Here is a 72089-nt window from a genome sequence, read left to right as displayed (position 1 = left end):
ACTGGTCTTGCTGGAGATTAAAGGGAACCTGTTTCACGAAAATAATTTTCAGCTGAGATATAAAGGGTGTAAAGATGTGGAGAGGGAGAAGGAAAGTAAGAGGAAATAAAATGTGTAAGGATTCTGAGCAAAATGAATCAAAACCATTCTAGAATCAAATGAAAATGAAAATACATCGTGCCAAAACCTTTGGGAAACAGCAAATGCAATGTTCAGAGGTCAATTTATAAGAACATAGACACAAGTCAAAAAGAAGGAAAAATATCAAAAGGTTAACCCTACAACACAAATAGAAAGAGAAAAGCAAAAGAGGCCTACAGCCACAAGAAGAAAGGAAATAATAAAGATCAGAGCAAAAATAAATGAAATAAAGAATAGAATCAACAAAAACAAATGTTGGTTCTTTGAAAGAAACAACAAAATCAAATCACCATTGCCCAAATTGCCAAATGAAGAACGGGAGAGGAAGAAAATAACCCAAACAAGAAATGAGGTGGGGGACATTACATAAGACCCAACTGAAATGAAAAGGATTATAACAGAGTACTATGAAAAACAGTACTCCAACAAATTGCAAACCTAGAGTGTATGGACAAATTTTAGAAATACACTACCTACCTAAACTAGCACAAACTGAGGTAGAATATCTGAATAGATTCATGACAAGAGAAAACACTGTAAAGGTAATAAAAAGCTCCTGAACGACAACAACAAAAAGTCCTGCCCAGATAACTTCACTGGGAAATTCAACCAAACACTCAGAGAGGACCTCACATCAGTACTACTCAAACTGTTTTGGAACATAGAAAAAGAAGGATATCTTCCAAATTTATTCTATGAAGCCACCATAACCCTGATACCAAACCAGGTAAAGACACGATAAAAAAAAAAAAGAAAAAATTAAAGACCAATCTCTCTCCTGAATATAGATGCAAAAATTCCCAACAAAATTCTAGTCCATGGAATTTAGCATCATATATTAAATAAATAAATAAAATATACCATACCAAGTGGAATTCAAACCAGGTATGTGAGGATGGGAAACCAGGTAGCGTACTGGTTAAGTGCTATGGCTGTTAACTAGAAGGTCTTCAGTGCAAATCCACCAGTATCTCCTTGGAAACTCTGTGGGCAGTTCCACTCTGTCCTATAGGGTAGCTACGGGTCGGAATCGACTGGACAGCAATGGTTTTTTTTTAATTGTATACAAGGATGGTTCAACATTAGGAAATCAATCAACACAATCCACCACATAAATAAAACAATCATGTGACTATCTAAATCAACACAGAAAAGGCATTCAATAAAGTCCAACACCCATTCCTTATAAAAACCCTCAATAAGGTAGGAATAGCAGGGACATTCCTCGACATAATAAAGGACATCTGGCAACACAGTGGCTAAGAGATCGGCTGCTAACAAAAACAACAAAAAAAAATTGACAATTTGAATGCAGCAGACTCTCCTTGGAAAACCTATTGCGCAATGCTACTTTGTCCTATGGGATCACTACAAGTTGGAATCGGCTTGACAGCAAAAGGTTTGGTTTTGGTTTTGTACAAAACCAACAGCCAACTTCATTCTGAATGGAGACAGGGTGCAGACATTCAACCCTGCAACAGGAAAAAGACAAGGAGTCCGTTATCAACACTCCTATTTAATATTGTGTTGGCAGTCCTAGCTATAGCAACAAAGCAATAAAAAGAAATAAATGGCATCTAAATTGGTAAGAAAGAAGCAAAACTATCCCTAATTATGGAACATATGATACTATACATAAAACCCCCAAACCACGATACTATACATAGAGAATCCTACCAAGACTTCACAAGAAATTCTAGAACTAATAGAATGTTTCAGAAGAGTATCAGGATATAAGATAAACATAAAAAAATCAGATGAATTCCTATATACCTATAAAGAGAAATACGAAAAGGAAATGAGGTAAGCAAAATCATTTATAATAGCCCTTGGTGGGGGAAAATTATATATATATATGGAAACCCTGGTAGGTTAGTGGTTAAGAGCTATGGCTACTAACCAAAAGGTCAGCAGTTCAAATCCACCTGGCGCTCCTAGGAAACCCTATGGGGCAGTTCTATTTTGTCCTATAGGGTCGCTATGAGTCGGAATTGACTCGATGACAATGGGTTAGGCATATATACATATATATATATATATATATATATATATGGTGGTAACAGACCTATACAAAGAAAACAACAAAACACCATTGCAAGAAAACAAAACGGACCTACATAAATGGAAAAACATGCCGTGTGCATGGACAGGTAGACTAATCATTGTAAAAATTTCAATTCCACCCAAAGCAATCTACAAATACAATGCAATCATAATCCAAATAACAACGGCGTTCTTTAAAGAGATGGAAGATATTATCATTAACTTTATAAGGAAAAAAAGAATCCCCAGATAAGTAAACTATTATTGAAGAAGAAGAACAAAATAAGAGGCCTCACGTTACCTGATATCAGAACCAACTACGCAGTTATCATGGTCAAAACAGCCTGGTACTTGTACAATGACAGACACATGAAACAATTGAACAGAATTTAGGACCCAGATGAAAATACATATACCTATGGCCACCTGGTCTTTGACAAAAGCCTAAAGTCTATCACATGGGGAAAAGACAATCTTTTTAACAAATGGTGCTGATAAAACTGAATGTCAATCTATTAAAAAAAAAAAATAGAAAAGAAACGGGACCCATACCTTATACCATAAAGAAAAAAAAAAAAAAACAGTGCCAAAAAGTAATTAAAAATGGATGAAAGACCTAAATATAAAACCAAAAACTATAAAGATCATGGAAGAAAAAATAGGACGAATGCTAGGAGCCCTAATACGTAGCATAAACAGGATAAAAACTATAACCAACAATACACAAACACAAGAAGATAAGCTAGATAACTGGGGTCTTGTAAAAATTAAACACCTATGCTCATCAAAGACTTCTACAAAAGAATAAAAAGAGAAGTTACAGAATGGAAAAAATCTGGGGCTATGAGATATCCAACAAAGGTCTAATCTCTAAAATGTATTGGAAAATCTAGACCCTCTATAAGAAGAAGAAAAGTAATTCAATTTAAAAAATAGGCAAAGGATATGAACAGACCTTCACAAAAGAAGATTGTCAGACTGCTAACAGACACATAAGGAAACTGGAAATCATTAGACTTTATTGTTGTTGTTTTAAGGTGCTGGCAGTCTACTTCTGAAAAAAGATAGCCTGTGAAAAATTTATGAATAGTAGTGAAACATTGTCTGACATAGCATCAGAAGATGAGCCCTTTAGGTTGGAAGGCACTAAAAAGATGACTGGGGAAGAGCTGCCTCCTCAAAGTGGAGTTGACCTTAATGATGTGGATGGAGTCAAGCATTAGGGATATAATCTGCTGATGTGGCAAGACTTGAAATGAGAAGAAACAACTGCAAACTTTAATTAATAATACGAATATGGAAAGTATAAATCTAGGAAAATTGGAAATAGTCAAAATTGAAATGGAATGCGTAAACATCAATATCCTAGGCATTAGGGAGTTAAAATGGACAGATACTGGCAATTTTGAATCACAAAATCATGTCTTCTACTATGCCTGGAATAAAATTTGAAGAGCAATGGCATTGCCTTCGTAGTCAACAAGGAATATTTCAAGGGTTTTCCTGAAGTCAGATGGATCCTGGCTGAAAGCAGAGAATACTAAAAGGATGTTTACCTTTGTATTTTTTTCTTAATTTTTAATTTTCATTTTCATCTAAAAAATTTATTGTACTTTAAGTGAAACTTTACAAATCCTGTCACACTCTCATACAAAAATTTATATACATCTTGCTATTAGAAGAGCTGCCTCCTCAAAGTAGAATCGACCTTAATCACGTAGATAGAATAAAGCTTTCGGGACTTTCACTTTCTGATATGTCATGACTCAAAATGAAAAGAAATAGCTGCAAACATCCATTAATAATCCAAACCCGGGAAGTACGAAGTATGAATCTAGGAAAATTAAAAATCATCAAAAATGAAATGGATGCAAAAATATCGATATCCTAAGCATTAGTGAGCAGAAATGGGCTGGTATTGGCCATTTTGGATTGGACAATCATATAGTCTACTATGCTGGGAAAGACAACTTAAAGAGGAATGGTGTTGGATTCATTGTCAGAAAGAACATTTCAAGATCTATCCTGAAGTACAACACTGTCAGTGATAGGATAATATCCATACACCTACTAGGAAGAGCAGTTAATGCAACTATTATTCAAATTCATGCACCAACCACTAAGGACAAACATGAAGAAACAGAAGTTTTTTTTATCTGCTGCTGCAGTCTGAAATTGATCAAACATGCAGTCAGGATGCATTGATAATTACTGGTAATTGGAATGCAAAAGATGGAAACGAAGAAGGATCAGTAGTTAGATAATATGGCCTTGGTGATAGAAACAATACCGGAGATCCCATGATAGAATTTTGCAAGACTGATGTCTTCTTCATTGCAAATACCTTCTTTCACCAACATAAATGGTGACTATACACATGGACCTTGCCAGATGGAACAAACAGCAGTCAAATTGACTACATCTGTGGAAATGGACGATGAAAAGCTCAATATCATCAGTCAGAATAAGGCCAGCGGCAGACTTTGGAACAAGCCATCAATTGCTCATATGCAAGCTCAAGCTGAAACTGAAGAAAATCAGAGCAAGTCCATGAGGGCCAAAACATGAGCTTGAGTATATCCCACCTGAATTTAGAGACCATCTGAAGAATAGATTTGATGCATTGAACACTAGTGACTGAAGACCAAACAAGTTGTGGAATGGCATCAAGGACATCATACATGAACAAAGCAAGAGGTCATTGAAAAGACAGGAAAGAAAGAAAAAAACAAGATGGATGTCAGAAGAGACTTTGAAACTTGCTTATGAATGTCAAGCAGCTAAAGCAAAAGGAAGAAATTGTTAAGTAAAAAACTGAGCAGAAGATTTCAAATGGTGGCTTGAGAAGACATAATAATGTATTATAATGACATGTGCAAAGAGCTGGAGATAGAAAACCAAAAGGGAAGAACACTCTCGGTGTTTCTCAAGCTGAAACAACTGAAGAAAAAATTTAAGCCTCAAGTTGCAATAGTGAAGGATTTTATGGGGAAAATATGAAACAATGCAGGAAGCATCAAAAGAAGATGGAAGGAATACACAGAATCATTATACCAAAAATAATAAGTCGATGTACAACCATTTCAAGAGGTAGCATATGATCAGGAACCGATGGTACTGAAGGAAGAAGTCCAAGCTACTCTGAAGGCATTGGTGAAAAACAAGGCCCCAGGAATTGACGGAATATCAATTCAGATGTTTCAACAAACAGATGCAGTGCTGGAGGTGCTTACTCATCTATGCCAAGAAAAATGGAAGAGAGCTTTCTGGCCAACTGACTGGAAGAGATCTATATTTAGGTGTATTCCCAAGAAGGTTGATCCAACGGAATGTGGAGATTATAGAACAATATCATTAATACCACAGGCAAGCAAAATATTGCTGAAGATCATTCAAAAGCAGCTGTAGCAGTATATCGATAGGGAACTGCCAGAAATTCAGGCCGGTTTCAGAAGAGGATGTGGAACTAGGGATATCATTCTTGATGTCAGATGGATCCTGGCTGAAAGCAGAGAATACTAGAAGGATGTTTAGCTGTGCTTTATTGACTATAAAAAGGAATTCGAGAGTGTGGATCATAACAAACTATGGATAACATTGGGAAGAATGGGAATTCCAGAACATTAAATTGTGCTCATGAGGAAACTTTACATAGATCACAAGGCAGTTGTTTGGACAGAACGAGGGGATACTGATTGGTTTAAAGCCAGGAAAGGTGTGCCTAAGAGTTGAACCATTCACTATACCTACTCAATCTGTATGCTGAGAAAATAACCTGAGAAGCTGGACTATATGAAGAAGAACAGGGCATCAGGATTGGAGGAAGACTCACTTACAACTTGCATTATGCAGATGACACAACCTTACTTGATGAAAGTGAAAAGTACTTGAAGAACATACTAATGAAGATCAAAGACCACAGCCTTCAGTATGGATTACACCTCTACATAAAGAAAACAAAAATCCTCACAACTGGACCAATGAAGAATATCACGATAAATGGAGAAAAGATTGAAGTTGTCAAGGATTTAATTTTACTTGGATCCACAACCAATAGCCAGGGAAGCAGCAGTCAAAAAATCAAATGATGCATTGCATTGGGTAAATCTGCTGAAAAGGACCTCTTTAAAGTGTTGAAAAGTAAAGATGTCACCTTGAGGACTAAGGTGCACCTGACACAAGCTATGGTATTTTCAATTGCATCATGTGCATGTGAAAGCTGGACAATGAATAAGGAAGACCGAAGAAGAATTGATGCCTTTGAATTGTGGTGTTGGTGAAGAATATTGAATATACCATGGACTGCCAAAAGAGTGAACAAATCTGTCTTGGTATAAGTACAACCAGAATGCTCCTTTGAAGCAAGGATGGTGAGACTGAATCTTACATACTTTGGACCTGTTGTCAGGAGAGATCAGTCCCTGGAGAAGGACATCATGCTTCGGAAAGTACAGGGGCAGCAGAAAAGAGAAATGCCCTCAACGAGGTGAATTGATACAGTAACTACAACAGTGAACTAAGGCAAAACAACGATTGTAAGGATGGCACATGACCGGGTAGTGTGTCGTTCTGTTGTTTATAGGGTTGCTATGATTTGGAACCAACTGGATGGCGCCTAACAACAACAACAACATGCAAAGGCATTCGACTTTGTGGATCAGAATACATTATGGATAACATCGCAAAGAATGGAAATTTTTTTTATCACTTAATTATGAGGAACCTGTACATAGATTAAGAAGCAGTGATTCCAACAAAACGAGGGGATACTTCGTGGCTTAAATTCAGGAAAGGTGTGCATCAGAGTTGTATCCTGTCATCATAGATATTCAATCTGTATGCTGAACAAATAATTCAAGAAGCTGGACTATATGAAGAAGACGGGGGCATCAGGATTGGAGGAAGACTCATTAATGACTTGTGATATGCAGATGACACAACCTTGCTGAAATTGAAGAGAACTTGAGGCACTTACTGATGAATATCAAAGGCCACAGCCTTCAGTATGGATTACACCTCAGCATAAAGAAAACAAAAATCTCCACAACTGGACTAATAAGCAACAGCCTGATAAATGGAGAAAAGATTGATGTTGTCAAGGATCTCATTTTACTTGTATCTATAATTAGCTCCCATGGAAGCAACAGTCAAGAAATCAAAACAGGCGTTACATTCATCAAATCTGCTGCCAAAGGCTTCTTTAATGTGTTGAAATGCAAACATGTCATCTTTAAGACTAAGGTACTCCCGACTCACGCCATGATGTTTTCAGTGGGCTCATGTGCATGTGAAAGCTGGATGATGAATAAGGAAGACTGAAGAAAAACTGACACCTTTGAATTGTGTTGGTGAAGAATATTCAATATACCATGTACTGCTAAAAGAAGGGTCAAATCTGTATTGGAAAAAGTACAACTAGAATGATCCATAGAAGCAAGGATAAGGAGACTAAGTCTCACATACTTTGGACATGTTATCAGGAGGGATCAGTTTCTGGAGAAGGACATCTTGCTTGGTAAAGTAGGAAAAAAAAAAAAAGTAGAAGGCCAGTGAAAAAGAGGAAGACCCTCAACAAGATGAATTGACACTGTGGCTGCAAGAACGTGCTCAAGCATAACAACAATTATGAGGATGGCACATGACTGGGCAGTGTTTCCTTCTGTTTTACCTAGGGTTGTTATTAGTCGGAACTGACTCCACAGCACCTAACAACAACAAGAAGAACATACAGAACAAATTAGTTTTTCATTAAACAATTAATACCCAAATTGTTTTCTGACACTGGTTGCCAACCCTGCGATATGCCAATGCCTTCTCCAGCCCTGATTCCCTGTTTCTACTCCTTCAGTTCTCCTGTCCTTTCATGCCTTCTTGCCTTTGTGTTTTGGCTGATGTGCCCATTAGTCTCATACATGATTGACCTATGAAGCACATCCTTCACATGTATTACTGTTGGCCCTATAGACATGTCTTATCTTTGGCTGAAAAGTGAACCACTAGAGTGACTTCAGTACTGAGTTAAAAGGGTGAGCTGTGGCTATCTCAATTGGCCTAACATGGTATATAAGGAAAATATTCTACATCTGACTGTGGTCAGTAGCGACTGACGTCTTAAAAGCCTACAACCATCATCTAATATACATCTACTGGTCCCATCCCAACTGGAGCAAAGGAATATGAAGAAGACCAAAGACACATGGGAAAAGTTAGTCTAATTGACTAATGGACCACATCTATCACAACCTCCACCTGACTGAGCCCAGAACAACTACATGGTGCCAGGTTATCACTACCAACTGCTCTGGAAGGGATCACAATAGAAGGTCCCGGGCAGAGCTAGAGAAAAATATTGAATAAATTCAAAGACACCTGTTATTTTTGGTGATGGGAAAGGCAGTCCTGAATGTGGCTTAAGCGTGCACAACTTAATCAAGGTAAACGATGACTATAAGAAATACACAAAATTAGGGGGCCTTATTAGTAAAAGCTGTAACATACACGATTTGAAAACAATAGCTTTAACAACCAAAAAAATAAAATAACCCAAGTGGTTATATCAAACCAAAAAAAAAAAAAAAAACCCTCTTGAGTTGATTCTGCATCAGAGCAACCCTATAGGACAGAGTAGAACTGCCACACAGTGTTTCCAAGGAGGGGCTGGGGGATTCAAATGGCCAACGTTTTGGTTAGGAGCCATAGAACTGTGCTACGAGTGGTTACATTGGTAGACATGTATGCATATATGTGTATAGCAAGGTATATGCCTGTATATATGTGTGCATATTTAGCTGTATCTAGAGGCATCCAGGGAACCCTGGTGACACATTGATTAAGCATTTGGCTGCTAACCAAAAGATCTGCAGTTCGAGTGCACCAGCTGCTCCTTGAAACGATTTGAGGCAGTTCTACTCCGTCCTGTAGGGTTGCCGTGAGTTGGAATTCACTCAGTGACAACTGGTTTGGTTTTCTTGGGTATTGGTAGGCATAGAGATAAATATGTTTGTGTGTGCTGAATGTAGATTAATATACATAATAAAGCACATAGGGGGCACAGCCACAAACGCCTCGCAGAATTGATTTACTGGGTTTTGAAGTTTTAGTACTATATCCTCCTGGGACAACTGGATCCATGAGCACAACATGGAACAAAAGAAAAGTAAGTGTTCTTCAAATAAGGGCAAATAAGAGTTTATTGCAAATATGTCAGGTTCCTCATGAGCACAATTAAGTGTTCTGAAATTCCCATTTTTGGCAATACTATCCATGATTTGTTATGATCTACACAGTCAAATGCCTTTGCCTGGTCAATAACACAGGTAAACATCTTTCTGACGTCAGCAATGATATGCCTCATTCCACGTCTTCTTCTGATTCCAGCTTGACTTTCTGGCAGTTCCTGGTTGATGTACTACTGTAAGCGATTTCCTATGATCTTCATCAAAATTTTACTTGCGTGTGACATTAATAACATAGTTCAATAATTTCCACATTCCGTTGGGTCTTCTTTCTTTGGAATGGGTACAAATATGGACATTTTCTAGTTAGTTGGCCAGGTAGATGTCTTTCAAATTTCTTAGCAGAGACAAGTGAGCACTTCCAGTGCTGTATCCTTTTGTTGAAATATCTCAATTGGTGTTCTCTCAATTCCTGGAATCTTGTTTTTCACCAATGCTTTCATGACTGGTTGTACATCTTCCTTTATTACCATTGGTTCTTGATCACATACTACCTCCTGAAATGGATGAAGGTCGACCAATTATTTTTGGTACAGTTACTCTGTGTATTCTTTCCATCTTCTTTTGATGCTTCCTGCATTAACATTTTCCCCATTGAATCCTTCAATATTGCAACTCAAGGCTAGAATTTTTTCTTCAGTGTTTTCGGTTTGAGAAATGCCAAACTTGTTCTTACCTTTAGTTTTCTATCTCCAGGTCTCTGCACATTTTGTTATAATACTTTGTCTTCTTGATCTGCCCTTTGAAATCTTCTGTTCAGCTTTTACTTCATCATTTGTTCCTTTAGCTTTAGCTACTCTAAGTTCAAGAGAAGCTTTCAGGGTCTTTTCTGACATCCATTTGGTCTTTTCTTTCTTTGTTGTCCTTTTAATGACCTCTTGCTTTTTTCATGTATGATGTCTTGATGTCATTTCACAACTCATGTGGTCTTTGGTCATCAGTGTTTGATGTATCAAATCTGTTTTTGAAATGGTTTTTAAATTCAGGTGAGATATACTTAAGGTTGTTCTTTGGCTTTTGTAGATCTGCTCTGATTTTTTTCAGTTTCAACTTGAACTATGTTTGTGTGTTCCATTTCACTTTTGATGACTTGAAGTTTTCCTATATTCAAACTTTGTACATTCCACATTCCTATTATTAATGGGTGTTTGCAGCTGTTTCTTCTCATTTTAAGTAATGCCACACCAGTAAATGAAGGTCCCAAAAGCTGGACTGCATTCATGTCATTAAGGTCAAGTCTACTTTAAGGAGTTAGCTCTTCCCCAGTCATCTTTTGAGAGCTTCCAACCTGGGGGTCTTATCTTCTGGCACTATGTGAAACAGTGTTCTGCTGCTATTCTTAAGGCTTAACTATCCAATTTTTTCAGAAGTAAACTGTTAGGTCTTTCTTCCTACCCAGTCTTTATGTGGAAGCTCAGCTGAAAGCTGTCCAGCAATGGTGACTCTACTGGTACTTGAAATACTGGTAACAAATCTTCCAGTATCACAGCAACATGCAAGCCACCAAAGAACAAACTGACAAGCATGTAGTGGTTTTATATATATATATATATACATGTATATATAGATATGTGGTATAGTGGTTAAGTGCTACGGCTGCTAACCAAAGGGTCGGCAGTTTGAATCCGCCAGGCACTCCTTGCAAACTCTATGGGGCAGTTCTACTCTGTCCTACAGGGTCGCTATGAGTCGGAATCGACTCGACGGCATTGGGCTGGCTGGCTGGCTGGCTGCATACACGCATACAAATACAAATTCACTAAATATAGGCCATTTCTAAAAAAAAAAAAACAAAAAAAAATTTTTTTTTTTTTTTTTTTTTTGTCTACATATTTAAGGAAGAAGCCTTGCTGTATAGTGGTTTGGCATTTGGCTGCTAAATGAAAAGTCATCATTTAGAACCCACCAGCTGCTCCCAGGGAGAAAGATCTGACAATAGGCTTCTGTAAAGACTGTAGGGAAACCCTATGGGCCAGATTTACTGTGTCCTATAGTGTCACTATATACTCCTTGGAAACTCTATGGAGCAGTTCTACTCTGTCCTATAGGGTCGCTATGAGTCGAGTAAAAATCTACTCGACAGCAATGGGTTTAAAAAGCAAGTTATAGTCTATCCCTTTCAAGCATAGATAAACTTTTAGTTCTATTCCCTCTGAGAATTTGGAACAAAAGAAAAGGAAGTGTTCTTCAAATAAAGGCAAATAAGAGTTTATTGCAAACATGTCATCCAAAACCCAATGGGATTCCTTTAAAAACAAACAAAAAGTGAAATATTTGACTTCTAATAAATCATATGCAATATTAGTGTACCAGACTTTTGAAATAAAGAAATTCAGTGCTTCAAAGATGGCTAAAGCTGCCATTTAAATCTCTATATTGGTCTGTTCAAAATAAAAATTATTACATTTCTAGGTGTTATTGATGATGTAAAGAGTGGATAAAAACTGTCCAAGTGCGTCAGTTTGCATTATTCATTAGAATGTGCTTAAAATTCAGTATGAAATTCCAAAGCAAAGGCGGATCTGCAAAAAGCTCGCCAAATTATTTTCGTTGCCAATATAGCACAATCAGTATAACATATCTTAGTATCCACTACAATTAATAAGTTAATCCATTACAATTAAGGATGACAACTTATTTGTTAATAAACTCTACTTTAAAATAATTTTAGGTTTACATACAATTAGCAAAGATAATACAGAGATATCCCATATAATCCTCTCATATTGTTGTTTTAGGTACCATCAAGTCAGTCCTGAATATTAGTGACCCCATGTACCACAGAACAAAACACTGCCCTGTCCTGCACCGTTCTTACAATTGTTATATTTAAGCCTCTTGTTCCAGCCACTGTGTCAGTCCGTCTCGTTGAGGGTCTTCCTTTTTTCCACTGATCCTGTACCTTACCAAGCATGATGTCCTTCTCCAGGGACTGATCCCTCCTGACAACATGTCCAAAGAATGTAAGATGAAGCCTCACCATCCTTGCTTCTAAGGAGAATTCTGGTTGTACTTCTTCCAAGACAGATTTGTTAGTTGTTTTGGCAGTCCATGGTATATTCAATATTCTTCACCAACATTACAATTCAAAGGCATCAATTCTTTTGCTACCTTTTTCATTTTCCAGCTATCACATGCATGTAATGCAATTGAAAATACCATGGCTTGGATCAGGCGCACCTTAGTCTTCAAGGTGACATCTTTGCTTTTCAACACTTTAAAGAGGTCCTTTGCACCCAATTTGCCCAATGCAAAGGACTTTTGATTTCTTGACTGCTGCCTCCATGGCTATTGACTGAGGATCCAAGTAAATTGAAATCCTTGACAACTTTAACCTTTTCTCCATTCATCCTGATGTGGCTTATTGGTCCAGTTATGAGGATTTTTGTTTTCTTTATATTGAGGTATAATCCATACCAAAGGTGTGGTCTTTGATCTTCATTTGTAAGTGCTCCAAGTCCTTTTTACTTCCAGCAAGGAAGGTTGTGTCGTCTGTATAACACAGGTTGTGAATGAGTTTTCCTCCAATCCTGATGACCCGTTCTTCATATAGCCCAGCTTCTTGAATTATTTATTCAGCATACAGATTGAATAGGTATGGTGAAAGGATACAACCCTGACACACACCTTTCCTGACTTTAAACCATGTAGTATCCCCTTGTAATGTTCAAACAACTGCCTCTTGACCTATGTACAGGTTCCTCATGAGCACATTTAAGTGTTCTGGAATTCTCATTCTTCACAATGTTATCCATAATTTGTTATGATTCACACAGTCAAATGTCTTTGCATAGCCAATAAAACACAGGTAAACATCCTTCTGGTATTCTCTCCTTTCTGCCATGATCCACCTGACATAAACAATTATTCCCTGGTTCCACATTATCTTCTGAATCTGACTTGAATTCCTGGCAGTTTCCTGTCGATATAGTGCTGTAGCCACTTTTGAATGATATTCAGCAAAATTTTAATGATATTGTTAGGTAATTTCCACATTTTGTTGGATCACCTTTCTTGGGAATAGGTATAAATACAGATCTCTTCCAGTCGGTTAGCCAGGAAACTCTCTTCCAAATTTCTTGGCATAGACAAGTGAGCACTTCCAGTACTGCATCCGCTTGTTCAAATATCTCAATTGATATTCCGTTAATTCCTACCCAAAACCAATATTTCCTAGAGCCTTGTTTTTTGCAAATGCCTTTAGTGTAGCTTGGACTTCTTTATTCACTACCATCAATTCTTGATCATATGCTACCTCTTGAAATGGTTGAACGTGGACTAATTCTTTTTGGTATAATGACTGTGCATTCCTTCCATCTTCTTTTAATGCTTCCTGAGTCATTTAGTATTTTTCCAATAGAACCCTTCACTATTGCAACTCCATGGTTGAATTTTTTCTTCAGTCCTTTCAGATTGAGAAATGCTGAGTGTGCTCTTCCCTTTAGGTTTTCTATCTCCAGCTCTTTGCACATGTGGTTATGAAACTTTAGTTTGTCTTCTCCAGCCACCCTTTGAAATCTTCTCTGTTCTTTTACTTCATCATTCCTTCCTTTTGCTTTAGCTGCTTGATGTTTGAGAGCAAGTTTCAGAGTCTCTTCTGACGTCCATCTTGGTCTTTTCTTTCTTGCCTGTTTTTTCAATGACATATTGCTTTCTTCATGTGTGTTGTCCTTGATGTCATCCCACACCTTCTCTGGTCTTCGGGCCATTAGTGTTCAAAGTGTCAAATCCATTCTTGAGATGGTCTCTAAATTCTTGTGGGATATACTCAAGGTAGTATTTTGGCTCTCGTGGACTTGCTCTGATTTTCTTCAGTTTCAGCTTGAACTTCATATGAGCAATTGATGATCTGTTCCATAGTCAGCCCCTGGCCTTGTTTTGACTGATGCTATTCAGCTTTTCCATGGCTTCTTTCCACAGATGTAGTTGATTTGATTCCTGTGTATTCCATCCAATGAGATCCATGTGTATAAAAAAAAAAAAATTTTTTTTTTTTTTTTTTTTTTTTTTATACATAGTCACCATTTATGTTGGTGAAAAAGGTATACACAATGAAGAAGTCATAGGTCTTACAAAATTCTAACTTTCAATCTCTGGCATTGTTTCCATCACAAAGGCCATATTTTCCAACTATGGATCCTACTTCTTTGTTTCCAATGTTTGCATTCCAATCACCAGTAATTATCAATGCATTCTGATTGCATGCTCAATCAATTTCAGACTTCAGGAGTTGGTAAAAATCTGCAGTTTCTTCATATTTGGCCTTAGTGGTTAGTGCATAAATTCGAATGATAGTCATATTAACTGGTCTTCCTGGTAGGCATATAGATATTATTGTATCACTGTCATTTTTGTACTTCAGGATAGATCTTGAAATGTTCTTTTTGATAATGAATGCAACACCATTCTTCTTCAAGTCATCATTCCCGGCATAGTAGACTTTATGATAGTCTGATTCAAAATGACCAATACCAGTCCATTTCAGCTCACTAATGCCTAGAATATTGATGTTTCTGCGTTCCATTTAATTTTTGACAATTTCTATTTTTCCTAGATCTGGACTTTGTACATTCTATGTTCTGATTATTAATGGATGTTTGTGGTTGTTTCTTCTCATTTTGAATTGTGGAACATCAGCAATTGAAGGTCCCTAAAGCTTTACTCCATCCACATCATTAAGGTCGACTCTACTTTGAGGAGGAAGCTCTTCCTCAGTTGTCTTTTGAGTGTCTTCCAGCCTGTGGGGTAGGGGGGCTTATCCTCTGGTATTATATCAGACATTGTTCCACTGCTATTCATAAAGTTTTCCCTGGCTAATTCTTTTCAGAAATAAACTGCCATATTCTTCTTCCTAGTCTGTCTTAGCTGAAACCTGTCCTTAATGGGTGACCCTGCTGGTATCCAAATACCGGTGGCATAGCTTCCAACATCACAGCAATGCAAGACTCCACAGAAGGACAAACTGACAGACATGGGGGAGACTCTTAACATAGTCTCCTCTAATATTAATAACTGATGATACATTCACCAAACTAAGAAACCAATATTTGTACATTAATATTAACTAAACTTCAATTTTATGGAGTAACTAAAAAGCTACTCAGGTAATGAGATCAATAACATCTCACTCAATAGACAACAGATAAGTGGTAACTTTCGCGAAGTGTAAGCCAGTACACTATACTGGGGGAGCCAGAACAACTTGACCAAGACAAGATTCTGGAAGCTCCATAGACACATCCAAACTCCTTGAGGGACCAAATTATTGGGTTGAGACCTGGGGATCATGGTCTCAGGGAACATCTAGCTCAATTGACATAACATAGTTTATGAAGAAAATATTCTACATCCTACTTTGGTGAGTAGCATTTAGGGTCTGAAAAGCCTGTGAGCGGCCATCTAAGATACTCCACTGGTCTCACCCCACCTGGAGCAAAGGAGAATAGAGAAAATCAATGGCACAAGGGAAAGATTAGTGGACCACAAATACCACAGCCTCCACCAGACTGAGTCCAGCAGAATTAGGTGGTGCCCGGTGACTGCCAGGGATCACAATAGAGGATCCTGAACAGAGCTGGAGAAAAATGTAGAACAAAGTTCTAACTCACACACATACACACAAACAGACTTACTTGTGTGACAGAGACTGGAGAAACCTCAACAATATGGCCCCTGGACACCCATTTACCTAGTTACTGAAGCCACTCCTGAGGTTCACACTTCAGTCAAAGATGAGACAGACTCATAAAACAAAATGAGGCTAAATGGGCACACCACTCCACGGACAAAGACAAGAAGGCAGAAGGGGCCAGAAAAGCTGGTAATGGGGAACACAAGATTGAGAAAGGGAGGTGTTGACAGTTTGAGGAGTTCACAACCAATATTATAAAACAATATGTATATTATTTGTTTAATGAGAAACCGATTTGCTCTGTAAACCTCCATTTAAAACACAATTAAAAAAATACTAAAAAAGAACATCTCATGTACTTTTTTAAGGAAAAAAAGATACCATCTTGACTAAATAATACCTTTGAAATAAGTTTTAGACACGTCTCGCTATATGGAGTTCTCTTCGGATGAATTGAAAATAAGCTAATTATGACAGAAGTTATAATGAAATCCCAGATGAGAGCTATAGTAATTACCATGTTGAGATTAACTTTAATTTATATTAGGTACAGCAGTACCATTTTTTAAGTGCTAGAGGACTCCAGGAAAGTTGGTTGGTGGAGCCAGTTTTTCCAAAGAGATTTTCATCTGCCTCAAGAATTTTTTTTATTTTCAAATTCACTCAAGTTGTGTCTATCTCTAAATTTTCTTAACAAAGAAAAGAAGCCATTATTTGGCAAAGTATTTTTTCTTGTTTATGTATTAATAAAAAAAAAAAATTAATAGGTATCTAAAATTAATCAAAGAGAGATGGGGCCAAGATGGCGAAATAGCCAGACACTACCTGCAACCCCTCTTACAACAAAGACCAAAAAAAAAAAAAAAAAACAAGTGAAACAATTATATTTATGACAAGCTAGGTGCCCTAAACATCAGAGGCAGGGATGGAAAACAGACCAAACAGCAGTGGGAGGGGGACATGGTTCAGAAGGGGAGAGGAGTTACTGGACCTGAATCTCACAGAGCCCTCAGGCACCATTCCCGGGAGCGGCTGCAGTGGGCACATGATAGGGTTTGCCCACAGTTTTCTCAGGAGGAAGCAGCCACTCACACAGCCTATTCACACCTCTGGAACCAGATAAGAATGGCGATCTCAGTAAAAGCTAAGTTCTTGAGTATATTTTACTGTGCCCTCTGCCCCCAAGTTGGCTTCAGTGGCTGTTGATTTTCCTGGGCCTGAGATAGGCCCATTTGAGCACCTGGAGCCATCTTTCCAGCCTTGGAGTAGGAATAAATTCACAGCTGGGGGAAAAGATAATTTGCCAGCTCCACTAAACAGGGGAGCCCAGGACAGAGGCAGCTCCTGTCACGGCACAAACAGTCCATGGGCTTTGAACAACTTTCCCCCCTGTATGGACCTGCAACTGTTTCAGCTGTGTGGTAGAGAGGTGGGTGTTTCATATCTGACACTGCTTTACCTATTAAACAGGGTACTTACCTACCCATATTAGGGGCATAAGGACTGGTGGCTCCACACAGATCGCACATCCAACCAAGACAGGAGCCCAAAGATAACTGGTACCTCCCAGTCCCTAGAACCAAAAGCACTGGGTGCCCATTGTCCATCTGCAGAACCCACCCACCTGTATGCTCTAGAGAACAGGGACGTGCTTTCCTCACAGACACTCAGGGGACAGTTGGCAGCTCCTTGCCTTGTTCAGAGCATGACTCCCTGCTGCAACCAGACACTGGTACCTACAACAATCATCTCTGCCCCTCTAAGACTGTAGCACAGACACTGTACCACACCCTTGATGATCAGCTACCTGGACACCTGAGATGAATCCATAGAAGAAAAGTGAATGGATTCCTAGGCTGATATACCTGATAAAAGCTCTAGCCATCTAATGACAGGACATCAGAGCTTCAAAGGCAAAAATAATCAAACTAGCTATCTCAAACAACCCATTTGGACATATCTAAACAAAACAAAGCAAGAAGGTAGGATACAGTAAGCAAACATAAAATAAACTAATACAATGACTTATAGATGGCTCAGAGACAACAGTCAATATCAAGCCACATAAATACCATGATCTCTTCAACAAGCTATCAAAACAAAGAATCAACGGGTCTTCTGGATGAACGTGCCTTCCTGGAATTACCAGATGCAGAGTTCAAAAGATTAATATACAGAACTCCTGAAGACATTAGGAATGAAATTAGGAAGGAGATCAGGCAATATGCAGAACAAGCAAAGGAACACAAATAAAACAGTTGAAGAAATCAAAAAGGTTATTCAAGAACATAATCAAAAATTTAATAAGATGTAATAATCCATAGAGGGATAGCAATAAAAAATCAGAAGATTAATGACAAAATTGCAGAATTAGACAACACAATAGAAAGTTAGAAGACCAGAATTGAGCAAGTAGAATGCGGAATCGGTAAGTTTGAAGATAAAGCACTTGGTGCCAATATATTTGAAGAAAATTGGGATAAAATAATTAAAAAAAATTAAGAAACCTTAAGAATCATGTGGGACTCTATCAAGAGAAATAATCTACAAGTGATTGAAGTACCAGAAAAGGGAGGGAAAATGGAAAATATAGAGGGAATTGCTGAAGATTTGTTGGCAGAAAACTTCCCTGACATTGTGAAAGATGAGGAGATATCTATCCAAGATGCTCATCAAATTCCACATAAATTAGATCTTAAAAGAAAGCCACCAAGACACATTATAATCAAACTTGCCAAAACCAAAGATAAACAGAGAATTTTAAGAGCAGCTAGGGATAAACAAAAAGTCACCTACAAAGGAGAGTCAATAATATTAAGCTCGGGCAACTCAGCAGAAACCATTCAAGCAAGAAGGCAATGGGATGGCTTATACAAAGCATTGAAGGAAAAAAAAAATTGTCAGCCAAGAATCATATATCCAGCAAAATTATCTCTCAGATATGAAAGTGAAATAAGGACAGTACCAGATAAACAGAAGTTTAGGGAATTCATAAAAAAACAAACCAAAACTACAAGAATTACTAAAGAGAGTTATTTGGTTAGAAAATCAATAATATCAGGTATAAACCCAAGACTAGAGCACTCGTCAGAGCAACCAGTTGTCAACCCAAACAGAAAAATCACAAAAATAAATCAAGATAAAGAAACGCTCATAACAGGGAAACACTGCTGTTTTTATGTAAAAGAAGACAACATCAAAACAATAAAGAACAACTAAGAAATTTAGTCATAGATCTCTCATATGGAGAGGATGATAAGGCAACATAAAGAAATAAAAGTAAGGTTTAAAAGTAGAATATGGGTAAATATTAAGGTAACCACAAAGGAAGCTAACTGTCCTACTCATCAAAATAAAATACAAGAAAAAAATAGTCAGCAGAAACAAAATAAACAACAATGACTAAGAGGAAAAGACAATATATAAACTACTCAGCACAAAAAATTAGGTGGGAAAAAGGAACTGTCAACAACACACACAAAAAAAGACACCAAAATGACAGCCCTAAACTCACACCTATCTATAATTATGCTGAACTTAATGGACTAAATGCACCAATGAAGAGACAGAGAGTGATAGAATGCACTAAAAAAAAAAAAAAAAAAAAGATCTGTCTATATGCTGCCTACAAGAGACACACCAAAGTCTTAGAGACACAAACAAACTAAAACTCAAAGGATGGAAAAAATACATATCAAGCAAACAACAATCAAAAAAGAGCAGGAGAGGCAGTATTAATTTTTGACAAAATAGACTTTAAAGTTAAATCCACCACAAAGGACAAGGAAGAACACTATATGATAATTAAAGGGAAAATATACCAGGAGGATATAACTATATTAAATATTTATGCAACCAATGACAAAGCTGCAAGATACATGAAACAAACACTAACAGCATTGAAAAGCGGGATAGACAGCTCCAAAATTATAGTAGGAGACTTCAACACACCACTTTCGGTGAAGGTCAAGACATCCAGAAAGAAGCTAAATAAAAACACGGAAGAACTAAACAGAACACTCCACCCAACAGAAGCCAAGTATACTTTCTTTTCTAGTGTACATGGAACATTCTCTAGAATATACCACATATTAGGCCATAAAGCAAGGCTTAGCAGATTCCAAAACACTGAAATATTACAAAGTATCTTCTCTGACCATAAGGCCATAAAAGTAGAAATCAATATAAAAAGAAATCGAACACTTGGAAACTGAGCAATACTCTGCTCAAAAATGACTAGGTTATAGAAGGAATAAAGAAATTCATAGATTCCAATGAGAATAAAAACACTTCCAATCAGAACAATTGAGACACAGTGAAAGCAGCGCTGAAAGGACAATTTATATCAATAAATGCACACATACAAAAAAAAGAAAGGGCCAAAATCAAAGAATTATCCCTACAACTTGAACAAATAGAAAGAGACGAATAAAAGAAACCCTCAGGCACCAGAAGAAAGCAAATAATAAAAATTAGAGCAGGATTAAATGAAATAAAAAAAATAGAAAACATAAAAACAATTGAAAGAGTTAACAAGACCAAAAGCTGATTCTTTGAAAAATTTAACAAAATTGGTAAACCGTTGAACAAAGTGACAGAAGAAAAGCAGGAGAGGAAGCAAATAACCCAAATAAGAAATGAGATGGACGATATTACAACAGACCTAACTCAAATTAAAAGAATCATTTCAGTTAACTACGAAAAATTGTACTCTAAAAAATCTGAAAACCTAGAAGAATTGGATGAATTCCTAGAAACACACTACGTACCTAAACTAACAAAAGCAGAAGTAGAACAACTAAGTAGACCCATAAGAAAAGAAAAGATTGAAAAGGTGGTCAAAAAACTCCCAACAACAACAACAAAAAGCCCTGGCCCAGACAGCTTCACTGCAGAGTTTAACCAAATTTTCAGAAAAGAGTTAACACCAGTATTTCAGAGCATAGAAAAGGATGAAAACTCCCAAACTCATTCTATGAAGTCACCATATCCTTGATAGCAAAACCAGGTAAAGACACCACAAAAAAAGAAAATTACAGACTTTTTTACTGGGTTTTATATCCTTCATGAACTTAGATGCAAAAATCCTCAACAAAACTGTAGCCAATAGAATTCAACAACATAACAAAAAAGTAATTCACCATGACCAAGTGGGATTCATACCAGTATGCAGCAATGGTTCAACATTGGAAAAACAATTTAATCCTTCATATAAATAAAACAAAAGACAAGAACGACATGATTTTATCAATTGATGCAGAAAAGGCATATGACAAAGTTCAACACCCATTCATGTTAAAAACTCTCAGCAAAATAGGACTGGAAGGGAAATTCCCCAAAATAATACAGGGTGTTTATACAAAGCTAACATCATCTTAAATGAAGAGAGTCTGAAAGTATTTCCCTTGAAATCGGGAGCCAGACAAGGATGCCCTTTATCACCACTCTTATTTAACATTGTGCTGGAGGTCCTAGCCACAGCAACTAGGCTAGATAAAGAAATGAAGAGCATCCAGATTGGCAAGGAAAAAAGTAAAATATCTCTATTTGCAGATGACTTGATCTTATATTCAGAAAACCCTAAAGAATCCTCAAGTAGACTACTGAAACTAAGAGAAGAGTTCAGCAGAGTATCACAATACAAGATAAACACAAAACTCAGCTGGATTCCTCTACAGCAAAAAAAAAAAAAAGGAACATCGAGGAGGAAATGACCAAATCAATGCCATTTACAGAAGCCCCCATGAAGATAAAATACTTAGGAATAAATTTTACCAGAGACGTAAAAGACCTATACAAAGAAAACTATAAGACACTACTGCAATAAACCAAAAGAGACCTACATAAGTGGAAAAACATTCCTTGCTCATGAGTAGGAAGACTTAGCATTGTAAAAATGACTATTCTACCAAAAGCAATATATAGATACAATGCAGTTCCAATCCAAATTTCAATAACATTTTTGAATGAGATGGAGAAAAAAACCACCAACTTCATATGGAAGGGAAAGAGGCCCCAGATAAGTAAAGCATTACTGAAAAAGAAGAACAAAGTGGGAGACCTCACTCTATCTGACCTTAGAAGCTATTATACCACCACAGTAGTCAAAATAGCCCAGTACTGATACAATAACAGATACGTAGACCAATGGAACAGAATTGAGAATCCAGACATAAATCCATCCACATATGAGCACCTGATATTTGACAAAGGCCCAAATTCAGTTAACAAATGGTGCTGGCATAACAGGATATCCGTCTGCAAAAAAAATGAAATGACCCATACCTCTCACCATGCACAAAAACGAACACAAAATGGATCAAAGACCTAAATATAAAATCTAAAATGATAAAGATCATGGAAGAAAAAAATAGGGACAACACTAGGAGCCTTAATACATGCCATCAACAGTATACAAAACATTACTAACAATGCAGAAGAGAAACTAGATAATTGGGAAAAAAAATCAAACACCTATGCTCATCCAAAGACTTAACCAAAAGAGCAAAAGCATTACCTACAAACAGGGAAAAAGTTTTTAGGTATGACATTTCCAATCAGCATCTGATCTCTAAAATGTACATGATACTGAAAAAACTCAACTACAAAAAGAAAAATAACCAAATTAAAAATTGGGCAAAGGATATGAACAGGTACTTCACTAAAGAAGACATTCAGGCTGCTAACAGATACATGAGGAAATCCTCACACATCATTAGCCATTAAAAAAAGAAATGCAAATCAAAACTACTATAAGATTCCATCTTACCGCAAGAAGGCTGGCATTAATCCAAAAAACACAAAATAATAAATGTTGGAGAGGTTGTGGAGAGACTGAAACACGTATTACACTGCTGGTGGGAATGTAAAATGGTACAACCACTTGGGAAATTGATTTGGCATTTCCTTAAAAAACTAGAAATAGAATTACCATAAGACCCAGCAATCCCACTCCTTTGCGAAGGTATCCTAGAGAATGAAGAGCCTTTGCTTGAACAGATATGTGCACACTCATGTTCATTGCAGCCCTGTTTACAATAGTAAAAAGATGGAAGCAACCTAGGTGCCCATCATCGGATGAATGGAAAAATAAATTATGTTATATTCACACAGTAGAATACTACACATCGATAGAGAACAATGATGAACCTGTGAAACATTTCATAACGTGGAAGATTCTGGAAGGCATTATGCTGAATGAAATTAGTAAGTTGCAAAAGGACAAATATTGTATAAGACCACTATATAAGAACTCAAGGAACAGTTTAAATAGAGAAGAAAATATTCTTTGATAGTTATGAGAGGGGGGAGGGAGAAAGGTAGAGGATTTTTCACTAATTAGGTAGTATATTAGAATTATTTTAGGTGAAGGGAAGGACTGCACACAATACAAGAGAGGTCAGCACAACTGGACTAAACTAAAAGCAAAGAATTTTCCTGAATAAACTGAATGCTTCGAAGGCTGGCATAGCACTGGCGGGGGTTTAGGCACCATGGTTTCAGGGGACATCTAAGTAAATTAGCATAATAAAATTTATTAAGAAAACATTCTGCATCCCACTTTGGAGAGTGGCGTCTGGAGTCTTAAAGGCTAGCAAGCGGCCATCTAATATGCATCAATGGGTCTCAATCCACCTGGACCAAAGGAGAATGAAGAACACCAAAGACGGAAGGTAATTTTGAGCCCAAGAGACAGAAAGGGCCACATAAACCAGAGATTACATCAGCCTGAGACCAGAAGAACTAGATGGTGCCTGGCTACAATCAATGACTGCCCTGACAGGGAACACAACAGAGAACCCCCGAGGGAGCAGGAGAGTAGAGGGATGCAGGCCCCAAATTCTTGTAAAAAGACCAGAATTAATGGTCTGACTGAGACTAGAAGGACCCCTGAGTTCATGGACATCAGACCTTCTGTTAGCCCAAGACAGGAACCATTCATTCCCAAAGCCAACTCTCAGACAGGGATTGGACTGCACTATGCTATAGAAAATGACACTGGTGAAGAATGGGCTTCTCAGATCAAGTAGATACATGAGACTATGTTGGCATCTCCTACAAGGGAAGATAAGAGAGCAGAGGGGGACAGAACTGGACAAACTGTCACCAAAATTGAGAGTGGAGGATAGGAGTGTACTGTTTCATTAGGGTGAGAGTAATTAGGAGTATACAGCAATGTATTGTAAGTTTCAGCATGAGGGGCTGCGTTGATTTGCTAACTTTCACTTAAAGCACAATAAATATTTAAAAAATAAAAATTAATCAAAACATTTATACTTGCCTGCCGTGAATAGCATTAATTGAAAAAAATAAGAGTTCATGAAGTAGAGATTGTTCTGGAAAACACGGATTGTATAGCTTCCATCGTCATGGAAATCAATTGAATGTTTGTAGCTGGTACTCCAGACTACTTATTTCTTGTGTGCTAGATGATCTGCTCCTTCTCAAGGTCAGCCAGAAAAGAGGAACAAGATGACCTTCCATGAAAACAAAACCAACTTAAATCCTACAGAGAGGAATTAGACTTTTGGGACTACTCTAATTTCACCCCTGTAGGATGTTTTACATTAGGCAAAAAAAAAGGGAGTCCAGATTTCGGGTTCTGTTGCATTTATTTTTCAGAGAGGTCTATTGCTTTAGCCATTTTTGCAGAATCTGAAAGATTCTTTCTCGTGCTTGAATTAGTTCAGTTGAATCAATATCCTTTTGTTTGTACAAATCTGCACAATGTCCTGCACCTAAAAAGAGAAAGATAAATGTCAGAATACTTACATACCAAGCATCCAAATGTCCTTAACTCTCAGCTACAAGTTAGAAGCACTTTGAACCCTGTTCAAACCAACCAATACCTGAGCCCCCATCTTTCGGAGGTTCTGATTTAATTAGTCTCAGGCAGGGGTGCGTATCCATAAGCTGGTTAAAAGGTGATTAAAATGTGCAGCCATAATTAAGAAAGAAAATAAGGTTACTAAATAATGGGCTTTGAATCAAAGAAGTAAGCTTCTTTGTAGATTACGGAAGGGTAAATATATGATATTTATTAAAGTGATTTACTGTTGAAGTCTGTGTAATCCTCTTGTGCTACAAATTAATGAATGTTTCTGGGAATGATTAAGGTAGTAGAATTAGAGAATAATGCTTTTAGTTTCCTTTTTGTTCTATCCAAATGTGATATAACTTAAGTTTCTTCTAAGGAAGTTATTACAATGTCTAAATCTCAGTTTCACTTTAGAAAGTTTTCCCAGCGGTCTACTGGAGTTGCAGTGTACCAGATCCAAGAGCTGAATGTTGAATTTTCAGAAATTCTGCAAGCTGGCTGTTACACAGTGAGCTTGAAATTGGCCTTGATGGGAATATTTACAGCATGAAAATCAGCAGATGCTAAAAAAATCAGGGCTTTTTTTTTTTCTTAAGGAGAATGGATTGATAAACATATAACACGTATAAGATCAAACAGGTAGAATTTCAGGGGGACTTAAATATTTGTCAAGCCCTTCATTTTACAGATATGGAACCTATGCCTCAGAGAGTTTAAGTGACTTGTCAAGAAAATTACTAAGGATTGAACCCAGATCACCAGAAGGTCTGTCACACTCTGGGTTATGTAGCAAATGCTGTCAAATGTGAGCTCAGGGTTTTACAAATAAGCATCCAACCAAAGCAAAAACATAAAATTGAACAAAACATTTGCCTTAGAGTCCAGCTCATGGGGACCCCATATGTTTCAGAGTAGAACGGTGCTCCATAAGGTTTTCAATGGCATGATCTTTGGGACTCAAATGGCCAGGTCTTTCTTCTGAGGCACCGCCAACCTCTCAGTAGATGAACACGTGACCAGTTGCACCACTCAGGGATTCCAAGTATCCATCCATTTGGTATTATTTATTTTAGGGGCCAGATGTATTTGCTGTTACCCAAAAATGTCCTTGCTGTCAAGTCAATTCTGATTTAATTGCAACACTTTCGGAAAGAGTAGAACTGCCCCATAGGGTTTCCAAGTTTGCAACCTTTATGGAAACAGCCAGCCACATTTTTCCCTGCAGAGCAACTGGTGGGTTTGAGTGCCAGCCTTTTGGTTAGCAGCTGAGTGTTTAACCATTGTGCCACCAGAACTCCTTATTTTCTTTTAAGAAGCTAAAATTATGTAATAACCATGGCACATCCAGACAGTGGAGTACTATTCACCCTTTAAAAAAAAAATAAGAAAATCTCCTATGTGCTTAGTTGGAAAGATCTCCAGTGTATATTGGTAAGAGAAGCAAGGAAGATGTCGGACAGTGTCTAGATCATGCTACTTTTTTCTCAAAGGGATAAGAATATATATGAATATACTTGCCAAAAGAGGGTCCCCTGGAGGCACCGTGGTTATAGCACTCGGCTATTAACCAAAGATGGGAAGTTCGAAACCACCAGCCATTCTGCTGGAAAATAATGAGGCAGCCTGCTTCCATAAAGATTTACAGCTTTGAAAACATTTTGAGGAAGTCCTGTTCTGTCCTATAGGGTCATTGTGGGTTGGAATCAAATTGCTGGCAGTGATTTTTTTTTTTAATATTTATTTGTAAAAAAAAGAAATGCCAGAAAGATGAACAAGAAACTAAAGAAACTAACAGAGATGTCACCCTAACAGTTTAGGAGGAAAACAGAGTAGGAAAGTTAAGACTTCTGTCGATGAGAAAGAAGCAAAGCCCCTCACAATTGATGGAAGGATACAAACTACAGAGTTTCCTATAAACATAAACAATTTCACAGAATTTCAAGTTCAGATGAGGTTAACACCATGGCTGTGATGAGATCATGCACAAATAAGACACACTGTAATCATGTGTGAGCATAGACAAAAACAATGACACCCTGCAACCACAAGGAGTCCCTGGGTGATGCAAACCGTTAAGTGCTGGGCTACTAACTGAGAGATTGGCAGTCCAAATCTGCTCAGAAATGCCTTGGAAGAAAGAAGTGGCGATCTACTTCCATAAGATCACAGCCACTGAAAACCCTCTGGAGCACAGCAGCACTCTGAAACACACGGGGTCAACATGAGTGGAAGCCAGGACTGGTTATTATTATACAACAACAAAAGTAACAACCTATCCTTTTCTCTAGGCTGACATGTGTAGCTACTACTGTTTTACAATGACAACTCTAACCCCACTTTGTTCCTCCTGCCTACTGAATAAAAATTATAAAGATTCTCGATCATTGAATTGCCTCAGCTGACTTGCAGCATTTAATTTTGACCAATGGCCAAATTTGGACATGCCAGAATATGAAAAGCTAGTTCTGATGCATACCAAAATTATGAATATCCAAGAATACATAATGAAATTAAAAAAAAATAAAGTGAGCTATAATACCAAGTTGATTTATTATTATCTAATATAATGAGTCATAAAACCACATTTTCAATGAGCACAAAACACTAATTGAATACAAGACCAATTAGAAATGGGATAATAAGAGATGTGGGAATGGAAAGGAAGTGGAAAAGGCATATTTATCTACAAAATCTGGTTCAGCACTTCAAATTCTTCTCTAGTTAGAGGTAAGTGATCTTTTTTTTTTTCAGCCAGTGTGAAGAAGCTGAAGATAAGACTTTAACCTTCTTGCTGGGTTCTCTTAACTTCTTTTTTATAATTTTTCATTCAGCACGTAGTCTGTGAACATCAGCCATATAGTAGGCACCACAGATTCAAAGGGAATAAGATCCAGTCACAGGTATGAGGGAAATTGCTTCCTAGAAGGTGAATCCTAAACTTCTCCTTCACTTTCTCAATTCTGTCTAGACATCTGTGACCTAAGAAAGCCCTCTGTGTAGTTATTTGATCACTGTCTGTCTCACATGTGTGATAAGTAGATCCTAGGAGCAGTGAGGGTGTGCACCCTTATCCCCCTAGTGTCCAGCAGAGCATCTGACAGGAGTAGACACTCCATAAATACTTTTAAATGAATGAATTTGAGCACTCCATCTTGCTGATCCTATACCAAGCGTGATGTCCTTCTCTAGAGACTGGTCCCTTCTGATAATATGTCCAAAACATGTAAGACAAAGTCTCACCAAATTCACTTGTAATTAGAATTATGGCTATACTTTCCCGAGACAGATTTGCTCATTCCTCTGGCAGTCCGTGGTATGTTCAACACTGTTTGACAACAACATAATTTGAAGTCATGGATTCTTCTTAGGTCTTCCTTACTCACTGTCCAGCTTTCACATGCATATGAGGAAACTGAAAACACCATAGCTTGGGTCAGACACACCTTAGTCCTTAACACTTTAGAGAGAGATTTTGTAGCAGATTTGCCCAATGCAATGCACCATTTGATTTCTTGACTTCTACTTTTTTACTACCATGGGTGGTGATAGTGGATCCAAGTAAAATGAAATCCTTCACAACTTCATTCTCTATTCCACTTGTCAGGATGCTGCTTATTGGTCCAATTGTGAGTTTTCTTTATATTGAGGTATAACCCATACCGAAGGCTGTGGTCTTTGAACTTCATCAGTAAGGGCTTCAAGTTCTCTTCACTTTCAGCAAGCAAGGCTGTATCATCTGCATATCACTGTTTGTTAAAGAGTCTTTCTCCAGTCCTCATGCCCCATTCTTCATATAGTCCATGTCTGGGTATAAGTCACTTGAAACATGGCTCAGCCAAATGGACATGTGCCTTAAGTAAAATATGCACTGGGTTTTGAGTGCTTAGTATAAACAAGGTAAAAACCATGTTAACTATCCTCTTATATTAATTATGTGTTGAAATGAAAATATTTTGAATATATTGTGTTAAATAAAATATAGTCTTAAAGTTAACTTCATTTCTGTGTGTGTGTTTGTATTTACTTGAAAATTTTATATGCACTTCAAATGTATAGCTCAAATTATACTTTTATTAAATAGCATTGGAAAAAAAGGTGGCTTAGCCCTGGTGGTGCAGTGATTAAAGTGCTTGGCTGCTAACCAAATGGTTGGAGATTTGGACCACCATTGGCACCATGGATGAAAGATGTAGCAGCCTGGTTCCATAATGATTTACAGCCTTGAAAGCTCTCTAGGGCAATTTTACTCTGTTCTGTACAGTTGCTGAGTCAGAACCGACTTGATGGCAATGGGTTTGGTTTGATTTTTGGTTTAGGTACAAATATAATTAAAAAAAAAATTCATTTAAAAATAAGTAGAATTATTGTAGAATTTAGTGTTAGGCATTAATTCAGAAGCAGAATACAAAAGATTTGTGTTCATGTGGTAAAATAATTGTATGCATAAGAAAGGTTGTCTAGTGCTTTTGGTACACTATGGTTGCCTATTCCCAGTTGTTTAAGTATTCTTCCTCAGAGTTACCAATCAGTGAGCAATTTTTACATGTCAGGCTCTATACTAAATATTTTATAGCTACCAATCTTATTGAATAATATATCCTTATAATTTGTGAATCCACCACCCCTCAGTTAGTTTGTCATACTGTGGTGGCTTACATGTTATTAGGATTCTGGAAGTTATGTCACAGATATTTAAAATACCAGCAGGGTTGCCCATGCAGGACAGGTTTCAACGGAGCTTCTGGAGTATTGCTAGAAAGAAAGGCCTGATAATCTATTTCTAAAAAGTAGCCAATGAAATCTCTATGGATCACAATAGAGTTATCGTCTGATACAGTACTGGAAGATGAGCCACTGGAAGGCAACACTAAACTCAAGCGTACCAGTCATGGTACAGGAACCAGCAGTATTCTGTTCTTTTGCACATGGCATTGCTGTGAATTGGAGCCTACTCAATGGCAACTAGACATAAAGTTTCTGAATAACGTATATAATGTGTAATACATATTTTATTTCAAGACCAACTTCATTTTTTCTATTATGGCATTATGTAAAAAGCCTGATGTTTTCTGGAAGCAACATTGATCCTTTAAACCTTACAGCTCCCTGACCTGCTCTCATGAAACAGGAACTTACTTAAATCGTGTTTCTTCTCATTTGTCTTAACTAAGGTGTTGAAAATATCCTCCCACCTATCTCTCTGAAATTTTAATTAAATTAATCCCTAAAAGAATTATAATTTTCCATTAATATGTGATCTCATCTTTGACATCTATGCAGAGGCAAGAAAAGGGTAAGAACAAAATATCAGTCTTGTCCCTGTTGGGATCACATTTATGCTGTGTCCTCTTTACAATAACAAGAAGAGGCATGAGACTGTCCTGGCACTGAATTTGTAGTCACCAAGCCAAAAGGAGCAAAACCATTAGGAGCTTTGGATATGTCGTTACCCTCCCCACCAAGAATTTATGTTAGGATCTCATCTGTGGGAGATACCATAGCGATAGTGCCTTTTGTTTTCTTTAGAAAACCAAAATGACCTCGTCCACCTTCTTATAAGATAGGCCTTTGGGCAAAAATTGATTACTAGCATCATCTACACTATCACATACACTCATACATACACACGCAATGTGAATGAGAGAACTTTGGGTTAGCTGGAGTGGGAATAGATGAAGGATACTGCTTAGATGTCTTTTGAACTATTCCAGGAGAAAATACAGAGAAGTTTAAGAGCCAGGTAGCAGGAATTTGACAGTATTCTTGCTTTGGGCTGGATAATTGTAAGAATGGTAACTCCATCCTAGGGACTTTCTCAAATTCTTGCCACTGAAACTAGAAGCTTATGGTGTTTTCTCTCATACAAAAAAAAAAAAAAAAAAAAAAAATTTTTAAGTTATTTGCTCCATTTACAGCAAAGAAAAGTGAAGAGGACTTGAAGCACTTACTAATGAAGATCAAAGACCACAGCCTTCAGTAAGGATTGCACTTCAACATAAAGAAAACAAAAATCCTCACAACTGGACCAATGAGCAACATCATGATAAACGGAGAAAAGATTGAAGTTGTCAAAGATTTCATTTTACTTCAATCCACAAACAGCCGTGGAAGCAGCAGTCAGGAAATCAAATGACTCATTGCTTTGGGTAAATCTCCTGCAAAGGACGTCTTTAAAGCAAAGATGCCACCTTGAAGTTTAAGGTGGGCCTGGCCCAAGCCATGGTATTGACACAGTGGCTGCAACAATGAGTTCAAGCATAACAATGATTGTAAGGATGGCAGCATTTCATTCTGTTGTGCATAGGGTACCTATGAGTCCAAACCAACTCAATGGCACCTAACAACAAAAACAACAGCAGAGACACCTGTCAAGGCAGATCCTCCACATGTTGCTGGACCCTTTCCTTTCCTGACTTCTCTTTAGTGTGACATCTTTCTCCCTAATCCTATTCCATTCAACAGCAGCTATTCTTTTTTTTTTTTTCTCTTCCACTTCTCATAGTCAAGGTGTTTAAAGCTTGCTGTTTCTGTTTCTTCACCTCCTCTATTTGAACGTATTTTATCCTAACTTCTACTGACTCATCCAGAATAACACTCAATGAGAGAGTTCAAGGTTACTAAATCCAATGACAGTTTTGCCATTCTCATATTAAATTTTGAGGATCTTTAAAGTGAAGGTTTTTGCAAATGTCCCATTAGCATAATAAGCAGTGGTTTTTATTTTGCAGTGAAAATACGTATTTTATCCAGTACTATACATAGATTATTGAGATTATTTTAAAACTAATTTCAGTAACCTCAGCAGGTAAAATGGATCACATGGAAAGATGGTGTGATCCAAGTAAGGTTATTACTCTAAGAACCAAACTGTTGTGCTTGTGGACACTAATTTATCTAGTGTTCAGAGCCCTTAGACAAAATAACTTCTTTTAATGACTAATTACATTCCCAAAAGAAAATGACCTCATATCACTTGTTTATACGAAACCACACACATTTCTTATTAAAAAAAAAAAAAGAATAGTACTCAAATGGTTAACTTTATAGGCACATTAGATGTTCATGCTAATTAGTACTTTTTAATGTGTTCTGTTTTAGATGCCAGGCAGAAGCTGAAATACTAGGGAAGACTAAATGAGCTACTAATTGCCTGCCTAGAAGTATTTTATGATTTTTATCAATAATCATATCAAAAGCAATATATTAATGTTATTGATAGCTGTAGTCAGTTCTGCCCCCAACTCATGGAGACCCCATACAGAACAGAACTAAATGTTTCCTGATTCTGTGCCATTCCTGTGATTGGTTGTGAATCAAACCATTGTGATCCCTAGTGTATTCATTGGCTGATTTTTATAAATAGATCATTTTAATCTGGAAGCTCCATCAAAACCTGTACATCATAATACACACAAGCCTCTAATGACAGACTGGTAGTGGCTGTACATTATGTGCATGTCAGGGAATCCAACCCTCTTTTCCCACAATGAAGTCAAAAATTCAACCCCTGAACCACTGTAGAAGCCTTCATTTATTATTAAATGCTGACATATTTCATTGTATTTACAGGTCTTTGACTATTCACAATATATTACCTTTAATGAAGACAGCAGGCAAATCTTTAGTGATATCCTTTGGGATTCCCAGAACGTGCCAAGGATCAAAGGAACCATTGGGAAAGATGATTTTGCTTCCCGTTACTTTAAAGCCACTGTAGTATGCATTGGTGGATTTAACACCCTTCTTCAGTGAATCATAATTGAACTTAGGGTCAAAGAAATCAGAACACTGTTGAACAAAATAACTGCAAAGAAAATGAGACAAAATTTTAGATGCTGGACACGGGTTGAGGAATGTGGGTCAGACATCTATGGAAAGAGTGTGGTGTTATTTATTTCGTTGTTTTGTTTTCCCCTGAGAATCTGAGTTACTTAAAATAGCTAAAAGAAGGATTTCTTCAGGTTGGGAAGGAAACGTATCTATTTACGTAGCTAGCTATCTAGCTTGCTAGCTATCTATCCGAGTCCAGCCTTTCCTCCTATGAGTTCCTCGATTCAGTAAACACAGAGGAATTTGGCCAGCAAAGTACTTGTCTATTGGACCCTTGGTCAAGTCAGTGTACTACTGTAGTGAGGAGGCTATAGAAACCTTGTTCTTTGCATTCCCACCAAGTCCATACTTGAACCTGGGCTAGAAGGAAGAAAACTGAATGCATAGCCTACCAGCCTGATAAACAAGAGACTACAAAGGCAGTGAAAGTGAGAGACTACCTCCAATGCAGAGAAACAGGCCCCAGAGCTACTTGAACCCACCCAGTTCTAATTGTTCTAGCCTCAGGGTTTAGAATATCAAAGAGAGGCTAAATAAGGGAGGCAATTAAAAGGAAGATTTATCCTCCTGTGTCCTAGGAGCAAAAGTGATATGCAAAGGAACAAAGGGCTGAAAATGTGGATGGGACTTCTCTCCACACTGGTAGAATAGACATCAAAAGAAGCAAGGCTACAGTAGGTGTTTGCCCCAATACATGTACCTTCACCATAGACATCACTCTTAAAAATTGTGGTTCAATTAATACACCTGACATAGAATAAGTCCTAGCTCCTTTCCTCATTAGGGGATTTGAGCCTTTGGACTTTGATAGGAGAAAATACAGGCTCCCAAGTCAGGAATCATATCTTGCTCTACAAACCCAGTAAATATGAACAAAGGATCACAAAATAATGAGAATAAAGTTTACTAAGGGTTATCTGTCTTGCTTCATATAACTAGCAAACCTTCACTAAACTAAAATTCAAAAGACATGGAGAACTCGCTTTCTTTATTTGCAAATTTTCTATCGCTCTTTTTCTTAATTGGATTTTTTCAATAAACAAAGTATATTCTCAGTTAAAGAGTATTAAATAAAATGACCTCCTAATGCCAGCAAGTAAGACTGAGGCTACTAGTTTATTTATTCTTTTTCATCCTCTAAAAACCTATAGAGTGTTTCCTGGCAGCTACTAGTTAAGTCAGATTTGGAAATCTGAGATTTGGTTCTACATATGTTATTGGAATTATTTTTGGTTTATCAAACTTCCATCCATAAGATTTCTACCTTAAGTTTTACCTATTTCAAATTGGGAACTGCCAGAAATTCAGGCTGGTTTCAGAAGAGGACTTGGAACCAGGGATATCATTGCTGATATCAGATGGATCCTGGCTGAAAGCAGAGAATACCAGAAGGATGTTTATCTGTATTTTATTGACTATTCAAAGGCATTCGGCTGTGTGGATCATAACAAACTATGGATAACACTGTACAGAATGGGAATTCCAGAACACTTAATTGTGCTCATGAGGAACCTTTACATAGATCAAGAGGCAGTTGTTCGGACACAACAAGGGGATATTGATTGGTTTAAAGTCAGGAAAGATGTGTGTCAGGGTTGTATTCTTTCACCATACCTATTTAGTCTGCATGCTGAACAAATAACATGAGAAGCTGGACTATATGAAGAAGAATGGGGCATCAGGATTGGAAGAAGACTCACTAACAATCTGTGTTATGCAGATGACTCAACCTTGCTTGCTGAAAGTGAAGAGGACTTGAAGCACTTACTAATGAAGATCAAAGACCACAGCCTTCAGTATGGATTACACCTCAACATGAAAAGAAAACAAAAATCCTCGCAACTGGACCAATGAGCAACATCATGATAAACGGAGAAAAGATCGAAGTTGTCAAGGATTTCATTTTACCTGGATCCACAATCAACAGCCATGGAAGCAGCAGTCAAGAAATCAAAAGACGCATTGCATTGGGCAAATCTGCTGCAAAGGACCTCTTCAAAGTGTTGAAGAACAAAGATGTCACCCTGAAGACTAAGGTGCGCCTGACCCAAACCATGGTTATTTTCATTCACATCATGTGCATGTGAAAGCTGGACAATGAATAAGGAAGACCAAAGAAGAGTTGACGCCTTTGAATTGTGGTGTTGGCAAAGAATACTGAATATACCATGGACCGCCAAAAGAACGAACAAATCTGTCTCGGAAGAAGTGCGGCCAGAATGCTCCTTAGAGGCAAAGATGGCGAGGGTGCATCTTACATATTTTGGGCATGTTGTCAGGAGGGAACAGTCCTGGAGAAGGATATCATGCTTGGCAGAGTACAGGGTCAGTGGAAAAGAGGAAGACCCTCAACGAGGTGGATTGACACAGTGGCAGCAACAATGAGCTCAAGCATAACAAGGATTGTAAGGATGGTGCAGGACCAGGCAGTGTTTCCTTCTGTTGTTCATAGGGTTGCTATGAATCGGAACCGACTCAATGGCACTTAACAACAACAATTTCATCAATTTAAGTGCAGGGGGAAAAAAAAAAGGAAGGAAAGAAAAGAAAAAAAACATGCAATCATAGTTCTAGCAACAAACAGAAGTCAAAATAGAACCTTTACCTGAGAGGCAGCCCAGTGAAGGGCTGGTTCTTTGAATCCGTGGTCTGAAAGAACCCAAATTCAGTGCAAAACTGGTAGAATTGTTGCCTGTCTAAAAAGCAAAACATCAATTGATTTAACCAGAAATGATATTTTTGTCAATTGTCAAAAAAAAGCTTAAAATATTTCAGTACACTAATTTACATGATGCCCGTGACATTCTAAAACATATTTGATCTCCTACATTACCACAGCAAGACCTGAAACTACATCCAATGAGAAGGGGGTTCTGCCAAGGTCACCACACACTCCTAAACGTAATTCTATCTCACTCCCTCGGGACCATCTCTATAAGCACCTCGGTTCTGTCCTTTCTTGCCTCGATTTCCAGCTTCTGCTAGTACACACTCCATTCTATCTGCATCTGCCTGTGATTAACTCTGCCTCAGGATGTAACAGGATCTTTTCCATGAAGTTTCTTGAAGGAAGGGTACACACTTGATGCCCCTGTGCCTCATCATCCCCACATCTTCAGTCATCCTCTGACTACAACTTCTCTCCCCGAGATCACCAATACTGTCGGGATGAAATAGATCAATTCATTAATTTGTGGATAATGACTGAGAAGTTAAGTTCATCGAAAGCCTACCAGCTATGTCAAGGATTCATATATCTTTGATCAATGTAGGTAAACATATTAAGAACTATTCATACTGCAAAGAGCTTGAAGTTGTAGTTATATTAGATGTCAAACAGGCTAATGATAGAGAGAGGGTCCCTGGGTGGTGCAAATGATTTTTACTCGATAACTAACTTAAAGGTTGGCAATTTGAACCCATCCAGCAGTGTCACCCAAGAAAGACCTGGTGATCTGGTCCCATGAAGATTACAGCCAAAAAAACCTATGGTGCTTTTCTGCCCTGTAACATATGGGGGTGCCATGAATCTAAATCGACTGGATGGCAAAAGATTAGGTCATTTAAGAGTACAACCACTTATGAGATCTACTCTATCTAGAATTTGAAGTTAAGTCAAGTATTTTGTTGGCATCAGTGATGCTAGATTAGTGTTGAAAAGTACTAAGGGTCACCTTTCTGTGTTCTGCTTCTTGCATTCCTAAGAATTTGATATTTCTGAATCTTTTACTGAAGTGGTTTAATCTGTGCATGTCCAGCTCCTTGGCTCATTCACTCTCTGTTCGCACCCTGGAGCAAACCACTTAGCTCTGGTTATTTTGTCATTTCTCATTTTCACCAGATAATGCTTTACCTGTTGGAGGATTGTAGTGGTCGATGGAAGGGTCCAAGAAGGCTTTCAGTTTATTTTTGTAATTTGCAGCAAGGCAAGGAGAATATTCTGTCTCAAATAATAAATGTATAATTCTAACATATCTGTGGTATGGTGAACCCAGTGAGGTGTTAGCCATCATGTCACAAAGGTCATCCATGCTGATAAAAACCTGTTCTCCCTGCAAAAATCAAGATTCCAATTATCCTTCAGATAATGTACATGGGATGTCTTTCAGTTCCAAATGGAATTGAGCTCCAAAATTATTTTCAGTGTTTTAAGTGATTGCTTTCCATTCAAATAAGTTCTGAATAGTCCTGGTGACTTGGCCTAGCTAACTGTATTGCACCAATGTCAATTAGTTTTTATAATGCACTGTGTTTAAGGAAGATGCCAATATTGGATAAATGTGGATGAAAGGAATATGAGATGTCTCAGTATACTTTTCGTAATTCCTTGTGAGTCCAGAATTAGTTCAAAATAAAAAGTTACAAAAAAATCAATGCAAGTCATGAACCAATTAATCCCCTTGTTATTCTTCCAGATATCTGTCCTCACTTACTACCCTTTTTGGCAGTTAACCTAGCTGGGATAGGACAGGGTGACCTCTGGGGTGAGGCTGCCTTGGTTAGGTACCCCGGTCTCTGGACATATCCCTTAATCCCTGGCATCCCTCATAAAAAAAATTTCCCTAATCTCCCCAAAAAGTTGTGATTTTTTTCTAGATATATGAAAGTTCACAAGTTTTTCATATCAAAATCTGTCTTATTCCATGACCCAGTGGATCAATAGAGTTAGAAATGTTATCATCATCATATTCAAATTTTCTTTTTAATTTCCTGCTTCTGAGAGTTATTCAAAATATTGAAATTCACCATGTATTTTTCTTCAGTCCACACAAGTCATAATTTCATTTCTTTCTATTTGCTTAAAATTGTTACTATGAAATGGGTCAGATTCGGAGTACTCCTACCTAATCGGACAGGTTTCTAAAATTTTGGAAATGAAAAAGTTTATTGAAATAGTTGTATTCTGTCCTACAGTGTATCCATTATTCCATTTTTTAAAGAGTTTCCATGTGTATTTAGAATAAAAGACAAGTAAGGAGAGGAAGTTGTAGCGTATTAATAATTCGATAACTGACATGTTTCATCATTTAGTTTGATTCTCAGAATGGAAGCTTGTATGTATTGTTTGAATTTCTAAAAATATATCCACACCATGTGTATATTTCTCTACAACTAATTTATGACACCTAGACAACTAGTGAATACCTATGTAAGGATTTCTTTCTTTCTCCATATGTTCTCCCCCCTTTCTTTCTTCACTTTTTTTACCTTATAGTTCTTTTTATTCTTATTAAGCTGAACAGCAGTCTTAACAGGAAAAATCAAACGTTCTAGAAAAAAGGCTTTGTCCATTGCTGAGTAAAGTTTCAGAGGTTTGCATAACCTAGGGCAAAGAAAACAGAAACACAGAAGTGAAGTTACATTTCACTTCAACATCAAAACCCAAATGTAGAAAATAATGCAAAATGAATAATATTAGATTTCTTCAGAACGTTTGTACTGTGGAAGGAGAAATTAATTATGGTCCCTACTTTAACTTTTCAAAATATGTCTATGAAAACAATTCCATCCAACATTTATGTAACACTACTGTTATGAAAATGCTTTCATTCAAATCAATGCATTGGATCACAAAAATCCTGAGAGCATTCTGAGACAGTGGGAATCTTTAAAAATCTAAGATTACAGAGCACTCATTTTTTAAGGAATATGTCTCTACAATATATAATAATTTGAGGTTAAAATGATATTTGATGTTCTTCCCAATTACTCTAACAATATACACATATTGATCCCATTTCTACACCACTACATGCACATACACAGTATATATTAGCAGGTAACTAACTTTGAAATAGAGATGCAGAGGAATCTAAGATTATAGGGAAGAATCACAAGGATTATCCATTTTGCCTCTGACACTTTATTCTGTCTAACCTAATCACACATCTCAAGCCTGCTAGCCCATTACATCCTGCCCCTAGTCCTTTGAACTCTTCTTTGCCTGTTTGAGAACCTTTGGCTTCATAGCCCTGACCTCCATCACATCTCTAATCCAAAGACTTTCTGTTTACAAGTAGTCTGTTGTATTAGAACCTTGGCCTTTCCCTGTAGTTATTACCATGACACAGAGTTCTGAAGGAATTCCTCCCCCAGCTCCAGCCTTTGGAAAAGAGCCGTATGTCTAAGCCCATCTCTTCTGTTAGTGATAGTTGGAGACATAGTGCCCAAGAGTGTGGGTAAATTGTGAAGGAAGAAGAAAGGTCTAAATGTCAGAAACCTAGTGAACTTGCAGTGAGGACTGGAAACTCCTACTTGTGGACAGAGGATGAACCAAAGCTCAATGACATTATTTATGTCAAAGCAATTTATGCCAAAGAACAATGAACAGAAGGAGATGGCTGCCTAATGTGTGTTTTCTACATCTGGATTCAATGCAAATTAATTTCAGTCTAAGAATTAAAGGGAAATTTATAGTTCTCTATGAGCAAAGGGAAAGAAGACAACATTCATAACGTATCACTCATTTCTCAAAAGCAGGCCTGTGGCACAATGTTTAAGGTCAGGATGGCTAACTGAAAATTCAAGGGTTCAAACTGATCAGCTGCTCTTCAGGAGAAAAGCCCTGGCAATTTGTTCTCTTAAAGATTGCATCCCAGCAAAGGAGGATGAAGAACACCAAAGACACAAGGAAAATATTAGCCCAAGAGACAGAAAGGGCCACACAAACCAGAGACTCCATCAGTCTGAGACTAAAAGAACTAGATGGTGCCTGGCTACCACCAATGACCAACCTGACAGGGAACACGACAGTCCCTGATAAAGCAGGACAAAACTGGGGTACAGAACTCAAATTCATTAAAAAGACCAGACTTAATGGTCTGACTGGGACAGGAGGAATCCCAGAAGATAGGCCCCCCAGACTCTCTGTTAGCCCAGAACTAAATCCTTTCCCTAAGCCAACTCTGCAGACAAAGATTAGGCTTGACTATAACACATTAAATGATATGCATAAAGAGCATGCTTCTTTTCTCAAGTAGATGCATGAGACATATGGGCAGCTCTCATCCAGAGACGAGATGAGAAGGTAGAAAGGGATAGGAGCCAGTTGAATGAACAAGTAAAATATGGGGTGAAAAGCAGTGTGCTGTCATATTATAGGGAGAACAACTAGGTTCACATAACAATGTCTGTATAAATTTTTGTTTAAGAAACTTACATTAGCAGTAAACTTTCACTTCAAGGGAAATATTAATTAAAAAAAAAATTGCATCCCAAGAAACCCTATAGGACAGTGCTCTCTGTCCTACAGGATTACCATGAGTAGGAATTGATTTGATAGCACACAACAACAACAACAACAACAATCTCCCAAACAGGTGAAATCTGGAAAAGGAGTGGGTGCTGTCTTAGTAAATAAAGCATCGGGAGGGAAGGATGAGAGATCATGCATCCTAAGATGACAACCTTCCCAAGTAGCAGAAATCCTCAGACAGTATGTGTCTTGTGATGAGAATTCTATCATTTTGGGACCACTGGCTGACCTAGGAGAGATAATTAGTTGTCACAGTCTGTTCCCCCATCTTCTGAAACCCTCCCCAGTGTACATACAGAATTGTGCCGAAAATCAAGACACATTAATGGGGAAAAAAACTTCCCTCCCACTTCTGTTGGACAAGCCAAACGCCAGTTCACAAATTATCAGGAAGCAAAAACAAAGACAAAAAAATTTTTTTTTTTTTTTTTTATTATTGTAGTGAGGAGATCACAACTGTGAAACATTCATGGGTTATAAACCTGAACTCTGATGAGAACTATCACATTTCCCTAAAAAATGAGTCTCTTCACACTCCCACAAAAGTTAATATAGTTTCAGGGCTTCAGGAAAGTAGTTTGAGAATTTTTGTGTAACTGAATTGCTTTGAAAAAGGTTAAAGTTCAGTAGAAAACCAGGAAATCCTTAAGGTGAAATTTAGAATACTTAAAAAAATGGGCTAATTGAAAGGAAATAGGAGAAATTAATAACAAAATGAAAGCCAAGTATAGTACTTTTAGTAAAATAGCAAAATCACATTGGACCCCACTTTAAACAGAAGAGTAATCTAGGAAAGTTAAATGAAGCAATAGGAAGACTCCAAATGGTGGGGTGGTGGTAGTGGCAGAAAGCTACCCTTTATGAAATAAATACAGGAGGACTGTGAAGAAGCTGCATTGACTGTGCAAACAACCAAAATACAAATTAAAACTGCAAGAAGAAATTTGGTTACTTTACCCAAGAGACCACACGGAGATAGCATGTAATTGTGATAAAATCAGAAAAATAAAACCAGAAATTGGATGCAAATTGCAGGACAGAGCCAAGTACTAAGTTACTTAAATACAAGAAGAATGAGAGACAAACTATTGGGATGGTGGACTTCTATATTTCCTCTTAATAAATGGCAAGAAAAATCTCATAAAAACTTACAACCGAATGAGGATAGGAATTTAAAATTTCCTAGCAGTCAATTTTAACAGTAATGATAATAATAGTCATAATGTTACTAATATGTCATTTTATAACACGCAATGATCAATGGCCTGATTGGGAAATTTTGTATTTATTGCTTCAACAGTAATTGTCTAGTATTTTAGTGAACATCTTAAATTGTCAATCCCTATAAAGTACTGCATAAATACTGACTGTTAATGTTTTGATTGTTATCAGAGATTTCTGCTTATACAGATCCATTCCCCCAGTTCTAGTAAGAGAACCCCTTTTTTATCTTTGGAAATCATTCTCATTCTACTCTTAGCCAATGTGGGTCAGGAAGGGCTTATATCTACTCTTAGTTTCTGGAATGTCTCCTGACCCTGACTAAGGCAGTCAGGACAACACACTCCTACGATAAGATGGTGGATTCATGGGTTAGCCCACGTCCCACAATGACCAGTGAAAGCTCTGGTTGGAATATTTACTAAAACAATTTCTTTCTAAGACTAGAGGTACCAAGCATCAGATAACTCTGAAGCAATCAGTACCTGCTTGGCTACCACATGACCAGAATATGTCTAAAAGTAAAAGCAACAAAAGGTGAAATCATCCTAAGGACACAAATGGAGTCCAGAGACACAATTGTGATGAAAATAACCACTCTTCTCTATCTCTAGACTTTGTAGTTACCTGAGTCACTGATCCCTTTTTCATAAATGTCTATTGCTTGCAACCCAGTATCCTGGTCATGAGTATACTATGTACTGGAGAGATACTGGTGTATGATACATATGGAGTCCATGCCCTCATAGAGCAGAGAGTCTACTGAAGAAGATTAGCATTAACAATCCATTACAAGTGTGTTGGATGTACTATAGGTATATCCCACCTGGTGTGAGATGTACCAACAGTTACGTCACCTGGTCTAAGGGATCTGGGAGACCTCTCCAAGGACATGATACTCTGAGACATGAAGGATGAAAAGCAGTTAATCTAGGTTAAACAGATGATGTTGAAATAACAAAATCCTAGTATGCACACAAAATTCCATACAGAATACCAATTTAAATGTTTAAATAAATGGATGTAGTGTTGGAAGTGCCCACTCATCTATGCCAAGAAATTTGGAAGACAGTTATTTGGTCAATCAACTGAAAGAGGTCCATATTTATGCCTATTCCCAAGGAAGTAGCACCAACCTAATGCAGAAATTATTGAACAATATCATTAACATCACACAGAAGTAAATTTTTACCAAAGATCATTCAAAAGCAGCTGCAACAGTACATTGACAGGGAACTGTCTGAAATTCAAGTTGGATTCAGAAGAGGACATGGAATCAGGGATATTATTGTTGATGTCAGATCATCCTGGCTGAAAGCAGACAATACCATAAAGATGGTGACCTGTGTTTTATGTTATGCAAAGGATTTCCACCCTGTGGATCATAACAAATTATGGATAACATTGCAAAGAATGGGAATTCCGGAACACCCAACTGAGCTCACGTGGAGCTTGTACATTGACCAAGACGCCATTGTTTGAACAGAGCAATTGGATACTTCATGGTTTAAAATCGGGAAAGGGGTCCCTTAAGGTTGTATTCTTCCACTATACTTATTTAATATGTATGCTGAGCAAATAATCTGAGAAACTGGACTGTATGAAGAAGAACATGGCATCAGGATTGGAGGAAGACTCATTAACAACATGGGTTATGCCGAGAACACAACCTTACTTGCTGAAAGTGAAGAGGACTTGAAGCACTTAGTGATAAATATCAAAGACAACATCCCCTTAACATAAAGAAAACCAAAATTCTCAAAACTGTACTAATAAGCAACTTCAGGATAAATAGAAAAAAGTTTGGTTTTGTCAAGGATTTCATTTTACTTGGATCCACAATCAACACCCATAGAAGCAGTAGTCAAGAAATCAAAGGACACTTAATTGGGAAAATCTGATACAAAAGACCTCTTTAAAGTTTTGAAAAGCAAAGATGTCACCTTGAAGACTAAGGTCCACCTGACCCAAGCCATGGTGTTTTCAATTGCCTCATATTCAAGTGAAAGCTGGGCAAAGAATAAGGAAGACCAAAGAAGAATTGACACCTATGAATTATAGTGTTGGCAAAGAATATTGACTATACCATGAACTGCCAAAAAAAACTAACAACTTAGTCTTGGAAAATACATAGCCGGGTTTCTCCTTAGAAGCAAGAATGATGAGACTCTGTCTCACATATTTTGGACCTGTTATCTGGAGGAATCAATCCCTGGAGAAGTACATCATGCTTGTAAAAGTAAGGGGTTAGTGAAAAAGAGGAAAACCCTCAAGGCAATGGATTGTTCCAGTACTGCAACAACAGTGCTCATGCATAACAAAGGGATGTCTGAGGATAAGGTAGCTTTGCATTCCTTTGTGCACAGGATTGCAAGGAATTAGGGGCATAATAACATTGGCCAAGAAGAAAAACAACCTCACTTCTCCAAGCCTCCCTCGCCTTAGCTTTATAACAGAGAGGAGAATAGGAGCTCCTTTCCAGGATATGGGGATGGCTTATTAGCACAATGCTAGGCACATAGATTTCTGCTATTAATTTAGTCATGAGGTAGGATTTAATCAAGGTTTTATGATGGGTAGAATCTGGGTTTGCTGAAAAGAAAGAAGATTCCAGAATTAGGAGCAACATGTGAACAAACACAGAGGCAGAAATGAGATGCAGAGTAGAGAAGAGCTCTACTGAAATTTTCAATCTTTTCACCAATTTTACTAAGAAGATATGAAACTTATATAGTGAATATTTTGTGTATTTGACCAGAGGAAGAATACTGATCTCCAATCCTGTTCCATTGGAGATTCTTATTCAGAAAGTTTAGAGAGAGACCTATAGGGTGAATTTGAGTATGAACGGCTTCATGGCAATAGGTTAGGGAAAGAAATATAGCCAGAATATTCCTTAGACTCGAGAGTGATGAGGCTTCATCTTGCTTAGTATGGACACGTCATCAGGAGGGACCAACCTCTGGAGAAGAACATTATGTTTGGTAAAGAAGAAGGTCAATGATAAAAAGGAAGACTCTCAAGAAGAGTGATGGATACCTTTGAGTGCAACAATGATTGTGAATATGGCACAGGACTGGGCATTAATTCATTCTGTTATATATAGGGTCACTCTGGGTCAGAACCGATTCTAGGCACCTAATAATAAAAACAAGGAGAGACTCAGGAACCTATATGTGAAAAAAAAATCTGCACGTTTGTGGGTCATGTAGGTTACACTAAGCCTACTATTCATAGCACTCTAGCTATTCTATGAGTCTATGAAAACATATTTTAACATATTTGTTTGACTCTAACTTTCTTAAGTTTAAGTAACTCAAGAAGTATATCCACCACTACCGTGGAAATCCCTACTCCAGATCTTAAAGAATGGTTATTGTTATTGTTGTTATTGGGGTTGTTGTTGGGGTTAGGTCCAGTTTGTTTCAAACAATTTCTACCCTATTTACAACAGAATGAAACACTGCCCAATCCTGAACCATCCTCACAATTCTTGTTATGGTCGAGCCCACTGTTGCAGCTGTGTGTCAACTTATCTCGTTGCGGGTCTTCTTCTTTTTCACTGACCCTCTACTTATCCAAGCATGATGTCCTTCTCCAGGGACTGGTCCCTCCTAATGACATGTACAAAGTATGTGAGAGAAGCATTCTGGCTGTACTTCTTCCAAGATAGATTGGTTCATTCTTCTGGCAGTCCATGGTATAATCAATATTTTTTGCCAACACCAACATTCAAAGACATCAATTCATTTTAGATCTTCCTTCTTTATGGTCCAACTTTCGCGTGCATGTGAGGCTTTTGAAAACACCATAGCCTGGGTCAGGAGCACCTTAGTCTTTAATGTGACATCTTTGTTTTTTAACATTCTAAAGAGATCTTTTGCAGGTACTTGCCCAGTGCGATATAATGCAACGCAATGCATGTGTCTTAGTCATCTAGTGCTGCCATAACAGATATAACACAAGTGGATGGCTTTAACAAAGAGAAATTTATTTCCTCATAGTAAAGTAGCCTAAAAGTCCAAATTCAAGTTGTCAGCTCCAAGAGAAGGGTTTCTCTCTGTCAGCTCTGGAAGATGGCCCTTGTCCTCAGTCTTCCCATGCTTGAGAAGCTTCTCAGACAAAGGGACCCTGCATCCACAGGACATGCTCTGCTTCTGGTGCTACTTTCTTGGTGGTATGAAGTCACCAACTCTCTGCTTGCTTCCTTTTCCTTTTATATCTTGAGAGATAAAAGGTGGTACAGGACACACCCCAGAGAAACTCCTTTTACCTTGGATCAGGGAGGTGACCTGGGTAAGGGTGGTGTTACAATCCCACCCCTAATCCTTTAACATGAAAATTACAATAAAAAAATGGAGGGCAACCACAGAATACTGAGAATCATGGCCTAACCAAGTTGATAAACACATTTGTGGGGGGATATAATTCAATCCATGACAACATGTAAGAAAATGACATAAATGATGTAACTTCAAGTAAATAATACCAGACTATATTTAGACACAGACTCCCTCACAGGCAAATCAATCCACTTACGTGAAATCATCTTCAAGCTTACTGTAGAATTCTGGAAGTTTCATCATCTTCACAACTTGTTTAAAAGCCTCTTTCACTGTTTGGAAACATTCGCTGTTATGAGTGGCCAGAGATCTTTGAACAACTTCAAGGTACTCTAAGAATACAGGGGGAGAAAAAAAGATGCATTCAGTATGATCTAACCACAAACATTTATAAATTAGAGTTCTTTCGAGTTTGCAATTACCTCCGTTTTATGACAAAGGTAAGAAAATGCAAAATTGACAGGTTGTGTCAGAATGCCAAGAAAAATAACAAGTAAACAGAGACTTATAACCGTGCTCTGTAAACCCTGATCTATTAATGAAGTGGGACATGGCTTTACTCTTTAAACTAGGTAGGTAGAAAGATGCCTCAATTTTACACATTTCAGATTTATTGGACCAGATGATATTCTATCAAGGATACAGAAGCCTGACCTGTTTATATTTGAAAAGTTCAAATATTTTAGGAAATTTTATCTGGAATGTATGACTTTTTTTGGTGAGGAAGGTTGTTTTCTTTTTGGAAGAAAAACTTAATTACATAGAAATTTTACACTTTATTCATTTTAATGGCAACATGTATGCAGAAGCCCAAATTGCCACTGATGAGTTTTTATCCACTTGGAAAAATCCTAATACCATTAACTATAAATGATTTAAAATAAAGTAAGGTAAACCCAAAACCAAACCTGTTGTCAAGTCAGTTTCAACTTATAGCGACCCTATAGGACAGTAGAACTGCCCCATGGATTTTCCAAGGAGCACCTAGTGGATTCGAATTGCTGACCTTTGATTGGCAGCCACAGCTTTTAACCACTATGCCATCAGGGTCAGGTAGCAGGAAACAAATTGAAAGACAACTTGAAAATAGTTAAGTTTTGGCAGGAGCCAACATAGTGCTATAGATGGAAGCACCACACTGTCCCTCCACAGCAAAGACCTGAAAAACTAAGTAAAACAGAGACAAATATCAATCCTGGAACACTAAGCATCAAATAAAGAGGTAAAGAATTCAGACAAGCACCAAATAGAATAAGAAACTGACAGAGAACAGAAGTCCCCTATCAGCTAATTCAGCAGGGATCCTCCATCTTGGAATCCTGTCAGAGACTGGCAGACAGGGAGTACAGGAAAGCAGGTTTACATTGCTCCCAACAAGAGACAGAGCACCCAGTAACCAGGGGTATATGCTTTCCCACAACCCATTGTTCTCCCCCATGCTCAACCTCTTTGGCTTCATAGCTTACTGCAGTAGCTTGATCAGAGGGGAAGTGTAGAGTCTGTACCACTTGGATTCACCCCACCCACATCAGAGATTGACAGACAGGGAGTATTGGAAAGGAGCTTTATGGAGCTCCCAGCAGGAGACAGAGCACCAGGTAACGAGCAATATACAATTATCCACCCCCCACCATTCTTCCCCCTTGCTCAGCCTCCTCTGCTTCCTACCAGCCGCAGTCTCCTGCTTGGGAGGCACTGGTTTCAACCCTATACTGCTTGGATTCACCCCGCCCACACTGGCCGGTTCTCTGAGTACCGTTTATTTATTGCTGATGTTGATTTTATTTGCTTCTTTTGTTTTTTTCCATGCCTCTCACCACCTTCCCCTCCTTTTTCTCTAACACCTGGCTCCATATGCCATCTTTCCTTCTTCTTGAAACCTGTGAAGGGCTGCTTGACTGGGAAACTTCTTTCCCAGTGCTCACAGCTATGCTGCTGGGATTCCTGGTTTTTGTTTGTTTGTTTGTTTCTGTTATGTTTTGTTTTCTTTTTCTTTTTGTGGCTTGGGATCCCCTTCTAGCCAGGCTGTATCACGTGACTTAGGAGCCACTTCTCTGGCTGGTCAGCTAAGCTGCATCAGCAGAATCCTTACGGGAATTTCTTTTCTCTTTTTCCCTTTTTATCCTCCTTCATTTCTCAGTTTCTCCTCTCTCTATACTTACATTCTTTTCCTCTCTCTTGAATAACTGGTGCTGTGTGACATCTCTACCCCTTCTAGCGAGGCTATTCTGCATGTCCACGGAGTCACTTCCCTGTTCTCCCAGACACACCAGTGGGGACCCTGGGGCCTTTGACTTTTTATTGATAATTATTAATTTATTTATTTTTATGTTTTTATTTTTCCCTTTTTTCTTTTTGTTTTTCTCCATTTCTCAGTTTCTCATCTCTTCACTCCAAAGGTAAGCTCCCTTAGCACTTTTTTTTTTTGCTCCTATTTCTCTCTTCTCTCTCCTTTTTGCCAAACACTTCTTAGCTCCACACATCAGAACCTCCCTTCTCCTTCCTGCCTACCTGCAATGTGCACTGAACAGCACACACCTGAGCAGCATAGGCACTGCCCACCAGAACCTGCTCTGCACTGATTCCCAGCCCACCCTGTTGGGCCTATTAGGTGCCATAAAAAAACCCATTCCAGTCCTTCCCCTTCAGCTGGACGTGTCCTGCTTCATTATAGCTCATTAATGGCTATGTCCATTGAACAATGAGGTGAAAAGTATCATGCCACAGAGGAGCAAACAACAAAGAATGTAAAGCTAGCCTACTCAGACATACCTGAATAAAACAAAAATGCAGGATGAAACAAACAAATCTACAATCAATAAATTAAAAAAAAAAAGTACTGAATGACCCGAAGACAGCAGGCAATATCAGAACATATTAAAAAAAAAAAAAAAAAGAACAGGATTGTTCCAGTAGGTGTTGAAAATAAAACACCAGATTACTTTCCAGTAGAAGAAAAGGCACTACAACTACGTGACACAGAATTCAAATCTTTAATGTTCAGATGCATCCAAGTGTTGAAGTAGAAAGCAGACAAAAATGAGAGAAAAAAATCTACAAATTTATGGGAAAGGCAGACAAATTCAGGTAAAATACAGACCAAAAAATAGAAGGATTCAATAAATAATCCAGGATCAAAATGCCAAAATAAATTCACAACGAGAATTCATACAAAAACAACAATTAGAAATCCAAAAGATAAACTACAAGGTTTCAGAAATGGACAGTGTCATAGAAGGACTGAGGAGCAGGTTTGAAACAATGGTTGGCAGGATAAGTGAAATTGAAGACAAACACCTGGCTAAAACTCTGTCTGAGGAAAAATCAGAAGAAAGAATGAATGAAAATGAAGAAATCTTGAGAGTTATTTGGGATACAATCAAACACAAAAATTTACAGGTGATCAAATTTCCGGAACAGGGTGAAAAAATGGAAGAAACAGAGAAGATCTTTGAATAATTGCTGACAGAAAACTTCTCTAGTATTGTGAAAGATGAACAGTTGACTCTCTAGAAGCTCAATGAACCCCATATAGGGTAGACCCCAAAAAGAAATCACCAAGCCATATAATAATCACATTCATAATCACATTCACTAAAACCAAAGACAAAGATTGTACCAGCCAGATACCAACCTAGGAAAGATACTCTCAAGGACTATCCAAAACAAAAAGAATTACAACAGGGAATCAGAGAGGTTAATCTGTAATAACAATGTCAGAACTATAAAAAGAGGGAATAAAGACTGTAAGTATAGAACTTTCTAATGGAGAGGAAGGCAAGTTATAGGCTAGTTCAAACCTAAGAATGTAAGGGTAAATTTCAAGGTAACCACAAAGAAAGTTAAGAAACCTAGTCACCAATATAAAGAAGGAAAACAAATTCTCAGTAAAACCAAATCTACAAAAAAGAAGGAATGAAAAAAAAAAAAAAATCCACAAACAAAAGGACTTCAGCACAGGAGAGTAAGAGGACCGAAGGAAAAATCAGCACCCCAAACAAAAAAGCACTACAAAATGACAGCAATAAACTCACACCTATTGTTAAGTATATTGAATATAAATGGCCTAAACACACCCATAAAGAGACAGAGAGTGACAAATGGATAATAAATAAATAAAACAGGATTGTCAATATGCTGTCTACAGAAGACGTAAATTTATTCAAAACCAAAGGATGGAAAAAATATATATCAAGCAGTTACCAAAAAAGAGCAGGAGTGGGATTACTAATCTCACATAAAACAGCATTTAAAACAGAATCTTTGTCTTTTAAGACAAAGAAGGTCAAAAAAAAAAAACTATGTAAGTGATTAATAAATGAATGATTTATCATGACCAAATACCATCAAGGTAGAAATTAACAAAAAGAGGAGCAAGGAAAAAAGGCCAAATTACATGGAAACTGAATAACACACTGCTTAAAAACCACTCAAAAATAGAAGAAATTAGAGGTGGATCAAAGAATTCCTAGTATCAAATGAGAATGGAAACACATCATAATAAAACCTTTAGGACACAGCAAAGGCAGTCACCTGAAGTCAATTTGCAGCAATACATGCACACGTCAAAAAAGAAGAAAGGGACAAAATCAAAACTTTAGCTACTCGAACAAACGGAAAGAACAAACTCACACCAAAAGAAGCCCACAGCCACGAGAAGAAAGGAAATAATAAAGATCAGAGCAGAAATAAATGAAACAGAGAATAGAAAAACAATAGAGGACAAAAGACAAAACCAAAAATTTGTTCCTGGAAAGGATCATCAAAATCGGCAAACCGCTTACCAAACTGAAAAAAGAAAAACGAGAAGGCAAATAACCCAGATAAGAAATGAAATGGGGGACATTACAACAGACCTAAAGGAAATATAAAAGATCATGATGGAGTTTTATGAAAAGCTGTACTCTAACAAATTTGTAAACCTAGAGGAAATGGACAAATTTCTAGAAAAACACTACCTACCCAAAATAACACAATATGATGTTGAAAATCACAACAGACCCATAACAACAGAAGAAGTTGAAAAAGTAACAAAAAAAATATTCCAACAACTAAAAAGCCCAGGCCCAGATGGTTTCACTGGAAAATTCTGTCAAACATTCAGAGAAGAACTTACACCAGTACTACTCAAACTATTTCAGAACATAGAAAAGGAAGTGACACTTCCAAATTTGTTCTAAGAAGCCAGATAACCCTGATACAAAACCAGGAAAAAACACCCCCCCACCAAAAAAAGAATATTCCAGACCAATATAGATGCAAAAACTCTCAACACAATTCTAGCCAATAGAATTCAGCATCATATCAAAAAAATAAATAAATAATAGATCACAACCAAGTAGGATTCATACCAGTTATACAAGGATGATTCAACATTAGAAAATCAATCAATGCTATCCACCACATAAATAAAAGAAAAGAAAAGAATCACATGATCATCTCAATCGATGTACAAAAGGCATTTGACAAAGCCAGACACCCATTCCTGATAAAAACTCTCATTAAAATAGGTATAGTTAACCAGTGTCATACAACAATGTGTGTACTGTTTGATGAGAAACTAGTTTGTTCTGTAAACCTTCATCTAAAGTACAATAAAAAAAGAAAAAAATGGGTATTGAAGGGAAATTTCTCAACATAATAAAGAGCATCTATGCAAAACAAGCAGTTGACATCATTCTTTATGGAGGGAGGGTGAAAACATTCACCTTGAGAACAGGAACAAGACAAGGATGGTCTTTATCACCACTCCTATTTAGCATTGTTCTGGAAGTCCTAGATAGGACGATAAGGCAAGAAAAAGAAAAAAAGTCATCGAAATTGGTAATGAAGAAGTTAAACTGTCCCTGTTTGTGGATGATATGATTCTATACATAGGAAATGCAAATGTCTCAACAAGAAAACTGCTGAAACTAACAGAAAGATTAAGCAGAGTTGCAGGATACAAAATAAACATACAAAAGTCATTTGTCTTCCTATACCCCAATAAAAAGAATGATAAAAAGGAAAGGAAAACAAAATGATATACTATAGCTCCTAAAAAATAAAATATTTGGGAATAAATCTAACCAGGGGTGGAAAAGACCTATACAAACAAAACTGCAAAATGCTACAGAAAAAAACCAAAAGAGAAATACTTAAATGGAGAAACATACCTTGTTCGTGTATAGGTAGAATTAACATTGTGAAAATGACAATTTTACACAAAGCAATTTACAAACACAAGGCAATCCTACAGTAGTCAAAACAGCTTGGTACTGGTACAAAAACAGATACATTGGGCATTTGGAACAGAATTGAGAACCCAGATATAAATCCATCCACCTATGGTCAACTGATCTTCAACGAGGGCCCAAAATCCATCAAATGGGGAAACGATAGTCTTTTCAACAAATGCTGCTGGCAAAACAGGATGTCCATCTGCAAAAAAATGAAACAGGATCCATACCTCGCTCAATACACACACACAAAATTCAGAATGGATCAAAGGCCTAAATATAAAGCCAAAACCTATAAAGTTCATGGAAGAAAAAATAGAATCAATAATAGAGGCCCTAAAACATGGCATTATCAGGATACAAACCATAATCAACAACACACAAACTCCAGAATATAAGCTAAATTACTGGGGTTTTCTAAAAATTAAACACTTATGCTCATCAAAAAAAAAAAAAAAAAAGACTTCACTAAAAGAATAAAACAAGAACCTACAGATTGGGAAACAGTTTTTGGCTGTTAGAAATCAGACAAAGGTCTAAACTCTAAAATATACAAGAAAATCCAACAACTCTAAAAAAAAAAAAAAAGACAATCCAATTAAAAAACAGGCAAAGAAAATGAACAGACACTTCACAAAAAAAGACATTCAAAGGGCCAACAGACATACGAAGAAATGCTCATGATCACTAGTCATTAAAAAAGAAAAAAAAAAAAAATTTTTTTTTTTCACATGTGCAAATCAAAACCACAATGAGATACCATTTCACCTCAACATTACTGGCACAAACCAAAAAAACAGGAAATAAAAAATGTTGGAAAGGCTGCAGAGTGATTGAAACTCTCATGCACTGCTGGTGGGAATGCAAAATGATACAACCATTTTGTAAAACGATATGGGCTTCCTTGGAGAGTAGAAATAGAAATACCATATGATCCACCAATCCCACTCCTAGAATACATCCTAGAGAAATAAGAGTCTTCACAGGGACAGGCAGATGCACATCCATGTTCATTGCAACATTGATCAAAATAGTAAAAAGATAGAAACAACCTAGATGCCCATCAACTGAGGAATGGATAAATGAACTATGGTATGTACACACAATAGAGTATTATGCAATGATAAAGAACGATGATGATTCTGCGAATCATCTCATAACATGGATGAATCTGTTGGGCTCTATGCTGACTGAAATAAGTCATCACAAAAGGTCAAATACTGTAGTAGATCACTACTATAAAAAACTTTTGAAAAATTTTACACACAAAAAGAAACAATCTTTGATGGTTACGAGGGAGTGGAGGGGTGGGGATGGAAAAAATACTAAACAGACAATAGATAAGTGGTAACTTTGGTGAAGAGTAAGACAGTACACAATAATGGGGGAAGCCAGAACAACTTGTACAAGACAAGGTCATGGAAGCTTCATAGACACATCCAAACTCCCTGAGGGACCTAATTGCTGAACTGAGTGCTGTGGGGACCAGGGTCTGAGGGAACATGCAGCTTAATTGGCATAACACAGTTTAGAAAGAAAGTGTTCGACATTCTCCTTTGTGAGTAGCATCTGGGGTCTTAAAAACATGTTAGCAGCCATCCAAGATACTCCACTGGTACTACCCCTTCGTGAGCAAGGGAAAATAAAGAAAACTAAAGATATAAGGGAAACCCTGGTGGCATAATGGTGAAGTGCTATGGCTGCTAACCAAAGGGTCCAGAGTTTGAACCTGGCAGGTGCTCCTTGGAAACTCTATGGGGCAGTTCTACTCTGTCCTATAGGGTCACTATGAGTCAGAATCAACTTGACAGCACTGTGTTTGTTTTTTTTTGGAAAGATATAAGGGAAATATTAGTCCAAAGGACTAATGGACCGCATCTGCAGTGGCCTTCACCAGTCTGAGTCCAGTATAAACAGATGGTGCCCGGCTACTACCACTGACTGCTCTGACTGGGGTCATGATAAAGGGTCTTGGACAGAGCTGGCAAAAGTTGTAAAACAGAATTCTAACTCACAAAAAAGACCAGACTTAATGGCCTGTCAGAGACTAGAGAAAGTTCAAGAGTATGGTCCCCAGATATCCTTCTAGCTCAATAATGAACTCACTCCTGATGTTCACCTTTCAGCCAACGATTAGACAGGTCCATAAAATAAAATGAGACTAAAGGGGCACAACAGCCCAGGGGCAAGGATGACAAGGGCGAAAGAGATAGGAAAGCTCGTAATAGGGAACCCAAGGTGGAGAAGGGAGAGTGTTGACGTGTCATGGGGTTGGTAACCAACATCATAAAACAACGTGTCCTAACTCTTTAATGAGAAACTAGTTTGTTCTCGAAACCTTCATCCAAAGTACAAAAAAAAAAAATTAAAATATTAAGAAAAATAGGAAAGTTTTGTCTTTTTAAAAAAAGAACTTTTCCTTGACTTTTTTGGAATAGCTAAATCATGAATTCTTTCACTATTAAATCAAAAGCTATGACTTATCACATCATTTCCACCAATTAAGAAGCTGTCACAAATCATACAGCTGCAAGTATAGATAGCAACTACCAATGGTAGGTTGCATAGGAATCTCTCATGGACCTTATTATATGGGGAGGAAGATAGACTCAAGTTTAGTTGTCTGATGCCATGTTATTGGACCATGCTTGATTAAGAAATCACTAACTTACAGATGCTTTTGCTAATATATATATACATACATACATATAAAAAAATATGCCATAAAAACCAGTTACCACCATGTTGATTCCAACTCATGCGTGTCACGGTAGAACTCCGTGCTCCATAGGGTCTCAATGACTGATTTTTCAAAAGTAGATTGCCAGACTTTGCTTCAGAGATGCCTCTGCATGGACTTGAACAACCAACTTTTTGATTATCAGCCCAAATTGTTAACCATCTGTGCCACCCAGGTACTCCCATACATAGATGGACTTACCATAAAAATTAGCTTTTGCTTGCATCGGTGCACTGCTGCCTACCGCTGCAGCAAACAGTTCAGGGTATTTTATTCTTGACCACGCTGCAAGAAAGCCGCCATACCAACAGCCAAAAGCAACCCACTTATTTTCGGTGAGTCCCATTTTCTTTGCTATTTTAGTTCGGAAGTTCACAATGTCAGCCAAGGCTTGCCTGCTGCTGAGGTAGCGGAGGCTGGCAGTACTCAGATCTCTACAATTAAAGTATAAGAACACTCTGTGACAAAAAAGCAGGGAATGTGTGGCTTAACATCAGTTTTACTATAAAGTAAAAATGAATATTAGGAAAACACGTTGAATATTTATATCAGGTCCAACTTGAAATTTCAGTTAGCATAATCTGGTTGACAGTGACAAAGAAATGCAGGAACTAGCAGTAATTGCTATCATTTGTCTCATTTTAGTTATTTCATTTCCTCTTGTCGCCACTCAGGGAGCTTCAAATGCCTGTCACTACCCATATCATTTCTAACTTTTGCATTCCAATCACCAGTAGTTATCAATGCTGCCTGATTACGTGTTTGATCACTTTTGGAATGTGAAAGTTGGGAACAAAACTGAAGGATCTGTAGTTGGAAAATATGAGGGTGGTAATAGAAACAAACCTGGAGATTGCATAATGGAATTTTTCAAGACCTATGACTTCTTCACTGTAAATATCAGTTTCCACCAACATAAATGGTGACTATACAGGTGGACCATGCAAAATGGAATATACAGGAATCAAATCAACTTCATCTGTGGAAAGAGATGATAGAAAAACTCAGTATCATCAGTCAGAACAAGGCCAGGAGCTGACTGCGAATCAGACCATGAATTGTCATACGCAAGTTCAATTTGAAACTTAGGGAAATGAGAACAAGTTCACGAAAGCCAAGGCACAACCTGAGTATGTTGTTGTTGTTAGGTGCCATCGAGTTGGTTCCAACTCGTAGCGACCCTATGCACAACAGTACGAAACACTGTCCGGTGCCATCCTTAACAATCGTTGCTATGCTTGAGGTCATTGTTGCAGCCACTGTGTCAATCCACCTCATTGAGGGTATTTTCCTTTCCTCTGAAGCAGTACTTTGCCGAGCATGATGTCTTTCTCCAGGGACTGATCCCTCCTGACAATAAGTCCAAAGTATATAAGATGCAATCTCGCCATCCTTGCTTCTAAGGAGCATTCTGGCTGAACTTCTAAGACAGATTTGTTCATTCTTTTGGCAGTCCATGGTATATTCAATATTCTTCCCCAACACCACAATTCAAAGGTGTCAATTCTTCGATTTTCCTTACTTATTGTCCAGCTTTCACATGCATATAATGGGATTGAAAATACATGGTTTGGGTCAGGCCCACCTTAGTCTTCAAGGTGACATCTTTGCTCTTCAAATGCTTTAAAGTGGTCCTCTGCAGCAGATTTACCCAATGGAATGTGTCGTTTGATTTCTTGACTGCTGCTTCCAGGGCTGTTGATTGTGGACCCAAGTAAAATGAAATCCTTGACAACTTCAATCTTTTCTCCATTTATCATGTTGTTGCTCGCTGGTCCAGCTGTGAGTATTTTTGTTTTCTTTATGTTGAGGTGCAATCCATACTGAGGGCTGTGGTCTTTGATCTTCATTAGTAAGTGCTTCAAGTCCTGTTCACTTTCAGCAAGCGAGGTTGTGTCATCTGCATAAGCAGCTTGTTAATGAGCCTTCCTCCAACCCTGATGCCCCATTCTTCTTCATATAGTCCAGCTTCTCGTATTATTTGCTCAGCATAGAGATTGAATAGGTATGGTGAAAGAATACAACCTGACGCACACCTTTCCTGACTTTACACCAATCAGTACCCCCTTGTTCTGTCCAAACAACTGCCTGTTGATCTACGTAAAGGTTCAGCATGAGCACAATTAAGTGTTCTGGAGTTCCCATTCTTCACAATGTTATCCATAATTTGTTATGAGTCACACAGTTGAATGCCTTTGCATAGTCAATAAAACACAGGTAAACATCCTTCTGGTATTCTCTGCTTTTGGCCAGGATCCATCTGACATCAGCAATGATATCTCTGGTTCCACCTCCTCTTTTGAAACCGGCTTGAATTTCTGGAAGTTTCCTTTCAATATACTGCTGCAGCCACTTTTGAATGATCTTCAGCAAAATTTTCCTTGTGTGTGATATTAACGGTATTGTTCTATAATTTCCACATTCGGTTGGATCACCTTTCTTGGGAATAGGCATAAATATGGATCTCTTCCAGTCAGTTGGCCAGGAAGCTGTCTTCCATATTTCTTGGCATAGACAAGTGAGCACTTCCAGCTCTGCATCTGTTTGTTGAAACATCTCAATTGATATTCCATCAATTCCTGGAGCCCTGTGTTTCGCCAATGTCTTTGGAGCAGCTTGGACTTCTTCCTTCAGTACCATCGGTTCCTGATCATATGCTACCTCTTGAAATGTTTGAACATCGACTAATTCTTTTTGGTACAATGGTTCTGTGTATTCCTCCCATCTTCTTTTGATGTTTCCTGTGTTGTTTAATATTTTCCCCATAAACTCCTTCACTACTGCAACTGGAGGCTTGAATTTTTTCTTCAGTTCTTTCAGCTTGAGAAATGCCCAGCATGTTCTTCCCTTTAAGTTTTCCATCTCAAACTCTGCACATGTCATTATAATACTTTGTCTTCTCAAGCTGTCCTTTGAAATCCTCTGCTGAGTTATTTTATTTCATTGATTCTTCGTTTTCCTTCAGCTTTAGGAGGTATTTGCTTTTGCTTTAGAAGGTATTTGCAATGAAGAAGTTGTTGGTCTTGCAAAAGTCTATCATTTGATCTCTGGCATTGTTTCTATCACCAAGGCCATATTTTCCAACTACTGGTCCTTCTTCTTTGTTTCCAACTTTTGCATTCCAATCACTAGTAATTAGCAACGCACCTTGATTGCATGTTCGATCAATTTCAGACTGCAGCAACTGGTAAAAATCTTCTATTTCTTCACCTTTGGCCCTAGTGGTTGGTGTGTAAATTTGAATAATAGCCGTATTAACTGGTCTTCCTTGTAGGCTTATGGATATTGTCCTATCCCTGACAGTATTGCACTTCAGGATAGATCTTAAAATTTTTTTTGATGATGAATGCAACACCATTCTGTTTCAAGTTGTCATTCCCAACTAGTAGGCTATATGATTGTCTGATTCAAAATGGCCAATTCCCATCCATTTCAGCTCACTAATACCTAGGATATTCGTGTTTATGAGTTACATTTCATTTTTGACGATTTCCAGTTTTCCTAGATTCGTACTTCATACATTCCAGGTTCTGATTATTAATGGGTGTTTTCAGCTCTTTCTTCTCATTTTGAGCTGTGGCATATAAGCAAATGAAGGTCCCGAAAGCTTTACTCCATCCACATCTTTAACGTCGACTGAGGAGGCAGCTCTTCCCTAGTCATCTTTTGAGTGCCTTCCAACCTGGGGGGCTCATCTTCCCAGCACTATTTTGGACAATGTTCCGCTGCTATTCAAAACGTTTTCACTCCTAATGCTTTTCAGGAGTAGACTGCTGGGCCCTTCTTCCTAGTGTGTCTTAGTCTGGAAACTCAGCTGAAACCTCTCCTGCATGGGTGACCCCACTGGTATCTGAATACATGCAAGCCTCCACAGTACGACAAACTGACAGACACATGGCGACCTTGAGTATATCCCACCTGAATTTGGAGACCATCTCAAGGATAGAGTTCACATGCTGAACACTAATGACCGAAGACCAGATGAGCTGTGGAATGACATCAGGGACATCATATATGACGAAAACAAGTGGTAATTTAAAAGAAAAAAAAAGAAAGACCAAAATTGTTGTCAGAAGAGATTCTGAAATCTTTTCTTGAATGTCAAGTAGCTAAAGCAAAGGGAAGAAATGATAAATTAAAAGAGCTGAACAGAAGATTTCAAAATGCTTGAGAAGACAAAGTATTGTAATGACATATGCAAAGACCTGAAGTTAGAAAACAAAAAAAAAGATCATGCTCAGCATTTCTCAAGCTGAAAGAACTGAAGAAAAAATTCACGCCTTGAGTTACAATATAAAAGATTTCTACAGGGAAAATATTGAATGACCCAGGAAACATCAAAAGAAGATGGATGGAATACACAGAGTCACTGTACCAAAATGAACTGGTCAACATTCAACCATAGACACATCCAAACTCCCTGAGGGACTGAATTGCTGGGCTAAACACTATGGGGACCATGGTCTCCTCGAACATCTAGCCCAATTGACATGATATAGTTTATAAAGAAAATGTACTACATTCTACTTTGGTGTGTAGCATCTGGGGTCTTAGAAACCTGTGAGTGGCCATCTAGGATACTCCACTGGTCTCACCACTTTAGGAGCAAGGAAGAATGAAGAAAACTAAAGACACACTGGAAATATTAATCCAAAGGACTAATGGACCACATCTACCATGGCCTCCACCAGAACGAGTTTAGTACAACTAGATGGTTACTGGCTACCACCACTGACTGCTATGACAGGGATCAAAACAGAGGGTCCAGGACAGAGCTGGAGAAAAATGTAGAACAAAATTCTAACTCAAAAAGAAAGACCAGATTTGTTTGCCTCACAGAGACTGGAGAAATCCTGAGAGCATGGCTCCCGGGCACCTTTTCAGCTCAGTAATGAAGTCACTCCTGAGGTTCACCATTCAGCCAAAGACTGGAAAAGCCCATAAAAGAAGACGAGACTAAAGGGACATACCAGCCCAGGAGCAAGGACTACAAGGTAGGAGGAAACAAGAAAGGTGATGGGGCGGTGGGGGAAGATTTCAAAGAACTCAAGAAAATGAAGTATTATAATTACGTGTGCAAAGACCTGGACATAGAAAACCAAAAGGATAGAACAAACTGAGCATAAGCTGAAATACTGAAGAAAAAATTCAAGCCTCAATTTGGAGTAGTGAAGATTTCTATGAGGAAAATACAAAACAACACAGGTACCATCAAAAGAAAATGGAAGGAATACATAGAGTCACTATACAAAAAATAATTGGTTGACATTTGACCATTTCAGAAGGTGGCATATGATCAGGAACTGATGGTACTGAAGGAACAGGTTCATGCTGCACTAAAGGCATTTGTGAAAAATAACTCTCCAGCAATTGAAAGAACACCAAGTGAGATGTTTCAACAAACAGATGCAGCACTGGAAGTGCCCACTTGTCTATACCAAAAAATTTGGAAGATAGTTACCTGGTCAACTGAATGGAAGTGATTCATATTTATACCTATTCCGAAGAAAGGTGATCTACCCAAATGTGGAAATTATCAAACAATATGACTAGTATCACATGCAAGTAAAATTTTGCTGAAGATCATTCAAAAGTGACTGAAGCAATGTATCACTACAGAACAGCCCGGAATTCAAGCTATATAGAGAAGAAGACTTGGAACCAGTGATAAGGTTCACTTGACCCAAGTCCTGGTGTTTTCAATCTCCTCATATGCATGTGAAAGCTGGACAATGAATAAATAAGACCAAAGAAGAATTCACACCTTTGAATTGTGCTGTTGGTGAAGAATATTGAATATACCATGGACTGCCAAAAGAGTGAACAAACCTGTCTTGGAAGAAGTACAACTAGAATGCTTCTAGAAGAAATGATGGCAAGACTATGTCTCACATACTTTGGACATGTTATCAGGAGGGAACAATTCCTAAAGAAGGACATCATGCTTTGTAAAATACAGGGTAAACAGAAAAGGGAAGACCCTCAATGTGATGGATTCTCACAGTGGTTGGAACAATGAGCTCAAATATAGTAATGATTGTGAGGAAGGTATGGGACTGGGTGGTGTTCCCTTCTCTTGTATATAGGGTCAGTATGAGTCGGAAGCAACTCGTCAGCACCTAATAACAGCGATAACCTATATGTGTCATTTCTTCATACACCAAACTGAACCACAACTATCACATTATTACCCAGACTCAGAGAAGAGCCCATTTTTGAAAGGGCTAAAATGTCAGTGATTTAATTGTTTACAAAGCTTTACAAAAGAAAAAAAAAAAAACACATATTAAATTGTACTGGTGCTGTTTTCCATCCTTTCTCCTTTTCTGCTACATGTAGACAAAGCACTATTTAAACCTAAGTTTCTCAATCATAAGAAAACTAGGTGAAATTTCTGTAATTTATTTTTCAATGATGTATCCTTCATAGTATGGTTTCCTATAAATCTGGGATGTTTTTAATCCTTATTGCTAAAGAAAAAATTCTCCCTCCCTCCTCTTGCATGATGCTATAACTAGCTGATTATGAATTTAAAACTAGACAAAGAACATAGAATATCCACAAAAAGAAACACAAATGGTCAGCAAACTTACGAAAAAGATTAGACCTTTCTGTTACCAAAGTAACACAAACATGAGTATTTTTCCCCTCCTATCAAATTATTTTTTTCATTTTTTATCAGACTGGCAAGATTTATTTTAGCACTCAGTGTTGGCATGGATGTGATAAGGCAGGGTCGCTCCTGTACCACTTGTGGAAATTTCAACTGGTAGAATCATTCAGAAAGCAATTTGTCCTCATGCAATAAGTACATCAAGAAGAAAAAGGTTTACCTTGGCTCACCATTTCTACTAAGAAGCTACAGCTGAACCTTTTAATTTTCGCTTTATATTTACTTTCCCTTTTAACTTTATGTAATCAGAGCCCTGGATTTCAGCTGGGCGCATGGCTGCCCAGAGTAAACACTACGTGTCCTAGGCACCCTTCCAGCCAGATGTGGACTTACTGTTTAAGATCAAGCCAATGGGATATAAATGGAAACATGTAGATAAGATTTATGGGAGTACTCTATCATAGATTTCACCCCACTTTCTAAAAGCAAATTCTCAGATCCTTAGACTCTCCCCCAAATTGCTCACTCAATGTCCAGATTCTATTGTAGGTTCTTTCTAATACCCATCTTACTGAAATATACCACATGAAGTTAATTTGGATAGCAAACAACTATTTCCTGTAGTTATTTGCTAAAATACAAGTTATCCCATTCTTGAACAACAATTGACTTCCTTTGATGAATTAGTAAAGAAATCCTGGACTCAAAACTGTTTGCAGACTATCACACACACATACACATCAGTTTCTAATGAAGAAATGTAGGACTGATGGAATTATTGGAGTGTCACCTCACTACCAGAAGTTAAGTCGACATGCAATTCAACAATCAAATTTGTGGAGTCACTGTTAGAAGCTTATGATGCCTTCAGTAATTATTATTTTGTCATGATAAAAGTTACCACTTTGACTCATATAAAAAAGTATCACTTTACTGATACTAATCTTATTTTCAGGCTTATAAGAGGCAATTCTTCTCAGTTTAATGACAATAAAAGATTCTGACATTAAATTGGATTTTTCAGATACTTTCAAGAACTTTTTAAACTCCATTCTATTTGCTTGCCTTCATATAATGAACAATTTATAATTTTAAACAAGTAAGTTAAATATATATCTTTCTCCTGGGGACGGGGAAAAAAAAAACACAAGTAATAGGTGGTAAGAATGAGCTATTGAGGCAAAAACAGTTCTCATTCTTCTTTCTTGCCCTGTCACTGCAGTCTGAAATTTAATACAATATCCAGTTACATTTGATGAGTGATTTTTACAGAATGGTCACCACTTTTCCATGAGGTAGATAATTTTCATGGTATAAGATTCTATTGGAGAAGAAAAAAAATATGCCATTATGTTTAACCATGTTCAGGAAAATAAAAAGTTTTAAAAAGAATTTATAGTGCATGAGGAATGCATTTTTTTAAAGAAAATTTCACATGAATCTTTTTATCAAGAATATTTTTCCTAACCCCAACCTGTACATACAGTTTTTCTTTCTTATCATTTGAATTTTCAGATATTCAGCTTCCTCAAAGAGGAGCATATTTAGAGTTAACATTGCCTAAATGAGAAAGATGCGAGAAGAACAACCACAATGAGAACAATCACAAAAAAGGACAAGCTTAGACTTACCCTGTTGGTTGGCTGTGTCCGTAAAACCTGTGTTCCAGAAGTAAGAAGAGGGCACCCAATCTCTCAGCATATGTAACCCAGGTATTATTCATTGATATCCAGGATTCACAGGCAGTCTCTGGCCCTCCAATGTTCAGAAATACTGGCCCTCCAGGTTTGTAGAAGGCATCATTAATGAAATATCTCTGTGAACATAAAAATATTCTTGTAAATCACTAACTCACCAGGTCTTGCAGTTTGTTGGTGGTTTCTGATAACTGGATGGCAGCACAATTTGATTTGTCAGATTTGAATTATGATTCTGAGAACAAAGTCAACCCATTGCTGTCAAACCAATTCCAACTTATAACGATCCTACAGGCAGAGAAGAATGGCCCTACAGGGTTTCCAAGGAGTGTCTAGTGGATTCAAACTGCTGATCTTTTGGTTATCTGCCATAGCTCTTAACCACTATGCCACCAGGGTTTTCATGATTCTGAGATCCGATTTAAATCAGTGTCATTGCTCAAGTCACTGTCCTATATGCTGGACAAATTTATTTTTTGCTTTTGATGGTAAAATAGACCCAATACCAAATCTGCCATTTCAACCATTTTCAAGTGTACAAACCAGTGGCATAAACTGCACCGACAAGGTGCAAGAGTCACTACTATTTGTTTACATTTCAAGCTAATATTTCAAATTCAAATTTAGAATGTGCAATTCCTGTTTGATTTTATGCTTGTAGCTATTTTCTTTTATTCTGAAAGTTTGGGTTCTAACACTAACAATTATTTATTTGCTTTATGCAAATAATATATAGCAATACACATTTGCATAACAAGAGCAATATTAAAAGGAACTCTGGTGTTGCAGTGGTTAAGTGCAAGGCTGCTAACTGAACGGCTCGTGGTTCAAACCCACCAACTGCCCTTGGGGATAAATGGGAGACAAATGGCACATCGTACTCCCAAGGAGTGCCTGCTGGATTTGAACCACTGACTTTAAGTTAGCAGCTAGCCCTTAACCACTGCACTACCAGGGTGCCTTTCCATAAACATTGTAGTCTGGGAAACACTGAGGGGAAGTTCTAGCCTGTCCTATATGGTTGCTATGAGTTGGAATCAACACTATGGCATGAAGAAGCAACAACAACATTGAGATCGTATAGGTTGCTTCAGTGCTGAGTTAGAAACAGAACACGGGGTAGAAAGGGGGGGACTAATGACACGTTGCAGGATTTGAATCCAATGTCACAAGTCAATTTGTGCACAAATTTTTCAATGAGAAAATAATTTTCTCTCTAAACTTTCAACTAAAATACAGTTAAAAGAGTGATAGCGTCGTTATTGAAAACTGATTTCTTTACAAATGCTTCTGTACTTAGAATTTATTCTACAAGAGAGATAAAGTCCAAGGACTGAGTTCTCTGTTCACTTAAGAGAATTCTGTCTAGTTAAGCTACAGTTACAACAGACAGCTCCTTTTTTAAAATTTTATTTTCAATTTTTAATTGTTTTATCGGAAATATTTACATGGTTCCAAAGCTAAATCTGCAAAGCAAAGTATATTCAGAAAAAATGGGGTCAATTTATTTCCAAAAGCTTTCATCTCCTTCTCATTATATGCAACCTTTTCTACTTTTTATTTATTCTTCCGTTTTTTTTGTAAAATACACATATGTTGTTGTTGTAAGGTGCAGTCCAGTCAGTTATGAATCATAGGGACCCTATGCACAACAGAATGAAACACTGCCCGGTCCTCCACCATCCCTACAATCCTTGTCATACTTGAGCTCATTGTTGCATCCACTGTGTCAATCCACCTCGTTGAGGGTCTTCAGCATTTCTGCAGATCCTGTACTTTGCCAAGCATGATGTCCTTCTCCAGGAACTGATCCCTCCTGATACGTCCAAAGTATATAAGACGCAGCTTTGCCATCCTTGCTTGTACGGAGCATTCTGGTTGCACTTCGTCCAATACAGAATTTGTTCATTCTTTTGGCAGCCCATGGTATAGTCAATATTCTTCACGAACACCACAATTCAAAGGTGTCAATTGTTCTTCAGTCTTTCTTATTCATTGCCCAGTTTTCACATCCATATTGTGGGGCTGAAAATACCATGGCTTGGGTCAGGTGCACCTTAGTGTTCAAAGTTACATCTTTGCTTTTAAACACTTTAAAGAGGTCCTTTGCTGCAGATTTACCCAATGCAATGCATCTTTGGAGTTCTTGACTACTGCTTCCATGGCTGTTGATTGTGGATCCAAGTAAAATGAAATCCTTGACAACTTCAATCTTTTCTCTGTTTATCATGATGTTACTCACTGGCCCAGTTGCAAGGATGTTTGTTTTCTATATGTTGAGGAACAATCAATACTGAAGGCTGTGGTCTCTGGTCTTCATTAGTAAGTGCTTCAAGTACTCTTCACTTTCAGCAAGCAAGGTTGTATCATCTGGATAATGAAGGTTGTTAATGAGTCTTCCTCCAATTCTGGTTCCCCGTTCTTCTTTACATAGTCAAGCTTCTTGGATCATTTGCTGAACATACAGATTAAATAGGTATGGTCAAAGGATACAACCCACGTGTCTGTCAGTTTGTCGTACTGTGGGGGCTTGTATGTTGCTGCGATACTGGAAGCTATACCACCAGTATTCAGATACCAGCAGTGTCACTATGGAGGGCAGATTTCAGCTAAGCTTCCAGACTAAAACAGACTAGGAAGGACCAGGCAGTCTACTTAAAAGGATTAGCCAGTGAAAACCTTATGAATAGCAGCTGAACATTGTCTGATATACTGCTGGAAGATGAGTCCCCCAAGTTGGAAGGCACTCAAAAGATGACTGCGGAAGAGCTGCCTCCTCAAAGTAGAGAGTGTATACACACACACACACACACACACATATGTATATGTATATATATATATATGTAATTTTCTGCCCTTTCTTAGGGTGTCACTGCTATTTGCACTCCATATCATATCATGGAGATCACTACAGAGCAATATATTAAGATTTTGAAATATTCCTTATTCCCTTTTACAACCACATTTTCCTTTCAAGTGTAGACATATTTTAATAATTAAACTACTACTCTATTGATGAACATTTGATTTATTTCTCATCTGATCTTATTCTAAATGTTGCTGAAATAGTTTGTGCATTTATCTTTTCATTGTTTTGCTGAAAACAGATTCCTAAAAAAAAGAAAAAAAAAAACACATTGTGGTCAAGTTGATTCCAACTCACAGCGACCCTATAGGACAGATTAGAACTCCCCCATAGAGTTTCCAGAGAGTGCCTGGTGGATTTGAACTGCCAACATTTTCGTTAGCAGCTGTTGTTCTTAACCATTATGCTGCCAGGGTTTCTGAAAGAGGACGTAATTTTACTAAATATTGCTAAATTCTCTCTAAAACAGTTGCAGCATTTATTCATTCCTAACTACTATGTATGAGAGTGCCTGTTAACCAATAGCCTAGCCAACAGAGTAGGTTACCAAGCTAGAAAGATGGTACTAGCAAGCACTTTATAACTGTGACCAAAGTTTTTCCTAAGAATTCAAGAACTTAAGAAAAACCAACTCTATGTAAAAGTGATCAGATCACTTAATGAAAGGAAATAACAAAGAGATGAAAACTATAGTGGTCATGCTCAGAATATAAGTAGAAGAAAAATAAACTTATTATACAAATAACAGTTATTCACAGAAATGAATCTAGAAGTCAATCTAGAGGACAATTAGTAGCAAAAAATGGAAAAGTATTTAAACTGAATTAGAAGATTAGAACTAGCTGAGTGTAATTGACTACAGACACTCAACACATGTGTAATTGGAGACTTTAAAAAAGAAAATAAATATATACACAAGGAAAAATATATTATTTTAAAAAATGTTACAGAATAAATAGGCTGTGTCTCAGGAAAAACTGGTACCAATCTGTCAGCACCAACGTGTGTCCCAAACCCCAAAAATCCAAACCCATTCCTGGTGAGTTGATTCCAACCCACAGGGACCCTACAGGACAGAGCAGAACTGCCCCATAGGGCTTCCAAGGAGTAGATGGTGGATTTAAAGCTGCAAGCTCTTAACCGTGTGCCACCAGAGCTTCAGATGTGTCCCAAGAAATTTTATTTACTCCAAAGAAAAAGAAAGGATCCTTCAGGCATTGAGGCAAAAAGTCCCAAATAAGAAGGTATATATTTTGCTGGACGCTACATGCTACATAGCAACATTCAATGCTTGAAGACAGTTTAACTCAGGGAAGAAAACTGACGAGCAAGAATTACATATTTAGCCATTCAGATATGACACAAGTATTAAATTCAGAGTGTATTTATTGTAAGTCTTCCTTCAACAATCTATTTTAACAAAGGAATTGGGAGTGAAAAACTTATCTATTTACATAATAAGCCTAAAACAACCAAGAGGTTATGTTTATTGAATAGAATGAAATCTTACAAAACATGAAAATTTGAAACATACACTGGTCAAAAGCAGAAAAATGCAGAACAGAATTTCAAATTCTTGTTGAATGTAGAATTACTGGATTCATGGAGGCTGGAAGAACTCTTGAAATATTTCCCCTGATATAATCCTTAAACCTCAAACCAAAAAGATCCCCTGGAGTCTTCTTAAAACCAAATAATAATTTAGCTTTACTACTAAAGTACATGTGACTTGAATGTTATACTCTTTAAGATCTATGTGGATTGAATAAAATTTACAAAAGAAGCACTAAAGATTAAACAGGAATCTTAGGGGGCAGTGAATTTATGTTAATGGAGGAGGAACAAACCAGAAAAGGAGGGTGGGAATGGTTGCACAACTGGAAGAATGGAATCAATGTCACTAAATTAGACCAGTAGAAACTGTTGAACTGGAGTATGTTTGACCGTTTATACTCTGACCCACAATTAAACACGTAAAATAAATTCCAACAAAACAAGAAACATATGGCTATAATATCGCTAACAAAAATAGAAAAGTAAAGGAGCAAAGATGGGAAGTTACATGCAAAAGGAAGGACTTCATGTTTTATAAAATCTTAAAGAGAAGCACTGAGAATAATAATGTTTTGTTCTCGTTGCTAGGTGCCCTTGAATTAGTTCTGACTCCTAGTGATCCCATGTAGTAGAGAACAAAACACAGCACTTTGCTGTGTCATCCTCACAATCATTGCTATGTTTGAACCTATTGCTGCAGTCACTGTGTCAATCTACCTCATTGAGGATCTTTTTTCACTCTTGCTCTGACTCTTTAACAACCATGATGTCCTTCTCCAGGGGCTTGTCCCTCCTGAAAACATATCCAAAGCACCTGTGCCAAAGTCTCTCCAGCCTTGCTTCTAAAGAGAGTTCTGGCTCTACTTCTACCAAGACAAATTTGTTCCTTCTTCTGGCTGTTTAGGGTATATTCAATGTTCTTAGACAACACCATAATTCAGAGGCATCAATTCTTCCTTTCTCTTCCTTATTCCTTCTTCTGCTTTTATATGTATATGAGGCAATTGAAAACACCATGGCTTGAGTCAGGTGCACCTTAGTCTTTAAAGTAACATCTTTGCTTTTTAACAGTTTAAAGGGTCTTTTGCTTTTTTTTTTTTTTTGCAGCTGATTTGCCCCGTGCAATACATACTTTAACGTCTTGACTGATGCTTCCATGGCTGTTGATTGTGGATCCTAGTCAAATGAAATCCTTGACAACTTCAGTCTTTTCTCATTTGTCATGAAGCTGCTTATTGGTCCAGTTGTTGGATTTTTATTTTCTTTATATCGAGGTGTAATCCATACTGAAGGCTGTAGCCTTTGCTCTGCTCAGTAGTATTTGCTTTGAGTCCCATTTGCTTTGTGTAAGCAAGCTTGGGTCATCTGCAGGTTGTTAATGAGTCTTCCTCCAAATTACCAGTCAAAATCAAGTTTATGGAAATATCTTTTTTTGTCAATTTGACTTTGGACCATATAAATATATAATTATGAAACATTAAATTTAAAACACAAATTTTTAAAATAATATGAAACAAATGGGCATAAATGGTATCTGATTAGCATATAACCACACAGAAAGGAACAATTCTGAGTGACTGAGAAAGTAATTTAACTGTGTATCTTAGAATCAATCTCATGGACAAATACACTGCAAAGTAAATTTTTAATTTTGTTTTAGTAATTATATTGTCAGTGGCAGTGTTGGTATTATTATCCTGAGACTGCTGTGTAATATGAGGTAAGAAAAATAAGTGAATGTGTAATTTTCTAAATCCATAATTCTTAAAGTCCTTTTAAAATCTGGTAAAGAGAATGAGTCAAGCATTTATAGTGTCTTTCCAATACAAATTGTGTCACCATGTAGCCAAATAACACATAATGGAAATTTCTTTTACACTCATATTCCAACTAATAAATGAAAAAAGAAAAAAAATATATTATTATTTTGCAACCCACTCCCATATGAATTATTAGATCTAGATATTGAGTATTAACAATTTTCTACCATAAAAAGAATTTTAAAAAAGTTCAGGCATTCCATATCTCTACAAGAAAGAACTTGCCATTATAAGGTAAACTAGCTCCTATAGATTTTGATCAATTATATAGATCCAGCAACATACTTGGAGAAAATCTATGCAACCTCGAAAGCAAACAAACAAAAATAACACAAAATGTTCCTTCATAACTTCATTGACGGCATGTTACCTCAGTGAAATTTCCTGGGGGGGAAAAAATACAAAACAACAAATCTGTTGTCATAAAATCAATTCTGATTCATGGTGAGTCCATGAGTGCCAGAGAAGTACTGTGCTCCATAGAGTTTTCAAGGCTGTGAGATTTCCTTCCGAAATCTCACAGCCTTGAAAACTCTGTGGCGCAGGCCAGGTCTTTCTTCCAGGTGTGTCTAGGTGGGTTTGAACCACCAACTTTCATGGTAGTCGTTCAGCACGTAACCATTTGCACAACCCAGGAACTAAAAACCTTCTCCAGCTCTTTTATACCTCCCAGACTTCTGCAGCACCCACCTCAAATCTTCAAGCTCACACCATCCCCTGCCTGTCATCACGTGCCCTGGTCATTATATTTTACCTGTGGCCATAACTGTGAACAATTTTTGCTAAAATGGTCCAACTTTTGCTGGAAGGAACCACCATCAGTATGGTGCATCCCTTTGCTTGGAAAGGAACCACGAGTCCGTCTCCAGAGAAAAGTCTGAGCAGAGGAACAGAAGAGAAGCAGCAGCAGCCACCCAAAAGTTTGGGCCATGGTCGTGTTGTGGGAAGAAGTTTCCACAGGTTGGCCTATTTCTACTGCAATTGCTCCCCACCTTAGTGCAAGAATGACAGGCATCAGTATTGGATCTGGGTCCCTGGAGCTACATGATTTTATCTTTCTCTAGAAATGTAGGTACTACCATCTTCCCCACCTCCTGAGACTATGGGGGATATTCAAGTAGAAAAGGTCAAATGGGGGAAGGGAAAAGATGCCTGCTAGTGTTTTTTCACCCCACCTGGTTGGGTGAAGACCCTGGACAAGTGGTGCCCAGGGCTGCACGGACCACCAAAGGTGAGAGCCCAGAGTAAGAGTGAGAGATGTTGAGAAACTCATCCTGTATTGAATGAATTTCTTGTTTTTGCTTCCTTGTTGCTTGTTGGGTCTTCTAGTAGGACTGCAAGACCATGCACATAGAATGGGCAGATGAAAGTCCAAATTCCAAATGGTGGGACATTGTTAGACAGAAATCTAAGCATGTGAAGCTCTGGTTGCAGTTTCAGTCTTGTGTTCCCTCTACTTCTTTGTAGAACTGGTGCTGCTATTGCTGTCTCATCCTAATCTTCATCACCATGACCATCACCACCCCTTTTGCAATGTGAACACTGCCATGAACATGTTCTGAGATGCTCTGGAGAGAAAAAGACTTATCATGCCTTTTCTGCCTTGGAATATCTTGTAGTACAGTTCAGAATGCAACATCAGCACAGGAAAGTGAGAGAAGAGAGAAATATATAGAAGTAATGGTCTGGGAGGGTTTTAAGTAAATATATGTGTATGCCAGTATAGAACTGGAGTGTTTTAAAAGGTGCAAGGATTTGCATAAAGGTTAGTGTCTTGAATTCTCAATGCCAGTTTTATGTGCCTAGAAACCAAAGGACAATTAACAGTTCTGGCTTGGATGAGTTTGAAGCTTTACCTCAGGGTGACCTTAGGTATAACAGAAGAAAACATTGCCTGGCCCTGCACTATTCACATAATTTTTGGTATCTTTGAGTTCATTGTTGCTGTCACCTGTCACTCTATCTCATGGAGGGTTTCAACTTAATTTTGATGAATCTCTACTTTATCAAATATGATGCCCTTTTTCTAGAAATTGGTCTTTCTTGATTACGTGTCCACATAAGCATGAAGAAATCTCATCTTCCTCTGCTGCTTCTAGGGAGCATGCTACCTGTGCCTTATGGGTTATGAGTTTGTTAGTAGAAGAGTAGTACTTATAAGTTTCAGTCCTGTTTTTTTTGCCACTTAATCAAGACCTCCTAGAAATATAACTGCACATAAAGACCCCCCTGCAGTTGTAGTTATTAGTTGCCATCAGATCAGTTCTGACTCATAACCACCTTAGGCATTACAGAAGGAAACACTGCCCAGTTCTGAGTCATCCTCACAGTCTTTCCTATGTTTTAGCCCATTGTTGCAACCAGTGTGTCAATCTATCTTGTCAGGGTTGTCCTCATTTTCACTGACCCCTCTACATTACCAATGATGATGTCCTTCTCCAGGAACTGGTCCCTCCTGATAAAATGTTCAAAGTACCATTCTCACTTCCAGGGAGCACTGTGGATGTGTTTATTCCAAGACAAACTTGTTAGGTCTTCTGGAAGTCCATAATATATTCAGTATTCTTGTCCAACACAATAATTCAAAGGCATCAATTCTTCATCAGTCTTCCTTATTCATTGTCCAGTTTTTGGATATATATGAGGTGACTGAAAATACCATGGCTTAGGTCAGGCACACCTTAGTCCTCAAAATGACAGCTGAGATTCTCAACACTTTAAAGAATCCTTTTGCAGCATAATTGTCCAATGCAATACATTGTTGGGATTTCTTGACTGCTGGTTCAATGTGCGTTGATCGTGGATGCCTGCAGAAAGATATGTAAATTAAGAGCATCGATAAATTATTTCTCCTTCAGGAACCCCGACCCTTCTAGTATTTGATTGTATCATGGATCAGTAAATGCTTTGCATCTTTTTGGTCCTGTTTCCGTTCAAGCTCATAGACTCACAGAAGCATTTGAGAACTGGTCACACGGAACCTTGTTCGAGTCTTTTAATTCTTTCCACTGAAATCTCAAGTTTATATATCTATTATTTTTATTGTGCTTTAAGTGAAAGTTAA

General features: G+C 37.7%; 3 long non-coding RNA genes across 3 annotated transcripts; all 3 read right to left on the bottom strand.

The window, feature by feature from the left end:
- Nucleotides 1-24644: 24644 nt before the first annotated feature.
- Nucleotides 24645-32527, bottom strand: LOC135231532 (uncharacterized). Its single transcript, XR_010322229.1, has 2 exons — nt 32464-32527; nt 24645-24788 (listed from the first exon to the last, which is right to left on the bottom strand). It is a non-coding gene; the product is annotated as an uncharacterized LOC135231532 (long non-coding RNA).
- A 6-nt stretch (nt 32528-32533) lies between these two features.
- LOC135231530 (uncharacterized) lies at nt 32534-36615 on the bottom strand. Its single transcript, XR_010322227.1, has 3 exons — nt 36552-36615; nt 35304-35394; nt 32534-32672 (listed from the first exon to the last, which is right to left on the bottom strand). It is a non-coding gene; the product is annotated as an uncharacterized LOC135231530 (long non-coding RNA).
- A 72-nt stretch (nt 36616-36687) lies between these two features.
- On the bottom strand, nt 36688-45777 carry LOC135231531 (uncharacterized). Its single transcript, XR_010322228.1, has 3 exons — nt 45714-45777; nt 37907-38021; nt 36688-36750 (listed from the first exon to the last, which is right to left on the bottom strand). It is a non-coding gene; the product is annotated as an uncharacterized LOC135231531 (long non-coding RNA).
- Nucleotides 45778-72089: the final 26312 nt, after the last annotated feature.

The sequence above is a fragment of the Loxodonta africana genome, chromosome 6, assembly GCF_030014295.1.
Source record: "Loxodonta africana isolate mLoxAfr1 chromosome 6, mLoxAfr1.hap2, whole genome shotgun sequence".
In the NCBI taxonomy this organism is placed as follows: Eukaryota; Metazoa; Chordata; class Mammalia; order Proboscidea; family Elephantidae; genus Loxodonta; species Loxodonta africana.
Note: the sequence above shows the minus strand (reverse complement) of the source record. Positions and strands in the feature narration are given on the sequence as shown.